This window comes from Trichosurus vulpecula, chromosome 7 (assembly GCF_011100635.1).
Source record: "Trichosurus vulpecula isolate mTriVul1 chromosome 7, mTriVul1.pri, whole genome shotgun sequence".
NCBI lineage: Eukaryota > Metazoa > Chordata > Mammalia > Diprotodontia > Phalangeridae > Trichosurus > Trichosurus vulpecula.
In genome coordinates, this window is record NC_050579.1 from 24,117 (window position 1) to 96,205 (window position 72,089).

The 72,089-nt window shown below is 43.6% G+C and overlaps 1 protein-coding gene and 1 pseudogene across 1 annotated transcript; both read right to left on the bottom strand.

Annotated features, from left to right (window-relative positions):
- Nucleotides 1-52,175: 52,175 nt before the first annotated feature.
- LOC118856184 lies at nucleotides 52,176-53,094 on the bottom strand (annotated as a pseudogene).
- An 8,809-nt stretch (nucleotides 53,095-61,903) lies between these two features.
- Nucleotides 61,904-64,027, bottom strand: LOC118855754 (G-protein coupled receptor 35-like). The gene is made up of 2 exons (XM_036765765.1): nucleotides 63,966-64,027; nucleotides 61,904-63,667 (listed from the first exon to the last, which is right to left on the bottom strand). Exons 1-2 carry the CDS (start codon nucleotides 64,025-64,027, stop codon nucleotides 62,614-62,616), a joined length of 1,116 nt encoding a protein of 371 aa, XP_036621660.1. The 3' UTR covers nucleotides 61,904-62,613.
- Between the last annotated feature and the right edge of the window lie 8,062 nt (nucleotides 64,028-72,089).

Below are 72,089 nucleotides of genomic sequence, written 5' to 3' on the forward strand. Positions count from 1 at the left end.
GCATCTCAAAATTCGAGGATCAGGAACAATTACACTTGCCAGGTTCATATGAAGAACTTGTAGGGAAAGGAGATGGAGAGCATTGGATGAAATCCGATGAATCGTTTGATTCCATAACGTTTCCACCGAGGCCCAGTGCAGGGATGGCTGGGAAAGCTGGGCTTTTCCCTGGGCAGGTGGCTCGGGGGTGGGGGGGGGCGGTCAGAGAGGGCCCGGGTGTCCTTGCGGGTGCTGGGTCGGGCTGGGTGATTGGACCCTGTTCCTACCCCTTCCTCCCCACCTGCCATTGCTCCCCTCGGCTCTCGCCTCTCGTGGGTCCTCTGCCGCTGCAGTCCCCGAGTGTTTTATATAGCCCCCTGACAGTAGCTCTCACCGTGGCATCCCAGGGATCAAAATGATATTCGGCGCCGAGCTTTCCCCGGCCTGCCCCTTCCCCACGGATCCCCTGGCCTCCGCCGGCCACAGCAGCCTCCTCAGCTTCCCACAGACTAATCCACCGCAGCTACGAACCAGCCGAGGGAGAACAACGCCAGGGGTTACCACGTGGGTTGGTCTCGGTGGCTGCCGTGTATCCACGGCAAAAGGATTCTTTGTCAGTTCTCTGCGCCTTCCCCTCCCAATCCCCCTGAATGAAATCGTCAAGAAATGATCCAGTGGGGTGGGGTGGGATTATGAGGACCTCAGAGGGTCTGTGAAGGGCAGGGATGTGGACTCCAGCGGAGCCAGAGCAATAAGCTTCAGGGAGAAATCGGCGGACATTGGATTAGGGTGAATTGGAGCCTGCACAGGATATTGCAGTGCCTGGAAACAAGAAGACCTTGGCTTCTGGAAGGAGAGGAGAAACTTGGGATCTGTCAGAGACTTGAAAAAATTGACCCAGCAACGCCGCCTCGTGGGGCTCCCAGCGGGTTGCCCTCTCCAGTGGGGCTTGTAGGGGGAAAGTCCATGACTGCCGCCGCACCCCCGCCCCGCCCTCTGTTTTCTCTTTCAGCTGCTGGGAGTTCGGAAGTCTAACGGCCTTGAGGTTGCTCGGGTCCTTTGAGCTCAAGGTCCACTCGGCATGATTTCCGAGTTCAGCCCCGGTGATGTGGCAGGTACATTGTGCGTCTAAAGGGCTATTTTTGCCTGGGGAAGAGCGCGGGGCAGCGCTCTGGCCCGCATTGGCAATGCGGAGACCAAGCCAGAGACAACCAAGGGGCTGAAGAAGGGTGGGGTGAAGTGGGTGGGGAAAGCAGGAAACGCTGGAAGCTCCCTGGGTGAGTGTGTGAAGTAAAGAGGAATGGATAAAGACAAAGGTAGTGGGGGGGGGGGGGGGGGCAGAGGAGTTTTGATAAAGAGTGAAGGTAAATTGAGGAAAGGCGGTGGTCAAAAGCAAAACAGACTTTAGAAGAGAGGAGTGGGATGGGGTAGGGCAGAGAGAGGCAAGGAGGGAGAGAGAGATGGGGTGGGGGGCGGGGGAGACAGAATAGGCAGTAGGATGGAGTGAAATACACAAAGATCCTAATTGTGAATGAGAAACACTCCACCCAAAAGAAAACGGAATGCAGAATGCAAGAACACGTTGTTTCCAAGAGACGAGCTTGAAACAGAGAGGGATATTTGGAAGTACTCGGAACTGTATCTTTATTAGAACAGTTAGAAGGAGTATATACAAACAGGGCATAAATGTGAGTTGGCTATGACGGGATGATTTAAAAAAAATTTAGGAGTAAGAGGGCTGTACTGGGGGAAGGGAGAAGTGAAAGTGGGAGGGGGTAAATTATCTCAAAAGTCATGAAAGGAAGAGGTGAGGAGGAAGCTGGGAGGGGTGAAGTGGGTAACACTTTACTCTCATTGGCAGTCTCAGAAGAAATAACATACGCATTCAGTTAGGCATAGAAATCTCTTGTCCTACAAGGAATTAGGAGGGTAGGGGGATAACAAAATGGGGTGGGGGGCGCTGATAGAAGGGAGGGTGGGTTAGAGGAGTCAGTAAATAGAAGCAAAACACTTATGAGCAAGAAAAGGATGAAAGGAGAGAGAAGGATAAACAGAAAAAAAACAAGATAAAGGAAAATACACAGTAATCTTACCTATGAATGTGAATTAGATGAGCTCATCCATAAAATGGATAGCAAGGTAGATTAAAAACCAGAATTCACCAATATGTTTACAATAAACATACTTGAAGCAGAGAGGTACTCAGAGCAATGGTAAGAGGCTGGAGCAGAGTCTACTGTGCTTCAGCTGAAGTTGACAAACACTACCTCTGCTTTTTTTATTTTTTATTTCAGACAAAGTAAAAGCAAAAATAGACCTAATTAAAAGATGAGGAAAACTACATTTTGCTAAAAGGTACCATAGACAATGAAGTAATATTAATACTAAACATATACACCAAATAATATAGCATCTAAATACTTAAAGGAAAAGTTTAATTAGTTAGGAAGAAATAGTAAGGTCAGGAGATGAATAGAATTTTAAAGAAGTTTGATACAACAGACCTTTGGAGAACATTGAATGGGAATAGAATGGAATATGCCTTTTTCTCAGGCACATGTGTCACCTTCACAAACATCGACCATTTATTAGGGCATGAAAATCTCACAACCAAACACAGAAAGATTAAAGGCATCCTTTTCAGAACATAATGCAATAAAAATCACATTCAATCATTCAAAAATGGCCATGGAAACACAGACTAAAAATTAATTACGTAAATAATCTAATCCTAAAGAACGAGAGGGTCAAAGAATGAATCATAGCAACAACAATTTTATTAAAAAGAATGACAACAATGAGACAACATGCCAAAACTTGTGGGATTCAGACAAAGTAGTAATTAGGGGAATATTCCTATCTCTAGATGCTTACATCAATAGAATAGAGAATGAGCAGATCAGTGAATTGCGCATGCAAGTAAAAAAGCTAGAAAAAGGACAAATTAAGAATCCCCAATTAAACACCAAATTGGAAATCCTGAAAAAATCAAAGGAGAAACTAATAAAATTGAAAGTAAGAAAACCATTTCACTAATAAAACTAGGAGTTGAGTTTTATGGAAAAACCAATAAAATAGATAAACCATTGGTTAATCCGATTCGAAAAAAAAAGAAAACCAAATTACCAATATCAAAAAATGAAAGGTGTGAATTCATCACCACGAAGAGAAAATGAAAGTAATTCTTAGCTATTTTGCCCAATTCTATGACAATAAATCTAAGTAAAATGGAGGAATATTTACAAAAATATAAATTACACAGATTAACAGAAGAGGAAATAGAATAAATACCCTTATATTAGAGAAAACAATTGAACAAGCCAAAATGAGCTCCCTAAGAAAAAATAACCAGGACCAGATAGACTCAAAAGTGAATTCCACCAAACATTTAAAGGACAATTGATTCCAATGCTATAGAAACTATTTTTAGTTTTTAGTACCATAGAAACAATTTTTAAATAGGCAAGAAAGGAATCTTACTAAATTATATTTATAACGCAAATATGGTTCTGATACCTATACTCAATTTTGCTGGGTATGGCATATCCAATTGTAATCCTAGCTCCATTGACTTTCTGGAATATCATCCTAAGACCTTAGGTCTTTTAATGTGGAAGCTGCTAAATCTTGTGTAATCCTGACTGTGACTCCATGATATTTAAATTGTTTGTTTTTAGCTGCTTGCAAAATTTTCTCCTTGAACTGAGAGCTCTGGAATTTGGCTATAATATTCTTGGGAGTTTTCATTTTGGAATTTCTGGAGGTGATTGGTGGATTCTTTCAATTTCCATTTTACTCTATGGTTCTAGGACATCAAGGCAATTTTCCTTGATAGTTTCTTGAAATGTGATGTCTAGACTTTTTAAAAAAAATAATTTATTTTAATCTTAAATACTAAAACTTAAATACACAATAAGAAACATTATAAATTTAAATATTAAAAAATTAAGTATAAAAAAAGAAAAAAGCATTGCCATGTGCATAGCAGAATGTAATAGAGTATTCAAAATAAACAGCAATAAATGTCCATTTCAAGAAAGACTATATAATAACTACCACACGTTGTGTCCTGAGATGTCCATCTTTTCTTTGCTTCCTTGTGAGTTTTCTTTTGTTCTCTGCCATGCACTTTTCCCTTTGTTCTTTTTTCCCCTTACACCCCCCCGAAGGCTATAATTAAGCACACACGCACGCACACACACATTCACATACGTACGCATATACACACAGATATATACATATACATACATACCTATACTTAGATATCTATGATCATACTCATATATAGACATATGCATTCACATGCATCTATGTAAGACTGTACTATACTTGTTTGTTCTCTGTTTCTCTGAGGGTGGAAAACATCTTCCTTCATAAGTCTGAGTCTTTCCCTATTCTTCTAAGGCCACCACCTCATCATTTCCTACACCACAGCGCTATTCCAACCTTATACTATCTAATTATTTTAAATAGCCTAAAACAATATTGATTAAAATTGCTGACATATAGTGTAGTTTCCATTTTTATCTTTCAATTAAATCTATTTTAGCTTTAACTTTGTCTAAGATCATGATTACTACCCCTGCTTTTTTTCCCCTAATAAATTCTATTCCTGATCTTTATTTTATGTGTTTGTGTGTATCTCTTATTTCCTATCTTAGACTCTTTTTACTCTTGACCTCATAGATTAGACAATAGGTCCCTGCCCTCCTAGCACAGAGTGAATGTAAATACCAAATAGTAACTGTTTCTCTGTGAGCCAGGAACCCTGAGGATCTTCCTCTCCCAGTTTGATTTTTTTTTTTGAGTTTTGATTAAAGGGGCCATTCCTTGATTCACTTCTTAAAGAGGCCTATTCACTGAATGGGCATTACCTCGCTCACAGTGAGCACCTGAAAAGACCTTAGCCTGAAAGGGCCAGGGTCTCCCAATGCATCCTGCCCCATCTCCAGTTGTCCTGATCAATGTCTGGCTTCTTGACCCAAAAGGCTCTGGAGGAGAAAGTGAGGGTGGTGACCTTGCACAGCCTTTCCTCACTCAAATCAAAGTCAACTGCAAGTCATATCATCATTTCCCTGATGTCATAGTCCTCTTTGAGAACGAAGGACAAACACAACAACAATCTTAGACTCTTTTTAATCATAGCTTTCAGGTAGTGAAGATTTGACATAGATATATATGTGGAACCATACAATACACACTTCCATATACCTGGGTTTTTTTCCTCTGCAGGTAGATGGCATTTTCCTACATAGATGTTTTATAGTTGATCTGAATATTTATAAAACTCAAAATGACTTAGTTATTCATGATTGTTCTTCCACCTGTGTTTCTTGGTTGTGCTTGTTTCACTCTTCATTATTTCATGCACATCTTTCCATGTTTTCCTAAAATCGACCAGCTCATCATTTCTTACATCACAGTAGTATTCCATCACAATCATATACCCAAACTTGATAAGCCATTCCTCAATCAATGGGCATCTTCTTGATTTCTAGTTCTTTGCCACCACAAAGGGAGTTGCTATGAATATTTTAGAAGCTATAAGTTCTTCTCCTTTCCCCATAATCACCTTGGAAAACAGCTAGTAATAGTATTGCTGGGTCAAAGGGTATACAAAGGTGTTTTTTTTTTAACTCTTTAGGCATAATTCCAGAGTGCTCTCCAAAATGGTTGTGTCAGTTCACAACTTCACCAATAATCTATTAGTGTCCCAATTTCTTCACGTCTCCTCCAATATTTGTCATTTTCCCCTTCTATCATTTTAGCCAATCTAATAGTGTGAGATAGTACCTCAAAGTTGTTTTACTTTGCATTTCTCTAGTCGATGATGATTTAGAGCATCTTTTTCATATGACTCTATATAGCTTTGATTTCTTCTTCCCAAAACTGCCTGTTCATAACCTTTTACCACTTATCATTTAGGCAATGACTCATATTCTTACGAATTTGCCCTGATTTTCTATATAGTTGAGATATGTGACCTTTATAATCCCTTCCCTCAATTTCTGCTTTCTTTCTAATCTTGGCTACATTGGTTTTATTTGGTCAAATCTTTTAAATTTAATGTAGTCAGAATTATCCATTCTACATCTGTATTAGGAGGGCAGAGTTTATAATCTCAAAGAGGATCATAAACATGTCTGAAAGGTTCGGAACCGCCGGATATAAGAAACTCTCAAAGTAGAAGGCAGAAGAATCAAAACATATATTTAGGCTCCACAGTAACCAACCCATGAACCAGCAACCCCATTTTGATATATTGATCAAAAGCTTCCAGGCCCAATAAGTACGCCTTGAAAGAGTAACCAGGAGGCTACAGAGAAGCATGATTGCGTAAAGCAAAATCATGCTTCCCCCTCTATGGTAAAAAGATTACCCACTGGCCTGAAGTCTTTGTTCAGCTTCCTCCCGTAGGTCAGCTCTGCTACTGGCAGCTGCGGCTGTAGCAGCCTCTGGCTCCAACGGGAGCTGCTTTTAACCATCCAGCTTCTGCGGGGGTGTAAGGTACGCCGGGGAAAGCACAGGTTCATTCAATCTGCTTAAGCAAGGTGAAGGGGTTGACCGGGAAAGCACAGGTTCTTTCCATCAGCTTAAGCAAGGGAAGCAAGGTGAAGGGGTTGACCGGGAAAGCACAGGTTCTTTCCATCAGCTTAAGCAAGGGAAGCAAGGTGAAGGGGCCGACAAGCTTACTCCAGTCCAACATACAAACAGCATTCAGTTCAGGGGAAAAAGCCAAACTAGTCAAGGGCACTTGTTGACTAAGTGCTAAGGAGCCCATTTTTGGTTGCCAATACAACATCACATAATGCTCTTTTTTATTCACAAATTCTTCTCCCATCCCATAAATATGACAGGTAATATGTTCCATACTCTTCTAATTTACTGATATCTTCCTTTATGTCTAGGTTATGTATCCATTTTAACCTTATTTTGGTAAATGGTGTAAGATATTAGTATATAACTAGTTTCTGCCAGACTGCTTCCCAGTTTTCCCAGCAATTTTTCCAAATAATTCTTATCCCCAAAGCTTAGATCTTTATTATGTTTATCAAACAAAAAGTTACTATAGTTATTTACTATCATGTATTGTATACCTACTCTATTCCATTGATCTGACATTTTATTTCTTAACTATTATCTAATAGTTTTGATGGTCACCACCTTATAATACAATTTAAGGTCTACTAGATCTTGTACTGCTATACATTCCTCCTTTAACTTTTTTCATTCATTCCTTTGATATTCTTGACCTTTTTTTCTTCCAAATTAATTGTTATTTTTTCTAGCTCAATAAAATAATTTTTGGTAGTTTAATTGGGATGGTGCTGAATAAATAGATTAGTTTGTGTAGAATCGTCATTTTTATTCTATTGCCTCAGGCCCCTCCCATGAATAATGATTACTTTTCCAATTATTTAAGTTTGGATTTATTTGTATAAAAAGTGTTCTATGATTATGTTCATATATTTTCTAGGTTTGTCTTGGCAGGCATTTTACATTGGTTAGTTGTAATGAACTATCTTTACTATCTCTTCTTGAAGAGCTTTGGTGTTAATATTTTGAAATGCTGATGATTTATGTGGGTTTATTATATATTCTGCTACTTTGCTAAAATTGTTTCAACTTTTTCTTAGTTGAATCTCTAGGGTTTTCCAAGTATCCCATCATATCACCTGCTAAAGAGAGAAATGATCTTTTCCTTGCCCATTCTGATTACTTCCATTTCTTCTCCTATTTCTATTGCTACCATTTCTAATATAGTATTGAATAATGTTGGTAATAATGGGCATCACCCCTGCTCTTACTGGGAAGGTTTCTAGCTCACCCCCATTACAGATAGTTTTCAGTATATGCTTCTTATCATTTTAAGAAAAAAAATCCATTTATACCTATACTTTCAAGTGATTTTAATAGAAATAAGTTTTGTATTTTGTCAAAAGCTTTTTCCACATCTATTGCTATAATCATAGGATTCTTGTGGCTATTGTTATTGATTTAATCAATTATGTTAAGAGTTTTCATTATATTGAACAGCCCTGAGTTCCTGGTCTAAATCCCACTTGGTCATAATGTATAATCTTTGTGATATATTGCTTTAATCTCCTGGATATTATTTTATTTAGGATATTCGCATCAATATCCATTAGTGAAATTGGTCTATAATTTGCTTTTTCTGGTTTTGCTCTTTCTGGTTTAGGTATCAACACCATATTTCTTTCATAAAAGGAATATAGTAGGACTCCTTCTCTGCCTATTATTCCAAATAATTTATTTAATGTTGTTATTATTTGATCCTTAAATGTTTGGCAAAATTCACTACTAAATCCATCTGGTCCTGATGCTTTTTTCTTGCAAAGCTTGTTAATGGCCTGTTCAATTTCTTTTTCTAAAATAGGTTTATTTAGATATTCTGTTTTCTCTTCTGTTAATCTGGGCTTTTTATGTTTTTGTAAGTATTGTTCCATTTCACTTAAACTGTTAAATTTATTGTCATATAATTGGGCAAATGTAGACAGGATGTCAAGAATGGGAGCCAGCTCATAGCTCTGTCACCTATTTCCTAGTTCCTGGTCACAGTTCCAGGGTGGAGAGGAGGAGTCATGAGCAAGACAGTGCTTGAGCTGTGTGCTGAGCAAGGAACAGGTTCCAAAAACTCTTTGGCTCTGAGCCCGAGAGCAAGGTGTAATTCTAACCTTCAGCCCTGCACATAAATGTGCAGTGGAGTGACCTGGATCAAAGCGGAGCCACAGGCAAGACAGCAGTTCAGTCCCTTTAAACCTGAAGAATCTCCCAGTAGGCTAACGGTGACAAAGTCCAATAGCAATCTACTGAAACTTGACCATACGTTGTCCAAGAGACCAAAATTTGCAGAACTCTGACCAGGAGGGCAGGGAACAAACTTCCCAACGTACCCCACCACTTTGGAAGCACTGACAACATGCAGGTCCCCAAAACAGCAGAAGGATATGAAAAAGTCTCTGCCCTCTTTGCTCCACCCTCCTTACTCAAATCATAAATTTCGGCTTTAATTAGTTTGTTGTTGTTGTTGTTCAGTAGCAGGAGCAACTGTGGTCAGCCTTTTATGTAGATATCATGGGGCCTATGAGTCTGTTCTGCCTCAAGTCCATCGGGGAATCTCTTCCTCATAGCCATGACTGTTGGATCACAAAAATGAGGAGTTAAGGAGAAGTTTCTTGATTGTCACATGCAGCAGCCTGAACGTAGGCCGAATTTCTATCCCTTTGAACAAACATCTCTGATGTCTTCCCTTTACTAAACATTGTCCCCCCATTGACATAATATTGACACAGTTTTTCCCTTGTTCTGACAGCTGCAGTTCATGAACAACTCTACTGCCTTGTTTTCCTGTTTTGCAGCTGGTGTGTCAACATGAATTCTGTTCCCTTATTTCACTATTCTGTTACAGTCAGAAACAAAACTGAGCGCTTTGCCAGTGACCTCCATCTTCCAGAGAAAGGAATAGTCCCATTGAGCATGTGCATAAGGCTTCTTTACGGTGTGAATCCTCTGATGTAAGAGATGATCTCTGGCTGAAGGGCTTTCCACTTTGAATCTATGTGCAGCTTGTGCCCAGAGTGCATTTTCTGCTGTCTAAGAAGCTCTGTACTCCATTTGAATGCTTTTCCTCATTCATGTCAATTATAATATTTCTATCTAATATGAATTCTCTGATGAGGAGAACTGACTTTTGCTTGAAGGCTTTACCACGCTGATTACATTCATAAGGTTTCTCTCCATTATGGATTCTCTAATGTTGAGCAATATCCCTCCTACATCTGAAAGTTTTTCCACATTGATTACATTCATAAGGTTTCTCTACAATGTGGTTTCTCTTATGTATAGTAAGACTGGTCTTCCATGTAAAAACTTTTTCACATTTATTACATTCATAAGATTTCTCTTCCATGTGAATGCTCTGATGTATAGCAATACTCTTCCTACATCTGAAAGTTTTTCCACATTGATTACATTCGTAAAGTTTCTCTCCAGTGTAGATTCTCTCATGTAAAACAAGATGGGACTTCTGTATGAGTGTCTTTCTGCAATGATTACACTTACAAGGTTCCTTTCCAGTATGGCTCTCTGATGTAGTGCAAGACTGTAGGTGCACCTGAAAGCTTTTCCACATTGATTACAGTTAAAAGGTTTCTCTCCACTGTGGATTTACTCATGTAAAGCAAGATGGGAGGTCTTTGAGAAAGTTTTTCTACACTGATTACATTCATAAGGCTTCTCCCCAGTGTGGATTCTCTGATGTGCAACAAAGATTTCTTTTTAAGTGAAGTCACAGGGCCCATCATTCATGAATCTTTGCTTGTGACTTTCTTCCACAGAAAAGCTTAATTCCGGAGGAGTCTCTTTCATTTCAAGTCTGATCTCTCCTGAAAGAAACAGACAATAGACATATATACACAGACACATATACACACATACATAATTATATCAACCTTTCCTCCATGGGCAGAAAGTAAACTGATTTACATTCTCTCTCCCTGGACAAAGGAAAAAGTCCTCAAACTTAACTGGACAGAATTAATCATTTGAAAATGCCATTAGCTCACATCCCAACTTCACACACAATCACATTGGATCCTCACAACAAACCTGTGACACAGGCAGGGCCAGCATTCTCATTACATTCACAAATCAGTCCATGAGCTCAGAATGGCCCAGAGTGACTCGACCCAAATCCCAGAAAGCTTCTAGACCAAAACTCAAACCCTGTGACTGGGCATGCTCTGTCCACAGTACTAGACAAATCGGCTCCACTTTCAGTCTTTCCATTTCACTTTCACTTTCCTTGTCTGCACTTGCAAACCTTTCTTCATACATATTATGCCATCTAGGGACTAGATTTCCTATTATTTCATGATCTATAATATCTGTAAGCATAATGTAATTTCCCTGGCGATCAATTTCAATCTTATTTTTTCCTGTTGCACTGAGATCACATGACAAATGCTAGCGCTGTTTTTTGTACATACTTGAGGCATAGGAGGTTTTGTTTTGGCCTATTACATCTTTTGGGACAGCCATTACTTATTTCTTTTTAAACAATTTATATTTAAATGGCCCTGCTAACTAGAATAAAAATAAAATCCTTGTAATAAACACAAGTTTGTTTTTGGTTTTTTTGTTTTTTTTTTTCTAGGGGATTGTAGGGGTGAATACTTTATTTGTAATTGTGGCCAGAGTCCCACAACTTGTGGTCCAAAGAAGGTGCTACCAGTCCAGCCTCTGGGATAGAGCCTCTCCTCAAGCCCCTCAACAGAGTACAAAGGTTGCTGGGAGTGAGCCAGTCAACAGCTTCAGTGTAGGAGCGAAAGCAATAACGCAGCCCAAGCTGTCAAGCTCCCCAAAGAGGAAAGGGATAGAGAAGAGGGTACAAGAGGATGCTGTGAAGCCTGGAAGACGAGAGGCAGGTGGTCCTTGTACCAGGTGGAAAAAGGGATATTGAAAAGGAAGGGATTGGTCTCGGGTTCTGCTGCTCTCCATCATCTCCCTGCCCCCATACAACTTAAGAGGGACTAGCATTAAGACTAGCTACAAATTTTCTTTGTGGCTCAGGGTGGGGAATGAGGATGAACTGAGTGAAGGAAGACTTGATCTGAAAGCAGGTAGTTCTCTCATCTGGAGTAAATCCTGGTTTAAACACAAGTTTTTAATAAAAATTCATGGCATTTTTCTGTATCTGAAATTACATGTTTCATACAAGAACATAAGTCCACCATCCTTTTGTAAGGGGATAGCATGCTTCACTATTAGTCCTTCCCAAACCCTTTGGGGTTTTGACACAATGGTCCGAGGGACTAGAGCTAAAAATTTGTTCACAGTACCTTAAGCAGTAAAGAATTGCTTGATTATTTTTCCTCTGGGATAACAATCATGGGAATGTTTCCACCATAACAGGTTTCTTTCTGTAGTGATTCTGAACTATCATGATCAGGCCTGTTATGCTTTTGGGGATCATGCTGTGATTACGTCAAACTGACTGCCTCTGACTAAGTGCAACATATTCCTTCAGTTTCTCAATTCGACACCAAATTGCTTCCCAACTTTCAGGAACGTTGGCCATTCATGTGCAAATGGTCACAGGCATGCACAGACCATGGCTGGCTGGCTGTTACTGTACCCATTCCTGGGTTACCTTGTAATCACATCTCATTCAAGCTGTAATCACCAGATCAAGCTGTTACTCTCGCAGCAGAGATAGCAGGCTCTTTGAAAACCATGGTTGCTAGGCATTCCCAGTAGAGGCCAGACCGTCATGGACCCCCACAACTGTTCTATAAAAACAGATACTAAATTGCCACTCATTGCAGTGTTAAGGGTGTTTTCTGATTTGAACTTATCTTCCACTCATGTTACTATTCTTCTATTTGGAAGATTTTCAGAGGAATTGGTCGATGATACGGGCTAGTCGTTCAGTAGAGTTTCAGTGAGAGTGTAGCCAGTTTGCTAGCGCCAGGGGAAAAAAGGGTTATATTGAGGAAATAATATCCTTGCAAAGGTGTTTTTATATATAAACATTATTTAAAAAAACCAATACATGCCACTGACCAAGTACATTTATCATTTATTGTGCCACTTATCATGAGCCAATAGAAAAATACATATTTTATGTGGCACTTACCAATTCATTTTATTGACTGGTTAGGGAACTAAAAACAAAAAATAAATTTCCGTCCCTTAGCAAAACAGCTTGTCCAATTGCCCTCCCATTTCCCGCATTTTCACAGTGTTCTGTTTAAAAATCAGAATACAGCTGATAGTGCAGTGGCTAGAACACTGGGCCTCAAGAAAGGAAGATCCAAGCTCCAATCCCACCTCAGAAACTCCCTAGTCCCGTGAGCAAGTCACAGGACCTCTGTTTGCCTTACCTTCTCCATCTGTAAAATGGGCATAAAAGCACCTAACTGGTAAGGTTCTTATGAGGACCACACGAGCTCCGATTTGTAAAGGGTGTGGCACATAATAGGTCCTATGGAAATGTGCTATGGTTTTTGTCATGATTGTTTTGATGTCAACTATCTCCTCTCCAATTGTGCTCTCCTTAAACTGCTACTATCCTCACTTTTTGTAGTCCCTGATTTCTCGTTGAACAACATGTTTCCACTCCAGACAGTCAGCTAAGAGTGAGGTTTAGGATCTGTTGCTTCTTCTCAAACCATCTCTGTGTTTGTAAACTTGATTCTGAGCTGGGGACAGCAGGGATTGTCTTTTGCCTTCCTTTGTAGCCTCGGGGCTTAGCAAGGGGCCTAGAAAGGGGCTTCATCAATGGTTATTGACTGTCTGGGCCCAAGGCTGATCCCAGGCCCCATCCTCAACCTCAGTCCCGAATTCTGGTCTCTCTCCTACTTATCAAATGGCCTCAACCAGGTTCCCGTTTCTTGCACCTAATCACCTCTACATTTTCACCTCTGTCAGGTTCTAGACCTGATGGAAGCTGACCACACCCCACACTGAAGATCACAGAGGCTTCTTTGCCATCTCGCTCACTGACTCCCCATGCCACTCACCACTCACCCCCCACCTTGACCTCTCAGAGCGCTCCATCCCCTCCCCCTCTGCCTCTCAGTCTCCCTCTTTTCCTTCAAGGCACACTCTCTGCAGGACCCCTTCACTGGTCCCCCTCACTGTCTTCACCTATGCGATTATCTCCCATCTCCTTGGTCTATCTCTTATATGTAGCTAGTTACTAACACATTGTCCGCCCTACTAGGATGTAAGCTCCCTGGGGACAGAAACCACATTTGGCCTTTCTTCTTATCCCAGCATTTAGCACAATTCCTGGTACACAGTAAGGGCTTAATTAATACTTGCTTCCTATTTCCTGACTTGCCTGAGGTCACACAGCCTGTATGTGTCAGAGGCAGGATCTGAACCTGGCTTTTCTCAACTCTAAGGACACCCCCCACACATACTATCCCAAGCTTTGTCTCAAAGACAAAATGACTTCCAGGCAAACAAAGTACTGAGTGGAAGGATCAGGTAAGGTCTCAGATGGAAGGTAGCAGCTTGGAGAGAAAGGAGGGATTGTAGCCTGGGGCACCTTGGGGTGGGAAGGCAACAGTAAGATGGAGAGCTTCAGGGAAAACATACAAGCCATCCTCTGGTGGAATTGGGAACCCAATATCCAGATGACTCATTGGGAGATGGTCTGAACATGAATAACTTCTCCCTGCTGCTGCTGTTGATGCTACTGCCCCTGATGCTGCTACTGGGGCAAGGGGAGGGGGGGATCACAATAATTTCAGATACTATAATAGCACTTTACAATTTAATCCTTCAATAAACAAGCATTTACTAAGGATCTACTACATTCCCAGGGGGTGTGTGGGAGAATGAGTGCCTCTGGTGGGAGGGCTGCCAGGCTCTTTTCTGGAATGCTCATTCCCCTTTGGTGTCTAGCTGACTCACCCAACTCTCACTGGTGGCTCCAAGAAGCTGTAGCACGTGCAGCAGCCACACCCTGGTAAACCATTTCAATGGAAGTGTTTCAATGGAACCCAGGGAATGTAGAAATCCCAAACCAAAGTTCCCAAGGCAAGGCCGCCTGGAATGAATTCCCAGGCCCAAATATTCTTTAAGTCAAGGAGGCAAAGATTTATTATGCTTTACATAAATAAAGAGGGCAAGAGTTCTTAGGGAACCTGCAACCATACAGGGCTACAGGGAAAGTTTAAGTACAAGATTTAGGGGTGAAATCTGTCAATTAGGTGTTTTGGGGTGGGATTAGGGAGTGGTCAAGGAGTGGTGAGTCCTTAAAGGAACATGCACTTTTTATATCTACTGCGCAGGTATTTTGCCCAGAGTTCACAGGGACGTAGCCCGCAGGGGAGCTACCCAGGGGTGTGGTTTTGCCTGCTAAACATCACTAAGTCACAAAAAGTTCACAGCTGACTGGGAATGCCCAGGTGGACTCCATCACATGTCTTGTTAGACAAGATTAATGTGAGGGAGTATACATTTGACTATGTCTAGGATACATGTTAGACTCAATGTATACAGCATCCTGAATCAACCTATAATTGGGCATAGCTGCTTACTGAGGAAGAAGCAGAGATAACTTTGGAGCACACTGCCCTTTAGCTAGAGAGAGGCTGCCTGGACCAATGCTTTGAAACTAGGGAGAGATGTGATTTTAGAACTAGAGTTCAGGCACAGGCAGAGGCTAAGGGGAAATGTGATGTTAGAATTAGGGTCCAAGCGCAAGCACCCCATCAGAAGGGCTAAGGCTAACTGCTAGGTCTCAAATCCATCATGAGTTGTGGTGGGGCGGGGCAGGTGTCTACCCCAAGCCTGTGAAGACTTTCCCCGGGAATGGGCCAGGGAGAACAATTTGTTCCAATGGCCACGAAGGCATCTGAAGCAGGCTCTGTGGAGCACTTAGAGCTTGGTCAGGCATCAAAGATGCCAAGGTCATCCACTGCATCCTGGAACATCACCAGTTCTCCTCACTTTTGTCCTGCCATTGGACTCAGGAAGAGAGAGTGAGGCTGATGGCCGCAGGATTCTGCATCACTTACATCCAATTCACCCATGTCAAAGACGTCATTGGTCCTCTTCAAAAACAAAAGACAAACAACCACAACAACTACATTCCTAGGGGCTGTGCCAGGCCCTTATTACACAGATACAAAAGCAAGACTATCCTTGGGGGCAGAGCCAAGATGGTAAAGTAAAAGTAGAGATTTGCTTGAACTCTCCCCCAAATCCCTCCAAACACCTGTAAAAAAATGACTCTAAACAAATTCTAGAGCTACAGAACTGACAAAATGACAGAGTGAAGCAAGTCTCCAGCTCAAGACAGCCTGAAAGATCTACAGGAAGAGTCTATCACACTGGGCTGCCAATAGAGTGCAGCCCAGCATGGGCCATGCTGGCACAGACCTGATGGAGCAGGCCTCAGGGCACTGAATCACTGGCATCTGTGGTGATTTCCAGATTTCTCAACCCACAAACGCCAAAGACAACTTAGCAGGTCAGTGGGAAAACTCTGTTGGACCTGGGTGAGAGAAGGGCGAGGTCTGGCCCCAGCCCCAAGGTGGCAGAGGTGGCTGCAAGTGGTGGCAGTGGTGGCAGCAGCAGCTGCTTCCAAAACTCCAGGCCCACAGACTGTGGGGAGATGAAGCAGCTGATCAGAGCAGGAGTGCAGCGATCACTTTGCTGGCGCTGAGGCAGGATTCTCTTGCTTTGTCCTACTTGGATCTGGGTCAAATTCCTGGGTGGAAGTCCTGGGGTGAGGAAGAGCTTGTGGTGGCTCTGGAGAGGAAGTCCTCCTGGCAGTTCCAAGGAAGAAAAGAGTGCTTGAGGTCACTCACAGGCAAGAGCACAGATCAGGAGAGGAGTAAACACCTCTCCTTGGATCATACCACCTCAGAAGAACTGAAAATTTACAAGTGCCTACAAGTAGCTTGGAAAACAATAGTGCAAAACCCTTGAAGCTTGGGTTAGAGCACTCTCTACTCTGGAAGCAGAATCATACCTTAACAAAAGTTAAGTCAAAAGTCAAGTAACTGGCTGGGAAAACGAGCAGACAGCATAAAAAAACTCAGACTATAGAACCTTACTTTGGTGACAAAAAAGATCAAAACATATAGCCAGAAGAAGACAACAAAGTCAAAGAGCCTCCAAGAAAAGTATGAACTGGTCCCAGGCCATAGAAGAGCTCAAAAAGGATTTGGAAAACCAAGTAAGAGAAGTAGAGGAAAAATTGGGAAGAGAAATGAGAGTGATGGAACAAAATCATGAAAAACAAGCAACAGCTTGTTTTAAAATACAGAATAAAATAACACCTTAAAAAAAAGACTAACCCAAATGGCAAAAATGGTCCAAAAGGCCAATGAGAAGAATGCCATAAAAAGTAGAACTGGCCAAATGGAAAAGGAGGTCCAAAAGCTCACTGAAGAAAATGATTCCTTAAAAATTAGAACGGAGCAAATAGAAGCTAATAACTTTTTGAGAAATCAAGAAATTATAAAACAGAACACAAAGAATGAATAATAGAAGACAATGTGAAATATCTCATTGTAACAACCACTGATCTGGAAAATAGATCCAGGAGAGATAATTTAAAAATTATTGGACTACCTGAAAGTCATGAACAAAAAAAAAGGAGCCTAGACAGCATCCTTCCAGAAATTATCCAGGAAAACTTCCCTGATATACTATAACCAGAGGGTAAAATAGAAATTAAAAGAATCCACAGATCACTTCTTGAAAAAGATCCCAAAAGGAAAACTCCTGGGAATATTGTCGCCAAATTCCAGAGTTCCCAGGTCAAGGAGAAAATATTGCAAGCAGCCAGAAAGAAACAATTCAAGTATTGTGGAAACACAATCAGGATAACACAAGATCTAGTAGCTTCTACATTAAGGGATCAAAGGCCTAGAATATGATATTCTGGAGATTAAAGGAGCTAGGATTAAAACGAAGAATCACCTACCCAGGAAAACTGAGTATAATACCTTGGGGGGAAAATGGATTTTCAATGAATTAGAGGACTTTCAAGCATTCTTGATGAAAAAAACAGAGTTGAATAGAAAATTTGACTTTCAAATACAAGAATCAAGAGAAGCATGAAAAGGTAAACAGGAAAGAGAAATCATAAGGGACTTATTAAAGTTGAACTGTTTATATTCCTAAAAGGAAATATATTTGTAACTCATGAGACCTTCCTCAGTATTTTGGTAGTTGAAGGGAATATACATACATACATATGTGTGTGTGTGTGTGTGCGCGTGTGTGTGTAGACAGAGGGCACAGGATGAGTTGAATATGAAAGGATGATATCTCAAAAAATAAAATTAAGGGGTAAGAGAGAAATATATTGGGAGAAAGAGATAGGGAGAGATAGAATGGGGTAAATTATCTCACATAAAAAAGGCAAGCAAAAGTTGTTATAATGGAAGGGTAGAGGGGGGAGGTGAAAAGTAATGAGTGAACCTTACTCTTATCTGATTTGGCTTAAGGAGAGAATAACATACTCAATTGGGTATCTTAACCTACAGGAAAGTAGAAGGGAACAGCTTAAGGGGGGATGATAGAAGGGAGGACAGATTGGGGAAGGGGGTGCAAACATTTTTGAAAAGGGACAGGGTCAAAGGAGAAAATTTAATAAATGGGGGAAAGGATAGGATGGAGGGAAATATAGTTAGTCTTTCACAACATGACTATTATGGCAATGTTTTGCATAGTGACACATGTATAACCTACATTGAATTGCTTGCTTTCTCAATGAGGGAAGTGGGGAGGGAAGAAGGGAAAGAATTTGGAACTCAAAGCTCTACAAACAAATGTTTAAAAAATTGTTTTTACATGCAACTGGAAAATAAAATATACAGGCAATAGGATATAAAAGTCTATCTTGCCTTACAAGAAAGTAAGGGGAAAGGGGATGGGGTGGGGGGAGTGGGGTGATAGAAGGGAGGGCAGACTGGGGATAGGGATAATCAGAATGCATGTCATCTTGGAGTGGGGATAGTGGAGAGATGGGAAGAAAATTTGTAACTCAAAATCTTGTGGAAATCAATGTTGAAAACTAAAAATAATTAAATTAATAACAAAAAGACTAAGCCTGACCTCAAAGAGCTTACAATCCACATGTTGGCTGAAGAGCAAATACAGGATCTATAGAAAAGGAGCACAACACAATTTGGGGGAGGGGGGAATCATTAACAACTGGGGGGATCTGGAGTGGCCTGGTGAAGACAGAGACCCTCAGGCTGAGCCTTAAAGGGAGTTAAGGGGTTCAAGAGGGAAAGATGAGGAGCAACAGCATTCCAAGTATGGGGGCCAACACAGAGGCAAAGGCCAGGAGTCCACCAAAGTGAGGCTAAAGTTAAGAACAGCCCAGGCTGCTGTAGCTGCTCCAGAATAACACATGGATGGTCTTGGACTCTAAATAATCACACTGGCCACTAGAAGGGGAGGGCCAAGAACCAAGACTGGGAGAAATGGAGCCAACCAATGGCACAGGGCAACATGAACATGGAAGTGGCTGCTTCTAAGAGAAGTATCTTCTCCCAATAGTCAGGACACAAAGGCTCGGAAGTGAGGATAAGCTGAGGTGCCATGGAATCTGATATTCTTAAGGAAGAGTTCAAAGCTCAGACATTAATTTATAATTAATTTATGGCTAATTAATTATTATTAATTAATAATCCAAGTATTTAAGACTATCTGACCAGATGAAGTTTCAGGTTGTGAATGAAATAAAGAAGAGTTTAATTCTGCCCCAAATGCAGTCGGCTTCACAAGAAAATTAAATTGTGGAAGCTTTGGGATTGTCAGAGACATCCTTCATACTCTGACATTAAAAATCCAAAGTGAGCATGGTGAGATATTAAAGCTACTAAGAGGGATGTCATCATTTTTGCATTGAAAAGCCTCCTTACCCCAGACATTCCCTCCACCTTGGACTTCTTACACTGGAAGTGCCCTCTGCCCCGGCATTTTCTCTGATTGGCTGCTTTCTTGCAAAGCCTTCATTTAAAAAAAAGTTCCAAGGCAGCCAAGTTTTCATTGCTCTCCAGGTTCCACTCTCCCCAATTCTTTCTTTGTTGTTCAATAGTTTTAGACTCTTTATGGGGTGCTCTTAGGAAAGATACTGCAGTGGTGTGCCATTTCCTTCTCCAAGTCATTTGACAGATGAAGAAACTGAGGCAAACAAGGTGAAGTGACTCTCCCAGGGTCACATAGCTAGTAAGTATCTGAGGCCAGATTTTAACTTAAGTCTTCCTGACTCCAGGCCCATTACTCTATGAACTGTGCTGCCTACTTCCTCAAGAATAGTTCCTGACAGACGAAAGTCATTCTTTTCTTTCTTTCTTCCTTTCTTTCTTTCTTTCTTTCTTTCTTTCTTTCTTTCTTTCTTTCTTTCTTTCTTTCTCTCTTTCTTTCTTTTTCTCTTTCTTTCTTTCTTTTTCTTTCTTCCTTCCTTCCTTTCTTTCTTCCTTCCTTCCTTCCTTCCTTCCTCCCTTCCTTCCTTCCTTTCTTCCTTTCTTTCTTTTTTGACAGCTACTGGCTAGACAGAACAGAGGAATTCTGTAAAAACACTCTGCCTAGATTTTAGCAAATCGCTTGACAATTCTCTCATGCTCTTCTTGTGGACAAGAAAAAGTGATTGATGACTGTGTAGTCATGGTTTTCCAGCTGGATGAATGACCAGGTGCCAAAAGTAATCAACGTCTGCTTGAAAGGATGTTGCTAGTGGAATGCCTCAGGGATTCCTCTTTGTCTCTGTACTAGTCAAGATTTCTTTTTTTAAATACGAGTGACATTGATGAAGACGTAGTTGGCATGCTTATGAGGTTTTTCCAGCCCATGAAGCTAGGAGGGTCAGCTGACAAGTTGGATGACAGAGTAGGGCTCCAAGAGGATCTCATCAGACACTAATAAGGGGTCAAATAAAATAAGATGAAATTTGATAGTAATAAATATTAAATCCAATAATCAGGTTTCCCCTCCCAATCAGTTCCGCAGGTCCAGGGTGGAAGAGATATAGCTAAATAATAGTTTTTATGACAAGATCTTGGGGTTTGATGGACTGCACATGTGTCAACAGCTTGACACAGAGGCCAAAAAAAAGACTGCTGTCTTCCACTGCATCAATACAGGTCTAGTGTCCAGAACAGGAGAGGGAACAGTCCTGTTCCCTGGTGCCCTCCTCAGAGCACACCTGGAGGGTCCTGTTCAGTTCTGGATGTCAGGATTTCAGGAGGACATCGATAAGGTGGGGATGTTCGACCTGGACAAGAGAAGATTTAGGGGGCACATGGGCTCTGTCTTCAGGTATCTGAAGATCTGTCCCTTAGGAAAGGGATCAGCCTTGCTTTGCAAAGCCCCCATGGGCAGAACCAGAAGCAATGGGTGGAAGCTACAGAGAGGCAGATTGAGTCTAGATGTCCTACCCATGAAAGCTATCCCAAAGGGAAAGAGAGAGAATTCCCCATTGCTAGAATTCATGCGGCTGATGTTGGATGTTGAGCTCCCAGCTCCAACTCAAAGTGGTCATTTTCCCCTGGAATACCCAGCTCTTTCCCAAGGGTCATTTGAACTTGGCCTTGGGGCCAAGATCTGCTCTCTGTCCTTCCAAACAGCAGTGTTGTGATCTTGAGAAAGTCTGCTGAGCCAGGCCATTTCCCAGTGTGGAAATGATGTGGTTTTAAGGGGTTCAAGGACCCCTCAAGGACTGAGGTACTGGAGAGGGTAATCTGGAATGAATGCACAGACTCAATCGTTCTTTAAGCTAAGTTGGCAAAGGCTTATTGTAACGCCAATATGGTGGGCAGAACTCCTTAAGGAACTTGAAACTTAACTGGAATGATGCTAAAGCTTATAGAGAAAAGTAGTGGATTTTCTGGCAGATACGGTAATTAATTGATAACACACAACCTTGGTCATAGGCATCATTCACTACTGGAAACTGGGGAGGGGGTTTCCTAAGGGATATATTTTTGGTCTGTCATGTCTGTAGCAAGATAGCTTCGGGAGTTGATGTCTATAGCTTGACCTTGTATACAATAACTGTGAGAATTAATACATGATGATTCTACTGGTACAAGACAGTCCTGTTCATACAAGGGAAATTCTACAGAGGTCAGCTTGTTCTTGTACCATGGAGATACAGTTTGCCTCACTGGGGCCCACTCCTGAGTTATTGCTAGGCACAGTGTCTTTGGGCTGGGGAGAAAATTGTCATGGATAGTATATTGAGGCTAGGGAGAAATGTGATCTTGGAAGTGGTTTCCAAGCATAAGCACCCAAACACCCCATCAGAATGAGCAAGAAAAGCATGACTGAACTATGTCCATGGCTCCCTGGGGCCCCCTCATGATGCTCCTCATTTCTACAGAGCTGCCCAAGAACCCCCATAGTCTTGAATTTGTATTGGAAGAAAATGATCTTAATAGCATGGAACATAGGAAGGAGCTCTGGAACACAGGAGTCCAAGGACTTGAGTTCAAATCCTATGTCTTCTATTTATTTGCTGTGTGATCTTAGGCAAGTTATTTAACCTCTCTAGGCTTCAGTCTCTCCACTTGCAAGATGAGGGATTGGGCTAAGTGATCTCAAAGGTCCCTTCCAGCTCTTAGTTCCTTTGGATCCTTGACTTCTCCCAGTCCCTCACTGCACAGAGCCATCCATTCCATTGCCAAGTCTTCTTGATCCTGTCCAGGCAACATCTCTACCTGCTCTCTTTTCTCCATCCACATCATCATCGCCCTGGTTCAGGCTGTCTTACCTAACCCTAACCCTAAATGCACCTGGATTAAATACCCTCCTAATTAGTCTCCTTGCCCTCTCCAAACCACCCTCCACACACTTGCCAAAGTGATTTTCCTCAAGTAAGGCACTCCCCTGCTCAAGGGGTTTTAGAGGCTCCCTCTTACCCCTGGCTCTACCTTTCCAGGGATTATCCCTTTCTATTTTTCCAGGTTTCTTATACTTTGCTCCCCTTCACACAGTCTGTGATCCAGTGGAACCAGTCTTTTTACTGTTCCTCGTGAATGATACACCCTATCCCACGACTGTAAAAGCCCGTCCTTTTTATTTAAAAAATATATATATTGTTTTTATATTACCAACATTTCCCAATGCATTCTTCCTTCTGCCCCTCCTCCCCGAGAGCCATTCCTTATCATTAAGAATATTTTTAAAAGGCAGAAAAATCGTTTAGTAAAACTAACGAACACAAAGTCAGCTAGGTGGCGCCATAGTGCATAGAGCTGGGTCTGGAGTCCGGAAGACTCATCTTCCTGAGTTTAAATCCAGCCTCAGACACTTACTAGCTGGGTGACCCTGGACAAGTCACTTCACTCTGTTTGCCTCAGTTTCCTCATCTGTCAATGAGCCGGAGAAGGAAATGGCAAACCACTCTGGTGTCTACCAAGAAAACCCTAGATGGGGTCACAGAGATTAGAAAATGACTGAACAACCACAGCAACCAACCAACATATAGAAAATGTTCTATGCAGTATTTGCACCTTTGGTCCCCCACCTCTTTAAGGAAACGGAAAGGAGTGTCTTCTCATACCTCATTCTTGAGGCTGAGCTTAGTCAGTATCATTTTGCTGCATTTGGTTTAATTTTTTGTTTTTTATTGTTCTTTCTATTGGTGGGACAAGCGATGGAGCACTGGACTTGGAGTCTGAAAGACCCAAGTTTGAATCTCATCTCTGACGCTTACAAACTGTGTGGCTCTGGGAAGGTCATTATAACTCTCTCAGCCTCAGTTTCCTCATCTGTAAGATGGAGATGATAATGATAGCACCTACCTCAAAGAGTCACTGTAAGGATCAAATGAGATAACATATGTAAAGTGGTTTGTAAACTATAAACTGCTGTATTTCCTCTTCCTCCTCCTCCTCCTCGTCATCATCATCATCATCATCATCATCATCATCATATTGCTTTCCCTGGTCCTTATTTCACCTTTCAATCATTCACTTGTCTTCCCAGGCTTCTCTGTATTCATTATATGCATCATTTCTTATAATTGTTGTAAGATTCCGTTATATTCATTTACCACAGTTAATTCAGTCACGTCATCAGGCCCCTGCCTTGTTTCCTAGTCTATGCTGCCATAAAAAACACCGAAATGAATTATTCCCTCCCTTTTAACTTTTAAAGTGCTTCCACACCTGTTACCTGATTTTTATCCTCATAACAACTCTTTGTTATAGAACAGGGAGGACACACACTGTTGTCCCCATTTTACAGATGGGAAAGTGGAATCTAAGTGAATCTCTGCTTGGGTTGGAAATGTTCTAGGTCAGCAGAATAATTAAATGGACGAGCTGGGACAATCCGGAACTTGGAACTCTGCCTTCTTGACACCTAATTGTGCACAAAATACATCATTTCTCTTTCTATGACCTAAGGCCAGGCTGCTTTCACTCCACAGTGAATTATGGGATGTCAGCTGGGTTCCATTTTATGGACTGGAGAACTGGGACCAAAGGAGAGGACATGTTCTGTGCAAAGACACACAGCTATCAAGGGACAGCCCACAGCAGGATCAATAGGACCATGGGATTAGAGATGCAGGGGTAAAAGGGGCCATAGAGGTCATTGGGCCAAGCCTCTTCATTTTATGGATCAGGAAACTCAGGCCCAGAGATGTGGAATGACTTACCAAGGGTCACACAGCTGGCGTCCAAAGTGGAATTGGAGCCCAGGACTTCTTGGCTTGATGATGCTGTGCTGCCTTTCTGGCTCTCTTCTTTGGTCTCTTCATCTAGGTATGGCAGAGTCCTGTGTGTTTGTTCAAAGTTCTGCTGGACTTGTTTGTCTATCACAACATCGAGGGTATATCTGTGTTGAGAAGGGAGTGATCATTTAAGGCTGAGCGTCCCTTCCCATTGACTAAGAATGAGCTTCCTCGGGCACAGGACACTCAGAATGGAACTTCTGCTCATAAGCTGGATCCCAGTTCCTGGGCCAATGAGCTACTGAACAACAATTCAACAAAACCTTTTTTATTTTTGACCCTGGGTTTCCACAGCCAAGGGCTGGATCCCAATGTTGGGCATCATGGACCTTTAGTCTGCTCCATTTTCCCAGCCTGGGTAGGTTCATCCCTCCTTGGCCAGCATGGGGGATCCTTCCCAACCAGGGCTCAGACTGAGTGGGGACACTCATTGACTTCAGTCTTATTGCAGCTCAGAACTCTTGGGCCTCAACCACAAGCACTGCCATACCCAGTTCCATAAGCATTTAAGAAGCCCCTGCTATGTGTCAGGAGCATGGAGCAGGTCTTAGGTATCAGAAAGATCTGGCTTTAAGTCCTGCTTTTAACACTTACTGACTGTGTCACCCTGGGCAAGTTACTAAGGTGATCTGCTCTTGGGGAGGGACTTTTCTCACTGGGAATTCCCCCAAATGGATGAAATCACAGATCTTCTAAAAAAAATGTGCCAGGCATTATACTAGGCACTGTGGATTCCAAAATAAAAACAGAAAACAATCCCTGACCTAAAGGATTTCATTTTCTACAGGGAGGAAATAGCCCATACACAGATGAGAAAATACAAAACCCCAACGAAAACAAAGTACTTTGGGGGTTGGATGAGTTCTCAAAACAGGGAAGACATAGGTAGGACCAGGCACTTGAGTTTAGCTTTGGAGGGTACTAGAGACTGTAAAAGCAGAGGGATGGAGAGAGAGAGGATTCCAGAAACAGGGCAATCTGTGCAGAGAGGCTAGAGATGGGATGTTGTGTTGAGGGAACAGCAAGCTGGCTTGTTGCCTATGGTCCTAGCTCTGCTTTATCAGTAAATATCCCTGGCTAAAGCTAATTGGTGTTAATTGGTTGATTGATATTAAGGAGATATTGGCAAGTTAAATGATATGGGAGCCCAGATGATATCTAGAAGTCCAACTAGCCAATGAACATTGGGAGATAAGGGCGGATTGAATGACATTGGAGCTAATGTATCACATGGCAACCCCTGAGCCACAGTCAGAGAGAAGACACCCCTGGAACTCAGAGTGGAGCATAGGAGCCCCTACCCCAATGCAAGCTGGGATTGACAGAACAAGTCAAGAAGTAGAAATGACCAATAGTGACACACAATGACCACAGTGATTAGAGGAGTCTCCCCCTAATGACTCCATGACTTGGCTAGCAAAAGTGTTTTCCTATTAGACCCCAAGTCAGGAAGGCCTGGCTTCCAATTCTGACTCCAACACTCACTTCTGTGTGTCTGTGGCCAAGTCGCTAAATGCCTCTGAGCCTCTGTGCTGTTATCTGTAAAGTGGGGATAATAATAGTTGGTTCCTAATCATAAGAGGATCCAGGGAGGCTTAAGTGAGATGATAGGTAGCAATTTTCAAACTTTAAGGCCCATGCAAACATCAATTATCAGCCCCGTTCTACAGGTGAGGAAACCAAGGCTCAGAAGGGTTAAATTCCAGGGTCACAGAGCAACTGTCAGATCAGGGACAAGAATCTAGGTTTCCATCTCCTTTGTGGTGACCCCACCCACACCGCCTCTGCCAGTGGCCACAAACTCCCCATCGTCAACAGCCAGGCTTCTTTTTCTTTCTTTCTCTCTCTCTCTTTCTTTCTTTCTTCCTTCCTTCCTTTCCTTCTTTCTTCCTTCCTTTCTTTTTTCTTTCTCTTTCTTTCTTCCTTCCTTCCTTTCTTCCTTCTTCTTCTCCTTCTACTTCTTCTCCTTCTTCTTTTTCTTCTCCTTCTTCTTCTTCTTATCCTTCTCCTTCTTCTTATCCTTATCCTTCTCCTTCTTCTTCTTCTCCTTCCTCTTCCTCTTCTTCTCCTTTTTCTTCTTCTTCTCCTTCTTCTTCTTTTTCTTCTTCTTCTTCTTCTCCTTCTTCTTCTTCTTCCTCATCCTTCTCCTTCTTCTTCTCCTTCCTCTTCCTCTTCCTCTTCTCCTTTTCTCCTTCTTCTACTTCTCCTTCTTTTTCTTCTTTACCTTCTTCTCCTTCTTCTTCTTCTTCCTCATCCTTCTCCTTCTTCTTCTCCTTCCTCTTCCTCTTCTTCTTCTTCCTCTTCTTCTCCTTTTTCTCCTTCTTCTTCTTCTTCTTCTTCTTCTTCTTCTTCTTCTTCTTCTTCTTCTTCTTCTTCTTCTTCTTCTTCTTCTTCTTCTCTACATGTGTTTAACTACCTGAATATATTTCCAGGATGAGCAGCACTTGAGTCTGTTTCCTTTTTTCCCCTTTCCATCTCTATTTTTAATAGTATTTTTCCTAATTACATGTAAAGACAAATTTTAACATTAAATTTTTAACATTTAAAATTTTTGAGTTCCAAATTTTCTCCCTCCCCTTCCCCTCTCCCCCCCTCACTAAGACAGGAAGCAATTGAATGTTGGTTCTGTATGTCATGCTTCTTTTCTCAATGGCTGAGTGATCTTGGGCAAATCACATAAGTTTTCTGTGCCTCCATTTCCTCATGCAGAAAATGGGATGATAAGATTTGTCCTCCCTACCACTATATTGATAGCTTGGTTTAGTGCAAAACACATTGTACTTAGAAGAAGGAGACCAGTCTAGGAGCATAGATTGAGAGACAGAAGGGACTTTAGAGGCCTCATTTTACAGATGAGGAAACCAAGGCACAGGGAGTTCATGTGACTTCCCCAGGGTCCCACAGCATTATTTTCTCCATTTCACACATGGAGAAACTGAGGCCAGGAAAGGTTAGTGACTTCCCCAGGGTCCCACAGCTAGTAATTATCTGAAGCAGAATTTGAAGTCGGGCCTCCAAGACTCATCCACTACAATACACTAAGTCTCAACTCCTAGTTCCAATACTTATTGTGTGACCCTGGGCAAGTCACATAACCCTCTGTGCCTCTGTTTTCTCATGTATAGATAGACCCATAGATAAAGCAATTATTAAGTACTTACTGTATGCCAGGTACTGTGCTAAGTACTAAGGATTCAAATGCTAGCAAACAAGACTGTCTCTGTCCTCAAGGAGCTTATATTCTAATGAGGAAAGACAACCCACTCAGGTTAGTTGGAAATTGTAGAGCAGACCAGCAGATAGCTGATGGCCAAACATTGGAGATGTCCATAGAATGAGCAATGAAGCATTTGGACTTGATGGCCTCCAAGGTCCCTTCCAGCTCTACATCATGATCCTATGATCATTTGAATCATCTGGGAGGGATGTCTTGGGGAGAAGGAAGTAGATTTGTTCTGGTGACCCCACAAGGCAGAGCTAAGGTGGATTCCAGCTTTTTATCAGGGAAAATTCTATGACAATGAGGCAGAAGAATCATGGAAAGAATCCTGTCAGTGGAGTCAGAAGACTTGGCTTCTGACCCTAGCTCTGCTACCTATTAGCTGTGTGACCCTGGGCAAGTCACTAACCTTTCCTGGCCTCAGTTTCTCCATGTGTAAAATGGAGAAAATAATGTTTGCCTTACTCATCACAGAGTTCTTGTAAGCAACCCGTGAAGTAGTGTACATGAAACTATTCTGTAAACTATAAAAATTCAAGCCAGCCACTCATGGCAACTTGTGTCTGTGGGCAGTGTGTCAGTCTCTGGTCCTTTTTTAAGTCTTGCAGCATCCCTTCTGCCCCACTCCCACCCCCACCCCCGCTTTTGAAAATGAGAACTTTGATAAATTCCATTTACTTCAACAAGTATTTACTAAGCATCTACTTTGCATAGAATACTGGACTAGGAGTTGGGAACATCCCTTAGTAAACTGTTATAATTAAATATAATAATAATAGTAATATTAATAATTTTTGTTGTTGTCTTTCAGTCATTTTTCAGTTGCATCTGATTTTTATGACTCCATTTGGGGTTTTCTTGGCAAAGATACTGGAGTGGTTTGCCATTTTCTTCTCCAGCTCATTTGACAGATGAGGAAACTGAGGCCAACAGGGTTAAATGACTTGCCCAGGATCACACAGCTAGTAAGGGTCTGAGACCAGATTCGAACTCAGGAAGAGAATTCTTCTTGACTCCAGGCCCAGATGCTATCCACTACTCCCACCTAGCTGCCCTGTGTAATATTAATAAATAGCAATTATATAGCTCATATATTATTAAATATTATGAATAAATGAAGTATGTGGTTTATATAATTATATAGTACATAGGGCTTGCTATGTGCCAGGCACCTCACAACAATCCTGGGAGGTAGGTGCTATTATCCCCATCATACAGATGAGGAAACTGAAGCAAATAGATCACACAGCTGTAAGAGTCTGAGGTTTTGTGTCATGGATTTGAACCCAGGCTTTCGTTATCAATATTAAGATGAATTGAAATAGCATTGTCCAGCAATGAGATGGCCTCTGCTGTAAGGTGGTGTTGTTGCTAAAACCATTCAAGTAGAGTATGGATGACCAACCACCAGGGGCGCTATAGAAGGGATTTTCGAGTCAGGTGGGAGCTTGGATTGGATGGCCTCTGCATTAACCGGAAGACTTTGTATGGATTCATCCTTGCTCTCTAAACAGTGGCTTATTCTGCCCTCTGGTGGCACATGTGTTCCTAGAACTGTGTCTGCCCTGAGCAGAAAGCTAGTTTAGGAATGAGAGGTAGGAAAGGAGACAAAGACAAAGATGGGAAGAGAGAGCCATGTTGTCTGAGAGTAGTAGGAACTGCCCTTTGGGGGGAGAGAGAGAGAGAGAGAGAGAGAGAGAGAGAGAGAGAGAGAGATGAGGAGAGAGAGAGAAAAAGAGAGAGAGAGATGAGAAAAGACAGAAAGAGAGATGAGAAAAGACAGAAAGAGACATAAGAAAAGAGAGAGATGAGAAAAGAGAGAAAATGATGAGAAAAGAGAAAGATAGGAAAAGAGAGAGGTGAGAAAAGAGAGAGAAAAGACATGAGAAAAGAGAAAAAGAGAGATGAGAAAAGAGAGAGATGAAAAAAGAGAGGAAAGATAAGAAAAGAGAGAGACAAGAAAAAGGAGAGAAAAAGAGATGAGGAGAGAGAGATGAAAAAGAGAGAAAGGAGATGAGAAAAGAGAGAAAGAGAGATGAGAAAAGAGATAAAAGGATGAGAAAAGAGAGACATGGGAAAAGAGAAAGAGACATGAGAAAAGAGAGAAAAACAGAGATGAGAAAAAGATGAGAAAAGGGAGAGAGAGATGAGGAGAGAGATGAGAAAAGAGATAAAAAGATGAGAAAAGAGAAAGAGATGAGAAAAGAGAGAAAAGAGACATGAGAAAAGAAAGAGAAAAAGAGATGAGGAAAGAGAAAGCATTTTGTAGCCTCATGAGGCCTTTCTTGATCTCCCTCCAGATGTCAGCCCTCCCCTCCAATTCTTCAAATTTATTTTGCATAGATCTTGCATATTCATATATATGCATACATACATATACATATATGTATGTATATGTATGTGTGTGTGAGTGTGTGTATAGTATCTTCCTTGACAGAGTACAAGCTCCTTGAGGGCAGGGACTTTTTATCTCTGTCTTTGTATCCCCAGAATGCAACATGATGCTGACACATAGTAGGTGCTTAATAAATGCTCAGTTGATTGCCTTCTTTCTCAATAGATAGTAGTGGCAAAGAGACAAACTTAGACCTAATAGCAAAATAGCAGAAAAATAGAAAAAACTCTGCCTCTGGACCGCTTCTCCTACTAGGATCCCTGCCTGCCTTTCTTGGTCTAAGTCTTTCCAGTTCTTCCTTCAAAACCCAGCTCAAAGCCTGCCTCCTGCCAGAAGCCTTCTCTGACTATCCCAGCTCAAACAGCACTTAGATTCATAGGATTAAGTGCTGGAAAACTTTAGAAAGGATCTCTTCCAGCTCCCCCCACCCCTTATTTGGAATCAGGTATGGGCCACTTTGCTAATGCTTATTTATTTTCTGTGTGTCTGTGACACCCCTTCCCAGCCAGATTGCAAGTTTCATGGAACTCTGGCACACACATCAAGGCTGATGACTTTGCTCAGCTCTGCCTCACTCAGATCCAACTCATGAGCAAGTCAAGATGTCACGCTCACAATGTCATTGGTCATATTCCAGAAAGAAGGACAAACAATAACAGGGATGCTGCACAAGGTCTTCTCTGAGAGGTATTTCCAGAACAGGTGATGTGTGTTAAACTTTGTCCTCCATTTCTCACACATGCGCCTCACTTATGGTCTAAATTAAAGCCTCCTCCTCCCATGGGGGCTGGGTGCACTTGTGGGAAGGCATGAACCAGGTTCTTATGAGAAGGTTGTATATTAATTCACTTTGCCATGTTGTCTGAGAGTAGCAGGAACTGCCCTTTGGAGACCTGACCCAGCCAACTGAACAAAAGCTGGGAAACATTGCCATTATGTTGAAAGGAAAATTCTTCCTTTGAGCTTCCTTTGATTAATGAGGCAAAACTCAGGCCAAAGAGAATTAAAAGGATTTTATTTTAAGTACATCTGGGTAGCCACCCATTGATGGGCCATCACTGAAGATCAGCCACAGCTTCAAGGTGGGGCCAGCTTTTATAGGTCACTCTAAGACAATCCAGACAGGTACACCTCAGCAGAAGAGGCTCAGCCCTTGCATCCCATTCCTCCCCACTTAGCAAGAACATGATAACTTGAAGGTAGGGGCAGGTGACAAAGAGCAGGTGATATAGAAAGTTGTCTGGTCCCTGGAAACATCTTCCCCTGGATGTTCCAGAATAGTGCTCCTCCTCAGGCAGCTCTGGAAAGCTCTCTTTCCAGTGGGTTCACTTCTCTGCCTTCAAATCACCTGCAGCGTCCTAGGTTATTCTATGAAAATCTTGTGTAAAACAGATCTCGGTACATTTAGCGCTCTCTCCTAAATTTGCTTTTTTCCGGTAATAAGGTTACGTGATGAAAACCCACTCAATCCTCATGATTCTGGGCACATTGACAATAGAGCCATATGAATGTCAAATTTAAGAACCCATAATTCCCTTAAAACTTAAGAACACTTCAATTATGACATGCCACTTCTTTATAATATCAATGCAATTTTATATGTAAAATCCTAAACCCTACCAATGGCTCTGGAGGAAAGAGCAGGGCTCCTGACCTTGTGGCTCACTCAAATCCAACTCACAGGCAACTTGAGATGTCACACTCCTGCTGTTGATGGTACTCTTCAAGAACGAAGGTTGAAGAACAACAGAAACAAGCCATAAGGGTATGGGTCATGTGCTGAGCATAACCACATAAACACATCTGAGAAATGCTTACTGTTGTAGATGATTGCGTGTGCTGCTGTTAATGGGATGGGCCTCAGTTTCCCTGTTTGTAAAATGATGGGACTGGACAGGAACTGTGGGTACCCAGAACAACCATGGTATCACCACCTGAGGGCAGCAGAGGACCTCATGGCAGCCTTGGCCCAAGAGGAAGCCAGTGAAGACCGGCCGACTTCTGTAGGAGGGGAGGAGCCCGGGTGATGTGGAGGAGAACCTCCACCCTGGGTTCCTGAGTCAGTGTGGTGCCCCTGGCATGGAGTCTGAGGAGCTGGGTTCCAATCACACCTGGCTTTGTCTGCTCCCCTGTCCCCTGTGCCAGTCTTGGGTCATTTGTAATCTCATTATCTGCCCAAATGCCAAGTCCTCTTTCAGACTAATCTACATGACAGAAGGCCCAGAATCTCCCCAAACAGAAGGCCAGGTCTCCCCACATTCAAAGGCCTGAAAAAATGAGGGCTTGGTTTCTTCCCAGCTGAGGACAGTGGCTGTGACTTCTCTTCCCCTTTTCCCCCACGGAATCTTGTAGGACCCAGAACTGGGCACACTGCAAGAGCCAACATTCTCTTTAAGGTGACTCAGCCCTGACCTTGTCTGGGGCCTGGAAGAGTATTCTTTCCCTCCCCAAATTATCCTTTGTCTGGTTCTTTCCTTTTTGGCTTCATCATACCCTTACAATTCACTGGATCCACAAGTCCAAAGGTGGGGGCAGTCTCTCCACAGGTGCAGATTGCAACCCCTCTGTGATGTCTCATCCTGTGCCTCTCCTGTCCTTGTCCTCCTGTAAATTCCCCCCAGTCTGTTGGACGCCTTCCTTCTTCTGGGTCTTTTCACATCCAGTGGGTCCCAGCGTATCGCCCCACCCAACTATCCATCTGCAATACTACCTTGTATTATCCTTTCTAATCTAACAAGCATTTATGAAGCACCTACTGTATGCCCAGTGAAAAGGGCAGTGTGCAGTCAGACTCAAAGGCTGGAGGAGCCAGTTTGCTTCACCTAAAAATGGAAAAGAACAAACAACAGGGGCTGAGGATTGAGACCCTTTCACGGGTCACAAGGTCTCATAGCTTTGTCTCTCACCAGATTCTGTGAGAAAGGAACCTTACCCATGGAGGGCACCTGAAGGAGATGGCGGAAGCCAGCTGAGGCCTTCTGCTCACCTCCATGGCCAAGCCCAGAGACTTCCAGGCACCATGTGATCAGCTGCACAGAACCAGCCTCTCCAAGGAACCTCCATTCCACTTTATCAGAATTCTCCCAGCAATGATCCCCTCAACTTCTCTACATGGGACACATTGTCCTAGGCACCTAGGCATCCTGGCCCTCCTTACCATGCACAAAGATATGGGGAGATGGAAATAGGAATAAGCAGAAACCGATATTCACTGGGCACCCACAGATGGGCCAATTCAGTTCAACTCAACAAATCTTCATTAAGCTCCTACTGTGTGCTAGGCACTGGAGATAGAATGACAAAAAACAAAGTAGTCCCTGCCCTCAGAGAGTTTACATTCTACTAGGGGGATATAACATGAATACACATAACACATGATCATTTGAGGAGTCAGGAGAGAACATCGACATAGTCTTGGTCATATTCCTCCTCCCCCTCCCCCATTCCCTTCCTCCTCCTCCTCCTTCTCCTCCTCCCCTTCTTCTTCTTCTTCTTCTTCTCATTCTACTCCTCCTCCTCCCTCTTCTTCTGTTTCTTCTTCTTCTGCTTCTGTTTCTGCTTCTTCCACTTCTCCCTCTTCTTCTTCCTCCTCCACCTCTACTTCTACTTCTTCTTCTTCCACTTCTTCCTCTTCCTCCTCCTTTTCTTCTCCTCCTCCTTCTCCTCTTCCTCCTCCTTCTTCTTCTGTTTCTTCTTCTTCTCCTGTTTCTTCTCCTATTTCTTCTTCTTCTTCTTCTTCTTCTTCTTCTTCTTCTTCTTCTTCTTCTTCTTCTTCTTCTTCTTCTTCTTCCTCTTCTTCTTCTTCTTCTTCTTCTTCTTCTTCTTCTTCTTCTTCTTCTCATTCTCCTCCTCCTCCTCCTTCTTCTTCTGCTTCTTCTTCTTCTTCTTCTTCTTCTTCTTCTTCTTCTTCTTCCACTTCTTCCTCTTCCTCCTCCTTCTTTTCTTCTCCTCCTCCTTCTCCTCTTCCTCCTCCTTCTATTTCTTCTTCTTCTCCTGTTTCTTCTCCTGTTTCTTCTTCTTCTTCTTCTTCTTCTTCTTCTTCTTCTTCTTCTTCTTCTTCTTCTTCTTCCTCTTCTTCTTCTTCTTCTTCTTCTTCTTCTTCTTCTTCTTCTCCTTCTTCTTCTTCTTCTTCTTCTTCTTCTCATTCTCCTCCTCCTCCTCCTTCTTCTTCTGTTTCTTCTTCTTCTCCTGTTTCTTCTCCTATTTCTTCTTCTGTTTCTTCTTCTTCTTCTTCTTCTTCTTTTCTTCTTCTTCTTCTTCTTCTTCTTCTTCTTCTTCTTCTTCCTCTTCTTCTTCTTCTTCTTCTTCTTCTTCTTCTCCTTCTTCTTCTTTTTCCTCCTCCCCTCACTTTCTCTCTCTTTGCCTCTCTGTCTGTCTCTCACTTTCTCTGTCTCTCTCACAGAGCAGGAGCTCAATGAATGTTGATTGAATTGAACTGAACTGGCTAGTTTGTGGGTACCCATTGCTGCCCATCCCTATGCCCTCTTACATGACTAGTGCCTTTCACTTAGTAGGTGCTCAATTGATGTTCACTGAGTTGCACCAAATAACCACGGAAAGACCAATGTGTCAGAAGCTCTTAAGTTCAGCCCGCTCATGGTCCAACTATATTAGTTTAATGATGTTTTATGATAGAAAAGTCAAGAAAGGCAGGCTGGGAGTGAGAGATTCAGTTCTACATGCAGCCCTCTCTTTCTGTTTGACCATGTGTCTAAAAGCAGTCATTTTATTGATGTTTGTTAAGTTCAGAATAAAAAGTGGGGAAAAGACAGTAGCAAAGTAAGGATTTGTTTCAACCCTTCTCTTAAAGAGACCAAGTCTATCCTAAACATTTTTGGATTAGGTGGGCAAAGCCCATGGACTGCTAGGAACCCAGAACAGTTCATCCTTTGGTATGGGGCCATATGTGCACGCTTTTCTGAAGAGGAACATTGTCATTGAGGGATGGATGGAAGGGCAGGGCTTAGAGCCTCATACGTGGAATGGGAAGACCCGGATTGCCGTCCTGGCTCTGGTCCTCACTACCTGGGGCACCTTACTACCCTGCCCTGGACTTCATTCTCCTCAGCTGTCATATGAAGAGTTATAATAGCTAGTATTTCTATAGTATTTATTAAAATGATCTTGTTTTTCCTCACAACCCCAAGAAGTAGGTGCTAGTTTTTAATCCTCATTTTACATATAGGGAAACTGAGGCAAATGGAAGTTAAGTGACTTGCCCAGGGTCACACAGCTAGTAAGTGTCTGAGGTAGGATTTGAAATCAGATCTTCCTGATCTCAGCTCTACAAGGTACCTCAAAAGTCATCTAGTCTAACCCCTTCTTTCACAAATAAAGAAACTTAGGCAATGCTCTCTCAGGTCCTTTGATTCTATGATTCTATGTTCTCCATGTGAGGATGGGGGTCTAATAATTCCCACTGGTTCCTGAAGAGTTCAGATAAGTCCTGGACAATAGCTCTTCTAAAGTATCCTTAATGGGGAGTGTTCCTTAAGTCATGCAGGAGGGAGGTGTCCATCCACCTCCGTCAAGGCCCAGCTCAGGGGGCCCCTTCAGAGTCAGATTCCTAGGCTGAGGGACCAGGGAGGTTGACCCCCCTAGAGCCTGTGTGCCAAGACCTGGGGCCTAAACAGTTCCCCACCCACTGGCTATTAGGCAAGTCTGAAAAATAAACCCATTTCCTGATAGGACTTTCACAAGTTGTCACCGAGTCAGCTCCAAGACCACAGCACACAAGCCATCTGAGTCAGCAGCAAAGGCAACAGGAGGGGGCCATCGAGGGAATTTCCCCAAAACATTCCTGGCTCCCATCAAGGCCTCCCAGGGAACTAGAGGTGAACATGGTGATGAGCTGGAAGGAGGCGCAGAGGCCAGCTGGGCTAGCTTTACAAGCTCTCTGAAGAGTGGCTGTCCAGAGATTCCCTGAAAACCTCCAAGAAGAGGGAGTCCTTACCTCCTGAGGCAGCTGAGGATGCTTGGGGAGGGCTCTAGTGCTTACAGAGAGTTGTTCTGATCTCCAGCCTCAACTGGCCTCTTTCTAACTTCCCCCCATGGTGCCTGACTCTGCCTTTGGACCAGGCAGAACAAAGCTGATCCCTCGTCTACACAACTGCCCTCCAAATACTTGAAGACAGCTTGAGTGTGCCCCCTGAGTCTTCCCAGACTGACCATCCTCAGTACCTTACAATGATTCTCAGATGACTTGGACTTGGGTTGTTCTCCCCCTTGTCAACATCCTTCTTAAATTGTGCCACTCAGAACTGAATGCCATTTTCCAGATAAACTCTGACCAGGGCAGAGGACGGAGTACCCATCACCTTTACTCCTGGAAGCTGTGCTTAAGGGAGGAAGGGAAGAGAGTGCCTCAGCTCAAGAGGAAGAGCCCCTGGGTTCAAATCTTACCTATTACACCACCTATGTGACCTTAGGATAGTTGAATAACCTCCCTGGGCCTCAGATAACTTTTCTGAAAAATGAAAGAGTTAGTTCAATCAGAAGGCCTCTCAGGTCCTTTCCAGCCACAGAGCCATGCCCCAGGATGATGCAGCCCAAGATTGTGGTACCTTTTTCGGCTGCCATGTTGCAGTGATGACGAAGGAGAAAGAATGTGTTTTGTGAGAAAGGGTGGAGCATTTGGAGTTAGGAAGAACCAAAGATGCCCTATGATTGTTCTGCAGTTCCCTGCCCTCTGCCAATGTAGCATAGGGCTCCTGCTCTCAGAGAGCTTGAAGTCCAGATGGAAACATTTAGCAGAGACCTTTCTAAGCCTCAAAACCACAACTAGACTGTCAGGAGTGGGAGCTGGGAAAAGTAGTGAGCATCAGGGCATAGGGAGAAGGAGATGGAGATGGAGAAGGAGGAGAAGGAAATAGAGAAGCAGAAGGAGAAAGAGAAGAAGAAAAGGAGAAAGAGGCGAAGGAGGAAAAGGAAATAGAGAAGCAGGAGGAGGGGAAAGAAAAAGAAGAGAAGGGAGTAGAACAGAAAGAGAAGGAGAAGAAGAAGGAGAAGAGGAAGGAGAAGGAGGAAAAGAAAATAGAAAAGCATAAGGAGAAGGAGGAGAAGAGGGAGAAAGAGAAATAGGGGAAGGAAGAAAATGAAATAGAGAAGCAGAAGGAGAAGAGGAAGAAGGAAAAAGGGGAGAAGGAAGTAGAAGAGAAAGAGGGGGAGATGAGGAAGGAGAAAGAGAAGGAGGAAAAGAAAATAGAAAAGGAGAAGGAGAAGAGGGAGAAGGAGAAAGAGGGGAAGGAGGAAAAGGAAATAGAGAAGCAGAAGGAAAAGAAGAAAGAAATAGAAAAGAAGGAGAAGAGGGAGAAGGAGAAAGAGGGGAAGGAGGAAAAGGAAATAGAGAAGCAGAAGGAAAAGAAGAAAGAAATAGAAAAGAAGGAGAAGAGGGAGGAGAAAGAGAAGGAGGAAAAGGAGAAAGATGGGAAGGAAGAAAAGGAAATAGTGGAGCAAAAGGAGAAGGAGGAGAAAGAGAAAGAAGAGAAGGAGGAGAAGGAAACAGAGAAGCAGAAGGAGGGGAATCAGGAGTGTTAGAGCTCATCCCACCCAACCCTGTCATTTTTCAGAACCCCAGGGAGGTTGAATGATTTGCCTGTTTCTCCCTTTCTTCCCCTATTCCCCCTCCCAGCTTCCCTCCTCCTGAACTTCCTTATTCCTGTAGACTGCATCAGCATTCTTCCAGTCACCTAGACTCAAACAACTCAGACCCATTCTGGACTCCTTCCTCTCTCCCATGCCACACATCCAATCTGTTATTTCTGCTTTCACTATCTCTCTTGTATAGGTTCCCTTTTCTCTACTCACATAGCCACACCTCTAGTCCAGTCCTTCATTACATCTTGACTCTTAAATGGCCTCCCTGCCTCCCTGCCTCTACACAGCTCCCAAGGTGATTTTGCTCAAGCATAGGTCTGACTGTGTTGTTCCCTGGCACACTGAAATCGTAGGATTCCCTATTATCTCCATGATCAAATGTAAACTCCTCTGCTTAGCATTTTAAAGAATTCTGAACTTAAACATCACCAAAAAAGAATATTTCCACTCCTGCAGAACCCCAAAAAGAGGATCCGTTTTGCAACAGTGGTTCTTCATACCATACAAATTTCCTTTTTCCAAGTAAATAATTCCACAAGTTACTTTCAAAACTCTACTTGTCTGTGCCTCCTCCTGAACTTCCTCGTCTTCTCTTCTGTTCATTCTAAAGAAATATTTCCATGCCCTTCTTTTTTCTGGTGTCACCATTGCTAACCTCCTTCCCCTCCCCCATACACAACCTGAACACTCCCCTTCCAGTTAATGGAGATGAAGTTAGAGGGGGAAAAAACACCCTTGTAACAAATAAGCAGAGTCAAACAAACAAAAAAAAATCCACACAGTGGCCACATCCAGAAATGTTTCTCTTTGCTCCTTGGTCCTCTAGAAATATGATCAGAGTTTCTCAGCCTCCCCCTTGCTTTTTTGTTACAATGTTGCTGTCCTTGAATGCATTTTTCTCCTGGTTCTGTTCATTTCACTCGCTGTCAGTTCAGGATTCTCTAAAATTGTCCCTTTCATCATTTTTTGCAGCCTAACAATAATCCATTACATTCACATACAATTTGTTCAGCTATAAGAGGCAACCTAAGGAACACTCCTATCTCCTCTCCCCTGCCCCCAATTTTAATTCCCCCTTCAGGTTAAGAAAATTTGCCCTGCTTGTAATTATTCCCTCCCCTCCTTCCTCATTGTATATTCTTCTTCTCAAACACCCCAGTTATGAGGAATAGCAAGTCCTGCTCCCTTCTTCCTATTTTTTATACTTGTGTATTCCTTTTATTTCTCTTTTCCCTTCTCAGACTCTCAGGAAAGAACCAATCCACTCCCCCCCCCCCCATTAAAGAGATTATTTAACTCAATATCCTTTGAAGACATTAAGGTTCTGGAGGGATACTTGTTTCTTTTCCATCCTTAGGTTGTAAGCACTACAACATCGTACAACCCCTTCTAAATTGCACAAATAAAATTACCTTTCTAAGATTCTCTGTCCTTGTATTTGTATTTCAAAATTCCCATTCAGCTATAATCCTTTCACCAAAAATGCTTCAAAGTCTTCTATTCCATCAGACATCTATAATCTGTAGGATTTTACTCAACTTTTCAGGGTAAATTATTCAGGATTTTAATCCGGTATATTTTGCCTTTGGAATATTGTATTCCAAGATCTCCTCTGGTTTTTCTAAGTAAAAGCTGTCAGATCTTGTGCAATTCTGACTGTAGTTCCACAATATTTGAATTTCCTAGTTTCTTCCTGGATGCTTAAAATATTTTTCTTTGATGTGAGACCTCTGGACTTCGGCTATGACATTCCTAGGACTGTTCCTTTTGGTGTTTCTTTCAGGAAGTGTTCAGTGTATTCTTTTTATCTTTACTTTGCCCTCTGGTTCCAAAAGATCTTGTTAGTTTTCATTTAGGATTTTTTGAAATGTAGTGCTCAGGCTTTTTTTTTTTAATTGTGGCTTTCAGGGAGTTTGAATATTCTCAAATTATCTCTCCTTGGCCTGCTTTTCAGGTTGTTTTTTATATCAAATATCTTACATTTCTTCTATTTTCAGTCTTTTGATTATTTTATAATATGTCTTGCTGTCTTATGGAGTCATTGATTTCTATTTGGTCTATTCTAGTTTTCTGGAAGTCTGTTACTTGGATAAGGTTTGCCACTTTTTTTCTAAGTTACTTATTATCCTTCTAATTCTCCAGAATTAGAATGCCCTGCCCTTAGGGAGTTATCAATTCAATCAAGGAAACAATTATGTACAAACAAACTATAAATAGAATGAACAAGATATAACCAACAGAGGGAAAACACTATCATTAAAGGGGAGGAAGAAAGGCTTCTTGTAGAGGGTAGTTTAGCTTAGCACAGTGCCTGATGCACATTAAGTGGTTAAGAAATGCCTCTTGACTCTGACTTGCCCAATGGCACACAGCCAATAAACAACAGAAACCCCCTTTTTCTTTAGTTTATCATTTTCAAGAAGTCATGACTTTTAGTAGATGGTAGATAGAGTACTCAGCCCAAAGTCAAGAAGACTTGAATTCAAATCCTGTCTGTAACACTTACTAGACAGGTGACCGTAAGCCAATTACTTAACCTTTCAAAATCAGTTTTCTCATCTGTAAAATGGAAAGAATACAGTGAGGTAAAGAAGCCACCCAACTGGAGAGCTCATTTCACCTCCTAGCTTACAGCCAACATCACTGCTTTCTGGTTTGATTTGTTCCCCCAGTGTCTATACTTTACATTCCAGCTTCATGTAGGAGGCTGTAATATTTGATACAAATGAAACCAGGAAGTCCCCAAGCCCAAAATTACAGATTCCATCCAAAACCAATTTCTCCTCTGCTGATGTTTAGCAGGTGTCTCCAGGGGAGGGGGTTGTGGTTCCTGCTTGAGTTGGAAAAATATTAGACACTAAAAAAAAATCTCTTTTTTTTCCTGTTACAATGACCTGTCTCATCCTTTGCTTTCTGTATGTGGATTCTTTCTCCCTTACTAGACCATGAGCTTCTTCAGGGAATAGACTAAGGTTTTTCCCTCTCTGTCTTCTAGTCAGTGCCCAGTAGGGAACTGGAAACATCCAGTCAATATTTATTAAAACTCTAAGATCCTATATTATACCTGATAAAGTAGCTGAATGTTAAAGATGATAATAAAATTCGATGCTGGTTAGACTGTGAGGAAACAGGTATACTATTAAACAAGGCCATAACTAAAGGTGGGCAAATAGAGTTTTGCCCCAGGACACCTAGCATCTGGGGGCATGCTTCCTTCTCTTGGCAGTCTTTCTTCACCTCGTGGTTCTCTGACTAGCCCTGGGCTTCTACACTTGATGATTGTCGAATTCTTTCCTGGGGCACATTGTCAGCCACATCCTGGAGTCAAGGAAGATGATGGGTCACACCCCTGCCTCCCCACAAGGGGCTAGGATACCTTGTTAACTGTGGCTGCAACTCGAGGTCACAAGATTGGTTTCCTGGGGATTGGGCTGCCTCTTCCTCAATATGATGGCAGCTGACATGAAGTCACCCATGGTACAGTGAAAGTGAAGGCTGGGTCAGTGCCAAATGGGGTAATACCCCAAGGCCTTGACTTTTTCTAGGTCACCCCTACTTTAGCCTGCCACCAGCCTGCTTCCTGCCAAGGTGGCATATCCTCCCCTGAGGGCTTAATCCCCCCTTATCGTACCTGATGCCTCAAGAGCTTCCCCTTCATCCTCCTATCGTGCTCCACAGGCACCAGAACTCCTGAGTGCACCCCACACTGCTGGTGGAGCTGCAGATAGGTGTGGCCTCTTTGGGAAAATATTATATAATTTTAAAAAATTTAAATGATGTCAAAGGCCTTTGACCCAAGGGTCCCACACTTGAGTCCATATCTTAAGAATGTTATTTACACTCTCACCTCCTCCCCTTGGAATCCCTAGCTTTTTTAAAACATCAATCAAGTGTCACCTACTTCAACAGGATCTTTCTCTCTTCAGTACCTAATAGTGAATTGGAAATAGCCAGCAAATGTGAGCTGAAACTCTAAGATCAATTCTACGGGGATGCAAACATTATAGAAGAGTAAAGGCAGGGACTGGCCTGAGCTCTCCCCAATTCCCCTCCATTTTAAAAATAATGCCTCAAAAAGAGCTCTGGAGTGGCAGAACCAACAGAAGGATGGGGTGAAATGACTTTCAAGCACAAGACAACTTAGAACATTTGCAGGAAATGTCTGTCTCCCTGGGGTGAGAGCAGATCAAAAGCCAGACATAACTTATGTCAAATTGCTTGCCTTCTTAAGGAGGGAAGGAGGGAGGGAAAGACTTTGGAACTCAAAATTTTAAAAAGCAAATGGTAAAAATTGTTTTTCATATAAGTGGAAAAAAATAATTTAAAAAAAAAAGAATTTTTAAGAGTCCTCTGTGATACCTGCCAAATTAGCAGATTATTAAAAAAAATGATTTTTACAAATCCAGTGCTGGTTGGATTATCAGGAGAAAGGCATCTTATTAAACAGTCATAAGTAAGGGTGATACAGGGGGCTTTGTCCCAAGACAGGGAGCATGCGTCCTTCCCCTGAAAGTCCTCTAGTACTTCATGATTCTTCTAGTTCTTCCAAATATTAATGATCCTCCCCTGTCCCAGTGACACTGTATTTAGTAATTTTATTTGTTTTTAGTAATATTGTATTTATTTTTGTCTATATAAATGTACTGGTTGTGTAAATATTTCCTCCCTTTAGAATATAAGTTTCTGGAGGTCAAAAACCATTTTTCATTTTGTGGTTGCATTCCCAGTTCCTAGTACATTGTGCTATTCTGATGAGGGAGGGGAGATGTACAGGGGATTGGGTCTGCATCTGTGATGTTAATGAAGACGTAAGGACGTTAGGATCTCCCTTAAGGATTAAGGAGGAAAGGCCTCTATTAACGAAGATCAGCACCTGATGGTCTGGAGAGTTACCCAGGGAAATTAAAAAGTCAAGTGCTTTGCCAGGGTCACACAGCCAGGAAGTCCAATCATGAAGCGCTTGCTATGTGCCTTTAACTTCTGGGGAAACAAAGAAAAAGCAACAGCCCCTATTCAAGGAGCCCCCAGTCTAATAGGGGAGACAACATAAAAAATCAGAACCTATGAGATAAATACAGAATAAAGAAAAGGTAGCCTTAAAGAATGGTGCTTACCCTAGGGGCTGTGATGTTGCCTGCCTCCTGGCTTCCCTTCAAGTCTCACCTAAAGCCCCTAGTCTCCACGAAGCCTTCCCTGATCCCTCTTTATTCAAGAACTTTCTCTTCAATTATAGCTTGCTTATACAGTTATTTGCATGTTGTCACACTTCAGATTGTGAGCTTTTTGAGGGCAGGGACTGTACTTGGTCTTTCTTTGTATCCCCAGTGCTTAGCCCAGAGCCTGGCATGTAGTAAGCACTTAATAAATCTTTATTAACTATGTATATGCGTTATATATACAAGTATATGTATATATATAACAACTGTATTTCAGTATAATTGTTTTCCTTCATAATTCTCTGTATTGTATTTTATCCACTCAAACACATTTTTCTGAGAAAGAGGCTCATAACCTTCATCAGACTGCCTAAGGAATCCACACAAAAGCTAAGAATTCCAGCCTGAAAACAGGGAACCCCACCCCAGCCAAGGGTAGGAGCAGAGCAACCTCCTGGAGAAGGTGATGTTTGAGGAAAGTCTTAAAGGATGTTATGTTTTTAATAGGCAGGGGTTGGGAAGGAGACTATTCTAGGCATAGAAGAGCCCATGCCTTTCACCCCTAAGCAGCTCATGCTCTGCCTGATCTAGGGCTTCACCCATTTGCTGACTGAGCCACAGTGGTACGAGGACAAAAGGGCTGTCAGGCTCATCCCCTGCCATCTCACTAGCCATTCAACCATCAGCATCCACCAGACCTGGAAAGACTCATATGCAACTGAGCCAGCCCTTTGTCTTTCTGAAGACACAGGAGGTACAATGGAAAAAGATGAGCCTGTTTAATGCTCTGAGATTAGGTAGTGGGCTGAAACAATGAGCCAGCTCCTATGGCCTCTGTTTCCATAGATATTCAATAACAGAAAGAAGAGCCTTCCCAGAAGAAGGACAGAAATCAAAGTGAAGTGCCAAATCTGACCTCTTTTCACCAGGCTAGCCTCTGATACTCTGGTGGGGGCCAGTAAGCCCAACTTTTTGTAAGCAACTAAACATTCTCCTCACCCAATGGCACCGAGCTGACAGACTTGAAAATAGGAAACCATAAAGATGGTGAGATATAAGTCTCCCCCACCCCCACAAGCAGATGAGGGCCACAGTTTCCAGGGGAATGGCTGACATTGACCAAACCATGGTTAATGGGTCATAGGTAGTGATGTGTTAAAGGAGGGCATATATGGTTGGGGATTTTCATGGCCTGGATGACTGGGTCCTGGTGACTGCAGGTGGGAAGTTCAGAAACTGTTGCATCCTGCTGATGCAGGCTGATCTGACCTGTGTCCTGTGCCCATAGGACAACCAAGAAAATACAGATGAAGGTAGTTAGAAGACATGATGAGCTGATGAGAGCAGCCCTGACTCAAAAGGAATTCTACCAACTCCCATATTTAGTCTTTTCTGACCCACTCAAGATGAAGTTCAAGTCCCTTGTCAATACTAAGTATGTTTGTAATTTGTTTGTATGTGCTCTGAAGTTCAGGGTGCTGGCTTTTTCCCCTGAACTAAGTGAATGATATTTGTATGTTGGATTGAAATAAGATTGTTAACCCCCTAACATTATCACTAAGATCTACGGGCCCCTACAATGGTTGGGTAGCCACAACTATCTGAGTCAAAAGGTAAAGGTGGCAGAAAGGTAAAAAATAAAATGTCCCTTCCTATCAAGATAAGTGAACTTATCCACAGCATTCAAAATCTCTCCATTTGTGGTAGCTGCTTGCTGGTGGAGAACCTGTTTTCTTGGTGTTAATTGTCAGGCCAAAATGACCACAAGTAGCAAAGAATTGAGCTACACTCTTGCATCTCAGCCTCAGAGGCCGCATGGAGTGCACAATCATCTGCACACAAAAAGTCATGCACCAACTCTCCCTCCACTTTAGTCTTGGCTTGTAGCCCTTTCAAATTCAATAGTTTACTGTCAGTGCAATAACTGGCCTTGATGTTGTTTTTGTCCTTTCTGAAAGCGTCTGAAAGCATCATGCTAAAAAAGCAGGGGAGTGACCCCACAGCCTTGCTTCGTTCCATCGGTCACTGGGAAAGTGTGAGAGCATCTCCCACCTGGGCAACAATCAGACTCTGAGTTACAGAGTGAGTGACTATGTGCTTTGGCAGGATCTGGGAGATCCCCATACCAGGGATGAAACCACTGGTTTAGGTCCAAAAACAAGAACACACACAATGGATTCCTGGGTATGTCACAAGACTAGTAGCTGGACAAATGAGGAAACTGAGACCCAGAGGAGGATGAGTCATACGGCTAATAAATGACAGCGCAAGGCTTGGGCCTGGTTCCTTCTGACCCAGTGCTCACTCCACAAGGAATTTCCACAACAGAAATTCTGAAAAGGTTAGAGGTCACTGTGCACTGGGGCAGTTGCTGGAGACTTCCAGCGGAACAGGAGGCTTGAGTTAGGCAGGATTTGGATAAATGGCCATGAAGAAGGAGGACATTGTGGACAAAAGGTAGAGTGCCGTGAGTCAGTTATAGAGACAATACTAATAAGGAGCAGGAAGAGGGGGATAACTGACATTCATGTTGCACTTTGTGGTTTCGATTTGATCTGAAGGTATTTATTGTGCCCATTTTACCGCCGAAGAAGCTGAGGCTCTGTTGCAACACAGCTGCTGTGGGGCTAAAAGACTGACACAAGCCCAACCAACAAGAATGCTGCCAGCACAGGTTTTTTTGATCTGCTTTACTAAGGAAAGTAACGTTAAGGGGTTAACAATCTTACTTCAACCCAACATACAAATATCATTCACTGAGTTTAGGGGGAAAAGCCAGCACCCTAACATCAGAGCAAATACAAACAAATTACAAACATACATTATAAACAGACCAAATACAATTCATAGTTACCAAGAAACCTTCAACAAAAGAGCCCAGAGGCTCTTACAACGGCTGCCCAGAGTCCCCCACCAACACTCCTCCAGGAGTGATAGCCTCTAGCAAATAGCTCTGTTCTCTCTTTTTATACAGTCTTTGGACCACCAGAACTTAGGCTCTGGTCTTAGCAACTCCCCTTAGGGCTCTGAGGGCTTCATACCCACATTGGCTTAGCACCTGGTAGATAGGGGTTTGGGCCTGGGGCTTTGCACCTAGTGAGGCTCAATCAAAGACACTTAATTAATTTAGCATTCTAAAACAGTAAAAGAAAATGTTCCACCTTAATTCCCAATACAGGCTCAGAACAATTAAGCAGGATGAATGGGGGTGTGGCACATTCCTGATTCAGTAAATAGACCAGGACAGTAGGAATGTCAGTATATGGAGGAGATCAGAGACTGGGTTGGAGAGGCAGATGGGAATCAGGTTGTGGAGGTCCTTGAATACCAGGCTTAACAATTTGGATTTTTTTCCTGTGGGTGAAGGGGAGCTCTTTCACTGATGCTCAGATTTAGTCATTTCCTATATGGGGAAATGCTGGAGGTGGCCAGGAGCTGGTCACAGCTGAAGTTTGTTCAGAACACCCAGGGGGATGAGGTTAGGCATAGAGGGTGGACAAGATATAGATAGAGTCAATGTGAACTGGGAAAATAGAGCTTTTAACTGTCTACATCATTACCATCCTCCCTCCCAACCGTCAGTTGTCTCCCCTTGGTCTTCAGTGACTGACATTTCCATCATTAGTACTTCTCTGCCCCTCCCCCCCCCTTCAGCTAGCTTTCTTTTGTGCTTTGTCTTTCCCTAATAAATTATAAGTTCCTCAAGGGCAGGGGCTGTCTGGATCTTTTTGTACTTGTATCCCCAATTCAGTGCCTAGCACATAGTAGGCACTTAATAAATGTTTACTGATTGACACCATCCTCTTCGCCAACCTCATCAATCACTGACCATTAGCATCTTGGAGTAGTGACAGTGTCCCAAACAGGGATAAGGAATAAGAAGGGGCATGAGGCTTTGAGTTTGGGAAGAGAAGTGCTGAGTCTGGTTTTAAATGTGAACTGGAGATGATACCAGGACATCAGTGTGGGAAACGTGGAGCTGGCTGGAGCCCAGGAGAGACAAGTCTACAAGACCTACACAGAATCCCATATTTAGACACGGAAGGACCTCAGACAACACCTAGTCAGAGGGTCCTCTCCTTGGAAAGGACCTTCATGGCCACTGAATCTAAGCCCATTATTTTATAGCCGAGGCAGCTGAGCCTCAAAGGGGTGATGTGACTGGTCCAGAGTCACTAAGAGCCCAAAGGTGGAATTCGAACACAGCTTTTTCCCCAGCACTCTCTACTGCACCACACAGCATCTCATACTCGTTCCATCAATCGACAAACATTGAGTCCTACTGGCTGCAGCACTGCACCTAGTGCTGGGGATACAAAGACAAAGATCAAAGGCTGCTTTGGGGGAGGGGGTGGGGGGTAGGTAAATGCATAGAGATTTCTGGGACCAGGACATTGGCAACTGGGGGCAGTAGAAAAGGGCTGAACTATGGAAATGTTGTTGTTCAGTAGCTTCATTTGTGTCTGATTCTTTGTGACCCTTTTGAGGTCTTTTTTTTTAGATTTTTTAATTAATTTATTTTAAACTCAAATACTAAAATGTAAAGACATAATAAGAAAAGGAAAAGAAACATTATAAACTTAAATACAAAATAAGAAAAGAAAAAAAGCATTGCCACGCACATAGCAGAATGTAAGAGAGGATTCAAAATATACAGCGATAAAGTTCCATTTCCAGAAAGCCTACACAATAAATACTACACATTGTGTTCTGAGCTGTCCAGCTTTTCTTGGTTTCCTTGTACGTTTTCTTTTGTTCTCTCCTGTGCACTTTTTACTTTGTTCTTTATCCCCCCTCCCTCCCTCCCTCCCAAGAAGGCCACAATTGAGCTCATACACACATATACACACCAACATATATACATATATATATATACACATCCATACATATGCTTACATACACATATGTATACTTAGATATCCATAATCATACTCATATATGGACATATACAATCATGTGCTTCTATGTATGACTGTACTATACTGTTTCTCTGAGGGTGAATAACATCTTCTTTCATAGATCCAGGTCTTTCCATATTTTTCTAAGTCCACCAATTCATCATTCCCTATAGCACAGCAATATTCTAACCTTAGACTGTCTAGTTATTTCAAATAATCTAAAACAATATTGATTAATATGACTGACATATAGTGTAGTTTTCCTATTTTTTTTCTTTTGATTAAATCTATTTTAGCTTTAAATTTGTCTGAAATCATGATGACTACCTTGGGATTTTCTTGGCAGAGATACTGGAATGGTTTGCCATTTCCTTCTTCAGCTCATTTCACAGATGAGGAAACTGAGGCCAACAAGGTAAAGTGACTTGCCCAGGGTCACAAAGCTAGTATGTATCTGAGGCCAGATTTGAACTCAAGTCTTCCTGACTTTAGACTTGGCACTCTATCCACTGTGCCACCCAGCTCTCCAGGGAAATTAGGGGGATAGGCTTGGAGACTGGCCTATACAAAACATGGAGGCAGAAGAAGGAGAGCCCAGTATGAGGAGTGGTCAGAAGACCAGTGTGACTGCAACAGAGAGTGAGTGAAGGAGAGTCACAGTCAGGCCTGGGATGGTGCTCAGAAGTACAAAAGTGTGCATACCTTTTGACCCAGAAGTGCCCCACTACTAGGCACACCCCCCACCACCACCACCAAAAAGGCCAGGGACAGAAGAAAAGGATTCCTTTGTCCCAAAATATTTATTGCAGCAAAACACTAGAAACAAAGGAAGTGGCATCAGCTGGGGAGTCAATGACCAAACTGTGGGACCTGAATGTAATGGAACAGCATAGAATTGTGATCTCCCCTTCCTCTTCTTCCCTCTTCTCCTCCTCCTCACCAGCTGCCTTAGAAACCTGGACAAAGCCTCTGCCCTCCTGAATTGTGACCACCTGCCCCAACAACCATTTCAGGAGAAGCTCCTCCATGCTTCCCTTCACTCATGACTCTCCAATCTGTCTATCTCCTCTTCCTCCTCCTCCTCCTCCTCCTTCTCCTCCTCCTCCTCCTTCTCCTCACTCCCCCCTCCCCTTCCCTGTCCTCCTCCTCCTCCTCCTTTTCTTCCTCCTCTTCCTCTCCCTCCCTTTCCCTGCAGCCACGTTGGCCCAACACAGGTACTCTTGCTCTGCTCTCCCCAGCTTTCCAGCCTGCATTTATTCGTTGTCTGGCCCAGGGTCCCACACCGTGTGTGTGAGTGTGTGTGTGTGTGTGTGTGTGTGGGAGAGAGAGAGAGAGAGAGAGAGAGAGAGAGAGAGAGAGAGAGAGAGAGAGAGAGAGAGAGGAAGCCCAGTCTTCCTGGGTTTCTGTCTTTCTATCCACAACAGCCCTGCCTGCCTCCCAGACCACATCCTCATAGACACAATACATATGCTGAACTGGACTGAACTGAACTGAACTGAACCGAATTGGACTGGACTGAACCAAACCAAGCAGAACTGAATTGAACTGAACCAAACTGAGTCACGGCGTCTCTGGAAAGGCTTTCCCAAGTTTGAGGTCAAGGGGCTGGGGAAAGGAGCCGGAAGTCCCTCTAGCCTGCCCTCCCAGGGCTATATCCCCCCAAGGGAGGCCACGCCTACTCCCAGCTCAAAGCTATCGCCAGCTTCCTCTTCTCTCCTCTCTGCCTCCCACAGAGCTGCTGTGGGGGGCAGGGGAGGGGGGCACGGTATTATTTTTAATGACTTATTTTTAACGCACATTTATTGAAATTTTGAGTTCCAAATTCTCTCCCTTCTATCCCTCTCCTCCCCATTGAGAAGGCAAACTATATATCACTTATACCTGTGAAGTCAGGCAAAATATATTTCCATGTTAGCCATCGTGTCAAAAATGAGGAGACTGAGGAGCAGGGCAGTTAAGTGACTTGTCCAGGGTCACAAGGCAGAATCACAGGGTTCTAGATTTAAAAGCTAGAATGAGCCTTAAAGGCCAACTAGCTCAATCCCCTCATTTACAAGTGGGGAAAGTGAGGCCCAGAGATGTTCTGTGATTTGCCAAAAGTCACACAGCATTAAGCAGATAAGCTGGGGTTAGAACTCAGGGTTTGTCCTACTACAGGATGGCAGAAGCCTAGATTTCAAGCCAAAGGAAACACAGCTGCCCTTGACTGTTTACAAGCATTTTGCAGCCATTGTCTCAAATCAGGACAGCCATGTGAGGGAAGAACTTGAAGAGAAATTATCCCTGTTCTACAAGTGAGAAAACTGAGACTCAGAGAATGAAGTGACTTGACCAAGGTAACCCACCAAGGCAGGGGAAGAGTCACGATTTGAACCCAGGTCCTAGGATTTCTGATCAAGTTCTTATCCTATAATGTCCTAAGGTCAGAGAAGACAAGAAACAAAGGTCCCAGCAGCAGCACCTATAGGTTTCCTGTCCTGTATCTTCAAAAACACTGGACTGGAAGTGAGAGAGGTTCAGGAACACCCCCCACCCCATGTGGGCCCACAAGTGTGTCATCTCTGCTCATCTGTAGAAGCAGGGGTGGGGGTCAAGGGCCTCCAGCCTAAACAAACCTTCAAGTTCCCTCCAGTTCTGAAATTCTGTGTCTTATGTTCAAAGCCTTTCCCTGCCCTGACATTCAATGTTCTAAGGTCTCTCTGATACTACTCCAACCCAGCCAGGCTGCATTCTGTGGTCTAAGACAGTCAATCAGTTAAGAAGTATTTTATGAAATACCTACTATGTACCAGGCACTGGGGGTGGGGAAGGAACAAAGACAGTGAATGAAGCGAATTACCCCCTACAATCTTTGTTCTATGGTCCCTCCAGTCCCAGAAGTTTTATGTTCTGAGTCTCAGTCAGTTCCTAGATTGTCTGTTTTTGTCTTAGAGACCCTTCCATTTGGAGGACTCTCTTTTCTAAGAACCTTTCCAGTTCTAACATTTTCTGCTTGGATCATAAGTTGGCCGTAGCTCAGTGACCGATGCATTCTTTATTATAATGACAATCTCAAGCCAACATTGCATCAATACAACAGGGATGGATTACTTCAGTAATCTCAGTGACTGATAATATGAACAAGGACCAGCAAGGACTGGAAGAGGAAGTTAAATCTGATTGAGGTCAGAGCAGGATGGGGGAAGGGAGTGTTGTGTAAAAGTGCTGTTCATGTTTGCTCATCTGGGCAAAAAGTATTTGTTGCCAGGAAAGAAACAAAAGGCTAGCCCCTCAGAGCATCCAGGCATACAGGAAAAGGAAAAGGAGCAGACCACTGGACAAGCAACAAGGGTACGAGGCTGTGGGCCCACCTCGGACTGGATCTAAAATTACAGTTACCAATTGGATCAGCACTGAGCTGTGGTCAACCATACTTAAAGCAGAGAACTTTTGAAGTGGGAAGGAGTTTAGAAGGAAGGATGCCCTAGAAAGAGGGAGAACATCAGAGCTGAAAGAAAACTAGAATATAGAACTTCTGAGTTAGGAGGGACCATACAAGGACTGTGGAGGTAATGTGCTTCATTCTCTGTCCTAGTGTGCCAAGCACTTAGTTGGTGGGTAAGAAACACTTGTTGATTGATTTAGAACAAAGAACACAGCCTGTCTGAGTTGGAATGTTGGAGCCAGAAGGATCTTATAACTAAGAATGTCAGCACCAGGAGAGATGAATGAATCAGTGAGTTAGTGAATGAATGAATAAGTGAGTGAGTGAATGAATGAATGAGTGAATAAATGAGTGAGTGAGTGAATGAATGAATGAGTGAATGAACTAAAAGTATTTACCAAGAATTCACTATGTGCCAACCACTGTGTTAATCACTGGGGACATAATTATAAAAAAGCCTGGAAGGGTGACATGCCCTTTCTGGAAGAGGCTATAGTGTGAATTTAATTACTAGTCCCACAGCAAGAGTTGGAAAGGGGCAAGGCCAGGGTATGAGTGCAATGGTATACCAGGAAGATGTCAGTGAAGTGGCCGGAGTTGGCTAGACATAGTGAGCTCTCACTGATCAGGACAGCATGGCCCCAGAGATATGGGAGGGGACAGTGGCAGTGCTGGAGGCAGGGTAGGATGGTAGGAAGAACTCAGTGAAACATGGGTGTGAGGAGGTCAGCTCCAGACTGTTGTAGGTGGCAGCCGTCCCTCAGTTCTGGGTCTATAATAATAGGGTACAGTTGCAGGGTCTATCCCTATGCACTTTCCCCTTTTCTGCAGACCAGTTAGATGACAGCAAAGCTAAGCACAGAGTCTTCATGCACAAACTATTCCAACCCATCACCCATCACCCACCAACCAGCCCCTAGAGCCCCTGATGTCTGCTCTATAGCGGAGTGCACAAGAGTTGCTTGAACTCTTCATTCATGCAGCTTGAGAGGAGAGTTCTAGAATCCATCCTTCTAGACAGAGAAAGGGGAATTTCTGGGAAGCTCTAGCCTTAGAGTTTGACTTTTTTTAAGCAATGCCAAAGTCAAGAGTTTGGGGTTTCCAAATTGATAGAGAGAGAAAAATAGACACATTGGGGCTTATTCTAAGATTTCTCAGAGGTAATTGTGTGGGAGCAAAACAAGTCCAGGAGAAGTGATTTTGGAGTCACCCCAAGATGGAAGCCAGTTGATGTCATCATTGGGCTTGGGGATACTGAACCTCAGGCTACATTAGGGTTGTGCAAGTCTTCTCGTCTTGAGGGGCCATACGTCTGGGTTGTCTGCATTGGAGGCAGAAGAAAGGAGTCACCTCCTGGAACTCACTGGCCAAAAAGTAGCAGCAGATGGTTTCCAGGCAGCAATTGGTGTGGGCAGTAATGGTGACTATTTTGAAGACCCTTCTGAGTCTGTCGTTAGATCCCGGGAAGAAGTTGAACAGAACTGTTATGTGCAAGGGTAAGAAGCAAGTGGCAAACACAAGCAGGCTGGCCAACACTATGGACACACTCTTGCGAATCCATCTGACCTCGGATATCTCCCTTCTCTGAACCCTCAATAGGCTGCCCACAATCTGGAATGTACAGAAGACCAGGATCCCTAGTGGAATAAAAGAGCCCAGCAGAGAGAATATTACCACTGAGATGTGGATCTCTGGCTTCCTCCAAAAGCAGAAGGTGCCATCTTGGATCTGCCATATGATACAAAAAGCCAGCATACTAATGATCACAGCCCAGAGGAGGGCACAGACAATGGCCATCCGGCCTGGGCTTCAAAGGACTTTGGCCTTCAGTGGGAACCTGATGGCCACGTAATGGTCCACACCACCAGCACCACATGCTGATGCTCATGTATGCATTGACAAGATAGGTGGCCTGGGGCACCTGACAAGAGAGATCCTCAAGGCAGCTGGCATGGGTGATGTGGATGACAATGAGGAAGAGCAGGATCAGGAAGATGTCTGCCACAGCCAGGTTGACCATGTACACCCGTGTCTCTGTCCACTTCCTCATCTGACAGCAAAAGACCCACAGGACCAGGATGTTGAGAATGAGCCCAAAGATGAAGAGGAGCCCATAAAAACTCATGTAGATATACGTCTTTCCTGGGGAGCTGAGGGCTGAGTTACAGCTTTTGGATACATTCATTCATGCAGGAACATACCTGGTGAGACAAAAGCTCCATCATTCATTGTAATGAGAAAGATAATCTCGATGGCAGTCATCTTATTCACCTGTATAATAGTTCACAAAGAATGATAGCAACACAACCACCTTTCCCAGGACAATTTCAATCTGAACACCATTGAAATCTGAACACCACTGAACTGAAAAACACCTAAAGCTCCCTCCTCCTCTCCTTCCCATGTGCCTTCTCCTTGGATCCTGTTTCTCCTCCCCTTGTCTCCCTCCTTCCTTCTCCCTTGCTCCTGGTCCCCACCCCCTGAGACTCCGAGAGTCCCTGGGAGAGAACTGAAATATCTCAATAATCTCAGGAATGGTTCTGGTTGAGAAGCTGGGGCTCTCATCTGGTGCCTTTTCCCCCTTCAAAAGGAGAGCCAGCTAAGTAACTTATCCAGGGTTACAGATACAGAGTGGCAGAGACAGGACTAGAAGCCAGGGCCTCTGACTCCAAATACTGGAGACACTGGCTATTAGCTTCTGACCCTGGAGGCATTTTGGAGTCTCTCTTAAATTTTGTCCCATCCTAGATCTTCTCAGGTCCTTCTCTTCTCTGGGAGGAAAATAGGGAGGATGGGCAGGTACTCTTCTGCTATTTAGTAAAAGAAGACCCTAATTTCAGAGTCTGAGTTACAGGAAGACCCCTCGAATCCATTGGACATAGGAGCAGGGTGAAGGGCTCTAAAGCTATATTCCACTGACTGTATGACCTGGCTAAGAGCCCACACACCACATCTTCTACCTCCTGTACTCCTTCCACTTCACCCCTAACTAAAATATGGAAAAGCAATAGTGGACTCTCTTTACTTCCCTCTCCTCTGCACACTTTCCCTCTGGGGAATTTCTGCAATGCCCACACCATGAGAAAGCAGGTTTGGGGTTTTACTGTGGGAATCCTGAGGGAGGGAGGGCCACAGGTCAGGATGTGAAAAGGATGATTCCAGAGGACAGCTGTTCTCACACAGGTAACAGGTCCCCCCAGTACAGAACCTCCAGCAGTGACGGGAGCCAGAGGAAAATGGGCCACCAACTTATTGCCAAAGCCTGAGCTCTTGGCTCCTCCAAGGGCTGATGGGAGTGGTTTCCTCTATATTGGCTATGATCGTTGGTGGTTGAAAACCTGGCAGGTGGGCAACAGAAACACCTCAGAGAAGCTTTTCCTGTTCCTACTTCCAGCCATCAGGGTACTCGCTCCTAGTGACAGGGAAGGCAGAAGGACCCCTGGTGAGTAACAGAGCCTGGGGGTGTGCCAAACTGTCAGAGTAGGGGAGGAGAAGCCCTCAGTCAAGCTGCATGAATGAAAAGTCTGTGCTAACTTCATCGTGTAAATTTGGCCTGTGGTCATCAAGGCTTGGACCAGCCCTCTCTGGTAGATCAGATGCCCTCTGCTGACTGTGCAGGGGCCAGAGGCAAGAAAATAGCCCAGTACAGCCCAAATCAATTCAATGATCATTAATTATAAAATAGATTAAAAAATTGTTTGTGTTTCTTCTGTATTGCTTATATATGGGCAGGTCACCTCTCCCAATGAAGATTAGTTTCTCAAAGTGAGGGAATGTTTCATTTTTGTCCTTGTATTCGCAGGGTCTGGCACACAGCAAGTGCTTAATAAATGCTTGTTGATTGCTGATTGAATCATAGGTCTAGAGATGGTAAGGACCTCAGAGATCATGTAACCCAACCCCTCCATCTTACAGATGACAAGAGACACCTTGAGAGATGAGCTGACTTGCCTGAGGTGGCTTGGGTAAAATCAGCAGAGCCAAGATTCAGACTCAGGTCCTGTGACCTCACAGGGTCAATGCTCTGGTGACTTCTAGTGACACCAGAACAAAATGGCTCTGCCATACTGGGCCAATCATCCACAATCACAGTGGAGGAGGAAGGAGGTACAGGTCCTGTACAGACCCCCAATTCCCTGAGCAACTTTCTCTCATGTTCTCTCTATCACTGATGCTTGAAAATATTCTGTCAAAACTTTATAGGATCATAGGAGTCTTAGAGGTCATCTAATCCAATCATCTCATTTTACAAGTAAGAGAATAGAAAGCTCAGAAAAGCCCTATGAGGTAGTAAATGGAAGTGGAAGGATTTGAACTCAGGTCCCGCTGAATCCAAGACCACTGCACTGCTATTTTGTTGCATTTTTCTCAGTGTGGGAAGAAGCCTTGTATAGGTGGTATGAGTCCCACAATCCACTTGGAAGTATAGTGTGTGAGACTTTGTTAGCTTAGAGCAGGGTTGTCCAAAGTGCAGCCCATGGGCCACATGCAGCCCACAGTACGATTTTATGTGGCCAGCCTGTGTTTACTACAGGCATGGAAATTGGCATAAATGCTTCAACTAAAACATTTGTGTCAATTTCTGTGCTTGTGGTGGACACAGTCAGGCAGCATGGGGGTGCACGGCCCATGTTTTCGACAGCCCTGGCTCAGAGCATCCTCCATGGAGCTGTAAATGCTCATTTGTCCCCTTGCCAAGGCACATACACCCAGTTGAGAGGACACCATGAGCTCCTTTGATGGGTCCCGGTGGTTGGATGATTAGTTTACTGGGTTAATAAAGCAGACTTATCGGAAGCACCTTCTCTTCTGTGGCCTCTAATAGCCTCTAATGAGGAGAAACAGCTCCTTCCATCTCTTTTGGACCTTCTCTCCCTTGTAGTTCCTGGCAGAGGAAGGTAAGGTGGGGAAGACCAGCAGAAAATAATGGCTTAGAGCAGAAGCACATAGTCATGGGAGGCATGTGCTAACTCACAGCCTAGGGCTAGAAGTTTCTAGCAGTCTTAATTTCTGGTGTCTTTTTTTGCCTCTTTTATTTCCTTTTCTGGGCACAGGTCAGTAATTAATGATCCTGAGAAATAGCTGCCTCTAGCCTTAATCGTTACTATATATATATATATATATATATATATATATATATATATATATATATATATATATATATATATATATATATATATATATGCATGTATGCATGTATGCATGTATGTCTATGTATGTATATATACATACATACGTATGTATATATACATACATAGACATACATACATATACATATGTATATGTGCGTATATGTATGTGTGTATGTGTATATATATGTGTGTGTGTGTGTGTGTATATATGTGTGTGTGTGTGTGTGTGTGTGTGTGTATATATATATATATATATACACATATATATTTGAGCTCCTGAATTTGGGATTTGGGCATCATCTGACCAAAGGGAGGAGATTTCCGTAACAGCACAATTTTCAAATACCATCACCATTGGGATCCTCCTCTGCATAAAGGACTAACGCGATCCATGTCCTGGCTGATCAGAAGATCAGAGAGGAGCGAGGGAGGATTCCCTCTCTTTCCCTCCACCTCCATTAAGCCTCTTGCCCCCAAATAGTTCTACCAACAATTCCTAAAAATCCCCCATCAAAACTGCATAGGATAATAGATTTAGAATCAAAAGAAGACTTATTTTTTTTTAATTTTTTGGCAATTACATAAAACATTTCCATATTAGTCTTTTTTTCTATTTATTTATTTATTTAATATTTTCCATTTTCAGTATTTTCACAAGAGTTTGAATTAGAAATTTTCTCCCCATTTCTACCCTCCCCCCACTCCAAGATGGCATATATTCTGATTGCCCCATTCCCCAGTCAACCCTCCCTTCTGTCACCCCACTCACCCCCATCCCCTTTTCCCTTACTTTCTTGTAGGGCAAGATAGATTTCTATGCCCCGTTGCCTGTATATCTTATTTCCTAGTTGCACGCAAAAACTTTTTTTGAATATCTGCTTTTAAAACTTTGAGTTCCAAATTCTCTCCCTTCTTCCCTCCCTACCCACCCTCCCTAAGAAGGCAAGCAATTCAACATAGTCCACATGCGTATCATTATGTAAAACCCTTCCATAATACTCATGTTGTGAAAGACCAAGTATATTTTGCTGCTTCCTAACCTATCCCCCTTTATTCAATTTTCTCCCTTGACCCTGTCCCTTTTCAAAAGTGTTTGTTTTTGATTACCTCCTCCCCCATCTGCCCTCCCTTCTATCATCCCCCCTTTTTGTCTCCTTCCTTCTTCTTTCCTGTGGGGTAAGATACCCAATTGAGTGTGTATAGTATTCCTTCCTCAGGTCAAATCCAATGAGAGCAAGATTCACTCATTTCCCCTCACCTTCCCCCTCTTCCCTTCCTATAAAACTGCTTTTTCTTGCCACTTTTATGTGAGATAATTTACCCCATTCTATCTCTCCCTTTCTCCCTCTCTCTCTCTCTCTCAATATATTCCTCTCTCATCCCTTAATTTGATTTTATTTTTTTAGATATCATCCCTTTATATTCAACTCACCCTATGCCCTCTGTGTATATATATGTATATTCCCTTCAGCTACCCTAATACTGAGATCTCATGAATCACAGACATCATCTTTCCATATAGGAGTGTAAACAAAACAGTTCAACTTTAATAAGTCCCTTATGATTTCTCTTTCTTGTTTACCTTTTCATGCTTCTCTTGAATCTTGTGTTTGAAAGTCAAATTTTCTATTCAGCTCTGGTCTGGAAAGCTTGAAAGTCCTCTATTTTATTGAAAATCCATATTTTGCCTTGGAGCATGATACTCAGTTTTGCTGGGTAGGTGATTCTTGGTTTTAATCCTAGCTCTATTGACCTCCAGAATATCATATTCCAAGCCCTTTGATCCCTTAATGTAGAAGCTACTAGATCTTGTATTATTCTGATTATGTTTCCACAATGCTCAAATTGTTTCTTTCTGGCTGCTTGCAGTATTTTCTCCTTGATCTGGGAGCTCTGGAATTTGGCAACAATGTTCCTAGGAGTCATCTTTTTGGGATCTTTTTCAGGAGGTGATCAGTGGAGTCTTTCAATTTCTATTTTACCCTCTGGCTCTAGAATATCAGGGCAGTTCTCCTTGACAATTTCTTGAAAGATGATGTCTAGGCTCTTTTTTTGATGTTGACTTTCAGGGAGTCCAATAATTCTTAAATTATCTCTCCTGGATCTATTTTCCAGGTCAGTGGTTTTTCCATTGCGATATTTCATATTGCCTTCCATTTTTTCATTCCTTTGGTTCTGTTTTATAATGTCTTGATTTCTCATAAAGTCACTAGCTTCCACTTGCTCCAGTCTAAATTTTAAGGTAGTATTTTCTTCAGTGGTCTTTTGGATCTCCTTTTCCATTTGGCTAATTCTGCCTTTCAAGGCATTCTTCTCCTCATTGGCTTTTTGGAACTCTTTTGCCATTTGAAGTTAGTCTATTTTTTAAGGTGCTATTTTCTTCAGTATTTTTTTGGGTCTCCTTTAGCAAGTGATTGACTTGTTTTTCATGGTTTTCTCACATCACTCTCATTTCTCTTCCCAATTTTTCCTCTACTTCTCTAACTTGCTTTTCCAAATCCTTTTTGAGCTCTTCCATGGCCTGAGACCAGTTCATGTTTTTCTTGGAGGATTTTGTTGTAGGTTCTTTGACTTCGTTGACTTCTTCTTGCTGTATGTTTTGGTCTTCTTTGTCACCAAAGAGAGATTCCAAAGTCTGACACTGAATCTGAGTCCATTTTCCCTGCCTGGCCATGTTCCCAGCTAACTACTTGACCCTTGAGTTTTTCGGCGGGGTATGACTGCTTGTACAGTATAGAGTACTTTGTCCCAAGCTTGAGGGGCTGCGATGTTGTTTTCAGAGCTTTTTCTACACAGCAAGCTCTGCCATACCAGCACTCTTCCTTCCCCAAGAACCCCCAACCCGGACTACGACTCGGATCTGAGCAGGCTCTGCACTCCTGCTCTGATCCACCACTTAATTCTTCCCACCAGGTGGGCCTGGGACTGGAAGCAACTGCAGCTGTAGTTCCGTCCTCAGAGCTGCACCACCTCTGCTGCCACCTGGGGTGGTGGCCAAACTGAGAACTCCTTTCACTCTGTCCCTGCTGCTTTTCCCACTAATCTTCTCTGTTGTTTTTGGTGTTTATGGGTTGAGAAATCTGGTAACTGCCACAGTTCACTGATTCAGGGCTCTAGGGCCTGTTCCACCCAGCTCCCTGTCTGGTTGGTCTGGGCGCGGCTCATACTGGGCTATGCTGCACTCTGCTCCCAGCTCCTTGAGACCACCCAGCAACCATCCAGGCTGTCCTGGCCTGCAGCCCTGCTTCCCTCTGCTATTTTGTGGGTTCTGCAGTTCTAGAATTTGTTCAGAGCCATTTTTATAGGTGTTTGGAGGGTCCTGGGGGAGAGCTTTAGGCATGTCCCTGCTTTCTAGCCACCATCTATATTGGTCTTTTTTTACGAGAAGACTCAAATAAAAGAAAAAATCAAAGAAAGAAAGTGAAAAATAGCATACTTCAGTGTGTATTCAGTCAATATCTATTCTTTCTCTGAAGGAGGATGGTATGTTTCCTCATTAGACCTTTGGGATTGTCTTGGATCACTGTATTGCTGAGAATAGCTAAGTCATTTACAATTCTTTCACCAGACAATATTGCTATTACTATGTACAATGTTCTCATGTTCACTATGCATCAGTTCATGTAAGTCTTTCCAGATTTTTATGAAGTCTGCCTGCTCATCATTTCTTACAACACAATAATATCCTATTACAATCATATACCACAGATTATTTAGCCATTTATCCAATTGATGGGCATCCCTTTTATTTCTAATTCTTAGCCCCCACAGAAAGAACTGTATAAATATTTTTGTACAAATACATCCTTCCCCCCACAACCTGCTTTTTTTTGGATGTCTTTGGGATAGATCTAGCAGTGATGTTACTGGATCAAGGGATATGCACAGTTTTATAGCCCTTTGGGCATAGTTCCAAATTCCTCTCCAGAATGATTGGATCCATTCACAACTCTACCAACAGTACATTAGTGTCCTTGTTTTTCCATATCCTCTCCAACATCCAACATTTTCCCTTTTGGTCATATCATCCATTCTGATGGGCATGAGGTGGTACCTCAGAGTTGTTTTAATTTGCATTTCTCTGATCAATAGTGATTTAGAGCTTTTTTCATGTTAGTATAGATAGCTTTGATTTCTTTGTCTGAAAACTGTCTGTTCATATCCTTTGATTGTTTATCAATTGGGGAATGACTTGTAGTTTTATAAATTTTTACTGAGTTCTCTGTATATTTGAGAAATAAGGCCTTTATCAGAGACACTTGTTGAAATTTTTCCCCAGTTTTCTGCTTTTCTTATAATTTGGTTTCATGGTTTTGTTTGTGCCAAAACTGTTTCAATTTTTATAATCAAAATTATTAATTTTACATTTTGAAATGCTATCTGTATCTTCTTTAGTCCTAAATTCTTTCCTTAACCATAAATCTGACAGATAAACTATTCAAAAGGGGACTTTGGAGGTTACCTAAGCCAATCCCTTCTCCTTTTCTTTTTGAGGAAACTGAGGCCTAGAGAGGTCAGCTGCATGTCACACAGCTAAGACAGCCTAAGCCTGAGACAGTCTAGGTCTAAGATAAAGACAAAATATTGATCCAGGAGTCCCAAAGAGGATCTTGAGCTTCTGGGCATAATATTATATGTTCCCTGTATTTATTCGCACTTGTTTTGTTAGTCCTTTACATCTTATATATTTTCTGTGGTAGAGGAAATAAATGGTTGTTCTAAGATGACGCCCATCTTGTACACTGAGTACCTTTTCTAGAAGGGAGTTTCTTACCCTCGTTTTGTGTAGACTCTAGACATGAGCGATCTGTAAGCTTGGTTTTTAGAGATTTCCCTAGAGGAATCCAGGCAGGGTAGAAGGAAAGAAAGCATCTGACCCTCTAAGAGCAGGACCTTCAGGATACACTCCAGTCCATATGAGCCCATCCCTATCTTGATGGGTTCCCCTGGGCTATTGGTGGTAACTTGGAGGCTTGGCCAGGATGTGAGGGTGTATTTCCAATATCAACCAAGTACTTGCTTAATCTGTTTTTGGGAGCCCCAATCAGGCTGCTTGTTCTGGTATGAGATGAATTCAGACTGCCATTTGGAACACCCTATGCTTTACGGGGATCCACTGAGGCAATTTTAGGGTGCCTCTGACCTATACTGACTAGGCAAGTCACTCGCCAGCTTCCTGCCCAGACATCCCTCTGAGACTGTAAATCAAAGAAAAGTCTGATTTGGTAGAGGGAGCTTCCGCACCTGAAAGTTCTCTGTACAATGAACAATCCTAGTTCCAATCCCTATCTATCCCTGTGTGCTTCTGAGGCTGTTTCTCCTCTGGACCTGAGTTGTCTTATGTCTTCATAAGTCTGTTGGAGGAATTTCCCATTCAGAAAGAATGTAGACAAGCATGAGCATGCCATCAGACATTCTGCGTCTCAATTACCCTTACTTCACTGACTTGGCAATAGGAACAACCTGGGTTTGACTCTTGCCTTTGACACCTCCTAGCTGTATGGCCCTGGGAAGGTCACTTGACTTCCATGGGCCTCTGCATCTTCATCTGTAAAATGGAGGTGATAATAGCACCTACCTCCCAGGGCCACTGTGAGGACCAAATGAGGGGATGTCTTCATGGAAATCTCAGTTTTTAATTGTCCTTATTTTTATATAAGTCCAATGTCTTGGGCAGGCCAATTAGATGAAGCTTCCGAACTAACAGTGATTCTGAAAAGAGGAAGGGAGGACTACCCCTCTCTCTTCTCTCCCCTGCCCTAAGGCTCTTGCTCTGCCAGCAAAGATACCCCACCCCTATCAACACTTCATAGAAAAATAGATTTAGAGGTGTGTGACCTTGGGCAAGTCACTTAACCCCAATTGCCCTGTCTTCCCCCCTGTAAAAAAAAAGGAATAATACATTTAGAGGTCATCTGGTCCAACCCCTTCTCCTTGTACAGAACAGGTTTGCTGAATGTCATACAGGTTAGACAGCCTAAATCCAGGGCACTGTCCATGGTAGCGCACTGCCCTGCTCCTTTAGATTCAACATTACCCTCTCCAGGCTCTACTTAAAACAGAACCTTGGGAAGAGTAAAGCATTCAGAATCAGAGAATCCTGGAGTGTCAGAGCTGGGAGGGACCTTGGAGATTCTTAAGTCCAATCCCCCTATTTTCCCAATGAGGAAGCTGTGGCCTCAAGACAGGGAGTCATTTGCCCAATGTCACCTAGCTAGGAGGTACGTGAGGCTGAGGCAAACCTAGATTTCTCCTGCTCCCAGGGCCATGCAACAAGCAACCTAGTTCAGAAAGAAATGGAACAACCTCTGACAAGTCCTAAATGTCTGTGAAGCTCCCCAGAAGGGATTAAGCACTTGGAATGGGTTGGAACTCCAACCCTCACATCCTGGACGAACCTCCAAGATGTCCCCACTGGCCCAGGAGAGCCCATTAAGGGAGAGCCTGGGTTCACTGAGCTGGGCACCATCTTGAGGGCCCTGCTCTTAGGGAGTCAGGTGGTAAATAGAGATAAGCCTTTTACACCAAATTCCAAATACTTCCTTGTGTGCCAAGCTACCTCACAGGTCCCCTTAACTGGAATGCAATGCTTGGGAACTCTCTGAGGTTATCTCCACTTTTCCTTGTTCAGAGAGGTCTGGGTGGTCAGTGTCTGGGCTGCCTTGAGTCTGACTCTGGAGGAATTTGGGCATGCCTAGGAACACCCCTACTTCTTCCTGGAACTCCTGGGCTACAAAGTAATATCCCACGGCATCCAAGCAGCAATTGGCATTGGCAAGGCGGGAGGTCAACCTGATAGAAGTGACCACATGCTGAACAACAGGGCAGGAGGTCTCCACATACTCAGTCATGAGCTTGGCCAATAAAGCCACATGCTGGGGGAGGAAGCAGACCACAAAGATGACCAGATTAGCTGAAACCACACAGAGAGCTTTGTGGATCAGCCTCCTGTCCTGGGCTGGCACCTGTGCTTTTTTCCTGACCAGGTTCTGGAGTACCCGCACAGAACAGAAAACAAGGACCACAAGAGGGATGAAGAACAGGAACAAGGAGAAAACAATGGCCCAGGAGCCCCGAGTCTGACTCTTCCCAAAGCAGAAGTTCTGGCCGTCTAGCTTCCAGACAGCAGGTAAAGAAACCAGGCAGATGACAAGCAGCCAGAGGAGAGCACAGGTGCCCACAGCCTGACGCGGGGAGCGCCACATCCTGGCCCGCAGAGGATACTGGATGGCAACATAGCGATCGACAGCGATGGCGGTAATGACGTACATGCTCATGTAACCGTTGATCAGGTAAATGCTCTGGGATACCCTACACAGCAAGTCCTCCGAGTGGTCCCTGACTGTTGTGTACAGGACCATGGGCAGGCTCAGCAGCAGGAAGCAGTCTGCCCCAGCCAGGTTGGCCATGTACACCCGGGTCTCTGTCCACTTCCTCATCCGGCACCAGAACACCCACAGGGCCAGGGCATTGAGGACAGTCCCCAGGACCAGGAGGACAGACAAGTACAGAATGGTGACAGTCTGGGAGAAGTCACTCCTTGTGGTACTGCAGTTAGGATTCATCTGGACTGCCAAGGACTGAAACCCTGATCCCTGTGTGAAAGAGAACATGTGAAAGCTGTTACTGGAGGGAGCACCAAGGGGTAGAATGAGCCAGGAGGCTAGGTGCTGCCACTGATTCTGTGTGTGTGTGTGTGTGTGTGTGTGTGTGTGTGTGCGCGCGTGCATGTGAGAGAGACACACAGAGAGACTCAGAGATAGAGACATAGAGATAGACAGAAACACAGAGACAGAGACAGAAATAGAGACACAGAGACTGAAACAGACAAGGACAGAGGTAAAAGAGAGACAGAGACAGAGAGACGGGGGACAGACAGAGTGACTTCAGACGATGTCAGGAGAGACCTCAGTTTGAATCCCACCTCCCATGCTGACTAGCTGTGTGACCATGGGCAAGTCCCTCTTTGTGCCTTGGCTTCTGCATCTGAAAAATTGGGATAACAAGACTGGAAGGAAGCAGCTGCCACCCAGAGACATTCAGCTAATGTCTATAAAGTGCTTTGTGAAATTTCCACCACTGAGCCAATGGCAGTGATGATGAGGATGGTGATGATGGTGATGATGCTGGCCTCGGTTTCCTTAGATATTTGGCATCTAAAGCTCTTCACAACTTGGCCCCTTCTCATTTTCTGGTTTTATTGCACCTTCCTCTCCAAATACTGGTCTACTTGCAGTGGCTTGAAGGAGACTCCTCATCTCTCCCCTCTGGGCCTTTGACCTAGCTATCTCTCATGCTTGGGCTGCTCTTCCCCTCTTCTCTGCTTCTCAGTTTCCCTGGCCTCCTTCCAGACTCAGCTCCAATGCCACCTCCTCCAAAAGGCCTCTATCCCCTGCTCACACCTCCTAGTGCCTTCCTTTCCCAGAACGCTCCTCATCTACCTTGTATATACCCAGTGTTTACCTAGTTGTTTACATGTTGGCACTGGCCTGGAGTCAGGAAAGACACGAGTTCAAATCCAGTCTCAGACCTTTAGTATCTGACCCTTGGAAAGTCACTTCACCTCTGCCTCAGTTTCCTCATCTATTCACAAATGAGAATAATAATAGCACCTGCCTCCCAGGGTTGTTTTCAGGATAAAAGGAATCAATATTTCTAAATGCGCTTTGAGAATGCTAAAGTACCAGATAGATGCTGGTTATGATGGCGATGAGGATGGTGAGGATGATGATGGTGAGGATGAGGGTGAGGATGAGGATGGTAAGGATGAGGGTGGTGAGGGTGAGGACGAGGGTGAGGATGAGGATGGTGAGGATGAGGATGAGGATGGTGAGGGTGAGGATGGTGATGGTGATGATAATGTCTCCATGGCTTCTAAGTACTGCTCCAGCTCTAACTATGAGCCTATGACCTGTGTGACCATGAGGGGTTATGGCGGGAGTGGAAAAAAGACAGGAGTAGATTTTGTGGAGATGAAAGACAGTCTCTGGGCTGAGGATCCAGGAGGCAGATGCCATTAAGAGAGGAGGAAAGCTGTCTGAGGGATGTCTATGGCCACTGCCCACAAGCTCAAATTAGACTCTGGGTGGTTTTTTCTGCTCTTTTATGAGCCTGGGTTCTCCTATCAGACCTTGGGCTCAAAAGGGGCTGGATCTGTGACCCAACTCCTATCTTCCCCTGGCCTCCCCTCCCCACTGGGCACAGACTTACTGAGTCTCCTATATGTAAAGATGGGGAAGCTGAGGCTCAGAGAGAGATGAAGTCATTTGCCTGAGGTCACACAATCACTCCACATCCTGGGTCTAAAGCAGGAAAGACTCTGATGGGTCTAACATCTTCATTTTACAGTAGAGAAAATTGAGGCCAGTGGAGGTTAAGTGACTTTCCTAAAGTCACACACATTGTAAGAGCAGGTGAGGGACTTGAACTCAAGTTCTCTGATTCCAGAACCAATGTTCTCAATAATAATAGCAAATACTATTATTGTGTGGTAAGGTTTGCAGATGTATGCTAACTCAAAAACCCAGAAGGGTATGTGCTATTATCATCCCAATTTTACAGATAAGGAAACTAAAGACAGAAGTAAAATGACTCACCCAGGGTCACGTGGCTGACAAGTGTCTCATCCAGATTTGAACTCAAGGTCTTCTGGACTCCAAGTTCAATACTTTGTCCACTGCACCACCCAGCTACCTCTATACTATGCATTCTTACTTTTTCTTTAATGGGCACTCACTCCAAAGTGACTGCTAAGCCTCCATGCCTTCTTGGAAGAGGTGGGGGACTATGGCTGTGGAGCATTGCCTACAGTGTCCAATTTGGTTGCTTTGTTGGTTAGTGTTGCTGAAATGCTTTTTTTCTCTTCCTTTTTTATAAGATCTGGTTTTCTACATGGGGGAGGGGATGGACATATCAGGAAATTAAAGTGATATAAATATATTTCAATAACAATCCTTTTTCACAAAATGAAGTTTCTACAACATTCAAGAAATGGGGACACAAAGATAAATCCATTATAGACCCACTTCTCAAGAGCCTTACCATATGTGGGTGGGAGAATCAGACCTTCCCTAAGGCTGAAGGGTCTGGGTCCCTCTCCCCACCCAAAGCCAACAGACTTCACAGTTTCATTGCCAGCCCCCAAGGAGCCTTAAATGCTTGTCAATGGGTCAATTGATTGACTCATAGAATGTGGGTTTTGAAAGTCAAGACTGTCTTTGTATCACTACTGTCTGGCACATAGTAGGTACTCGATTAATGCTTGCTTGCCTGATTGGTTGATTGGAGCCCCCCAGGGTGAAGAAGGTCCAAACTCACCTACAGTGATCAAGTCACCTCAGCCCGGGCCCCATGGAGACTGGGAGATAAGAGAAGGGGGTATATTCCCACAGACACAGCTCAGTCCCCCTCCTTCAAGTTTTCCATACCCTCCAATGGCAGATCAGTCTACAAGCATTTACTATTACCTACTATTTTCTAGGCACTGTATTAAGAGCTGGAGATACAAAGAAAGGCAAAGACATGAGCCCTCAAGGAATTCATATTCCAATGTGGGAGACAACATGTAAACAACCACGCACAAACAAGATATATCCTGTGTCAGTGAGACTCAGTCCCAGAGGGAAAGGGCTAACATAAAGGAGGACTGGGAATGGAGTCTTGCAGAGAGGAGGATATTTGTTAAGCCTTGAAGGAAGCCCCAGGCAGAGACAAAAAGGAAGAGCCTTGGGGGCAGCCAATGAAAATGAATAGAGCCGAGATATGGCTTGTTGTATATTGGAAATAGCAAGGGGCCAGTGTCACCATATCATCACAGGGTACATGGAGGGGAGAAAGGTTTAAGAAGATTGGAGAGGTAGGAGCAGGTCGAGTTCTGAAGGACTTGAAAAGTCCAACAGATGGTTTATATTTGATCCTGGAAGGAATAAAAAGCTATGGGAGTTTATTGGGTAGTGGTGTGACCTGATCAAATCTGCCCTTTTGGAAGGTCATTTGGAAGCTGAATGGATGGACTAACGTAAGGAAAGAATTGACGGGACTTTGCAACTGATGGGATACAGAGGATGAGAGAGTGTGAGAAGCCAAGGATGGTACAGCACTGGGAGGGTGGTCGTACCCCAGACAGGCAGCAAACTTAATTTCCTTGGATTCAACACTATTAAAGATCTACACTGAGCAAGGCATTGTGCCTTACAAACCCAGTCGAGAAAGTCCCGGGTTGGTTCATACCATCAAGCTCCACCTGTCTTCCCTAGTCCCATGGCTCCTGGGCCTCTCTTTGAGCCTTCTCTGTCCCTCCAGAGGCCACACCTTCTACCCTCTCCTGGTGCCTTCTCTGGCTAATAAGGACTGGGGGAAGCAAGCTCATTGAGGGTAGTTTTGTCCCTGACACAGAGGAGGGACTTCAGTAATGCTTGTTGGTCACTTCTTAGTCCCTGTCCTCACCTTCTGAGTAATGTGTGCTTGGCCACATCTTCTCCAGCCAGAGGTTATTCTCCTATGATTAAAGGTGGCTGCCTGTCAAAGGTGCTGTCACCAGGATAGAGAGGCCACAGGGTGGAGGGAGAGGCTGTGAAGTCTGAGGACTTGGGAGTGGGTCCAGGTCTACTGCCTGTGGGACAGAGTTCACAATCTTTCTCGGGGTCACTGCACCCCCATCCCTCTTTCAAATGTCCCTGCCCATTCCCCCTGGCTCATGACCTCAGTGTCATCCCCACCTCTTCATCTTCTCTGACCCTCGCCCCCATAACCAATCTAGCACCAAACTTCATTGTCCTCCCAACACAACATCTCTCCAACACATTCCCTTCTCTCCTCTGACACTACAACCCCCTTAGCACAGAGCCTTGTCACTTCTCACCTGATGGTGGGTCTCCCTGCTCACTCAGCCCGTCTTCCACTCAGTTACCAAAGTGATCTTCCAAAATGCAGGTCTGGCCACACCACATCAAACTCAGTAAGGTTCAGAGACTTGCTCTCCCCTCAAGGATGAAGCATAAAATCAGCACTTTGTCCTTTAATTGCCTTTCCCAGCCATATCCTTAGGACATTTCCAGTCTTCTTACACTCTGTGTACTCTGTGACACAGCTACACTGGCCTTCTCATTCTCCCTCAAACACTACACCTCACTTCCAGTCTCCATGTTTTTGCACTGGCTGCCCCCATGCTTGGAATGCTCTCCTTCACTTCTGCCTCCTGGCTTCCTGAAGTAGCAATTAGATTTGAAGATCTTTCCCACCCATTAATAGGCCATGTGACCTGCTTACATCACAGGAAGCCTCAGTTACATGGTAGGAGGAGCTTCCTGACAAGAAGCAGAAGTTATGGCACAGGAAATACTGAGAGAGAGAGAGAGATGTTATGGCTACTAATGGCTGCTAATGGCCGCCCTTGTGATTGTTAGAACTGAACAGGCTGACTTAGCTGTACTATGAGTTTGTTTTGGGGAAGACCCCAGCAAGGGGTCAGAGAGGTTTTGGGATGGCAAAGCTCCAGACTGTTACATGGTGTTTTCAGTTCCTTGCTGTTGTGATAAAGTGGGCTGGCTGGCCGTGGGAGCTGAACATTTGGTTATGAGATATGGTTTTCTGGTGTCTGAATAAATGTTATACTTCTTTTATCTTCTTTATGGAGACCCTCTCATACCTTCCAATACAGAACTACATAGGCATATTCACAATTATCTTTGATGTTTTGGTTATTGCCTTACTGTTTCACTTCCTTCAGATTCCACCTTCTGCAAGAGATATCAGGTTCTTTTTTGAGTGTAAACCCGGAGTTGAGTAGCATCAACCCTTAATAGCAGAGGTTTCCTAAAGATCCCCAGTCTGATCCAACCCACTGAGCTTGCTGCCCTTAGGGACTGAAAAACAGTGAGAAGACAAGGGTTAAAGATACAGGTCCAGAAATCAATGAGCTCAGAGAGAACCCAGCCAACTTGGGCTGGTTTGACCCTCCTAGAGCAGCCTGGTGGTCCCCTGTTCCCCAAGGCTCCCCTGGGACTTTGTGCTGACACTGGATCAGCTTCAGCCTCTCCAGTAGCACAGACTACAGGCATCTGCCACTGCAGTTGGCTTGCATGGATTTCTAATGCACACCCTGCTTATATGAGATAGCAAGTTTTCCCATCCTTCCTTCTATCTTACCTAGTATATTCCTCCCCCTCTCCCTTTCTTTCTTTCTTTTAATATCATCAAAACATAACACAACCACTCCCAGAATCCCCACTCCATCTTATTTAATTCTCTCAGTGAGCCCTAGTAACCTTAAGGCTATGTGAGGATAGTGGTATCATCTATTAGAATATAAATGCTACAGTCTTGTATAGTCTCTTCTGGTTGGTCACTCACACTTACCTTTTTATATTCCCGCCCCCCACCCGCCGTTCACCCAAATAGTTACTGTCATATTCATGGACCTGAGGTGAAGATAGGGAAGGAAAGGCTTTCTTCACACTTTGGCGGCCCCTTCCTCGCCTTCCACACAGTAAAGCCTTGGACTAATCTCAGTCATCAAACTCAAGCCCAGAGAAAGTCTGATAAAGTAAAAGTGACAACAATCACTTTTCTATTTGGGAAAAAGAAAGAAAGAAATCACTCTTTCTCCCTCCTTGACCAACTAAAGACATTGACTCAGACAGAAGGGACAAGACAGGCAGAGGGAAGAGAAAGAACCAAGTCAACAATGGAGAAACTAACCCTGCCTAGTGAGGATTAGAGGGAATTGAGTCAGAAAGTGAGAGACAAGAAGGGATCTTGGAAGTCCCCTAGTCCAGCCCCTTTATTTTACAGATGAGAAAACTAAGGTCCATCCAGATAAAGGGACTTGGCCAAGATCACCCCAGTAGCAAGAAGAGCAAAGAATTTAGAGCTGGAAGGGACCATAAAGGTGATTTAGTCTAGTCCCCACGTCTTAGAGATAAGGGAACAGAAGTCCAGACAAGTGAAGGAACTTACCCAATGTGACATAGTTTGTGAATGATAGAACCAGCACACAACTCAGTTTTCCTGGTGCCCTGCCCTGTGCTTTTTCCCAGACCGAGCTTCGAGGAGCTCCAGTCTTTCCCTGCCCTGATACAATGGCTCAGCAGTGTCATCGTACTACCTGATCAGGGGGGTGCCTGAGATTCTCACACCTCCATTCATTCAGAGAAAGGGGCCCCCTTACCTTGCGGTGCTGATGTCTCCAGCCGAGAAAAATGAAGTTCTCTTCAAGCAGGAACCACCAAGCCAGGTCTTTGGGCAGCTCCCTTGCCTGTCCTCCCCACCTACCCAAAATGACTGGCCTGAGTCCAAGGATGGCTCCTGGCAGCCCCTCTGCCTTGCAGTATCCAGCAGCTCCCTTCTGCTGCTCTCACCTTCGTGTATCCTACCACCAGGAACTGGTATGCTGCTAGGTAAGAAGGATTATTTCAAACATCCTGCCCTGACCGCAGGGTTATTTCTGTTATGAATGCTAGTCACAGTTGAAGCCCCTGCTCCTTTCCTGCATCCCCACCCCCTTCTGGTGGTCTGAAGCTGACACCTGTTCTGCTTTCCTGTATCCCCAGGCTTGGTACCTCATGTAGCTTCCTGCCAGGCTACCCAGATGCTGTGAGCAGAGCCTAGGCTAGCCACAGGAAGACAAAGGGAAGGTACACACACACACACACACACACACACACACACACTCAAACACCACTAGAGATTCTTCTTTTTTATCCTTAGGGTATAGAGCTGATATCACCAAATTTCTCTTCCCCAGGCCACCACTTATGGGAAGCCTTTACTGATCCTGATCTCAGGAGAGTAGAAGCTACTCGAGGGCAAGGACTACGTTTAACTCCTCAAGATATTCCCAAGTACCCAGTATGACGACTGACATCTAGTAATAATTAACTAATGTTTTTTGAATTGAATCAGACTGTTGGCTCGTATTATGTCCAAACCTGGTAAAGGCCTGGCTCAGATGCAGACTGACTGGGTGGCCTTGGACAAGTCAGCTTTCTCTCTTGGTTAGACTTAATATATTCTGCAGCATAGTTTAATCTGTTATCAGTCTGAAACTTTCTGGGGCATGCTATCAATCGTGCACACCTAACCATGAAGGAAGAATCTGATGGCCATAAATGTGAAAGGGCTAGAGAAGATGCTGTCACTAGGGACCTGGAGGGGGTGAAGGGGCGGGATTTGCAAGCCCAGGGACTCCCAAAGACTTATTTGGATGCTGCGTGTGTGTGTGTGTGTGTGTGTGTGTGTGTGTGTGTGTGTGTGTGTTGATGCACATGCATGTGTATACTAGCAGAGCAAGAACTCCTCGAAGGCTGGAACCCTGCCTGCTCCATCACCTTCAGAATCTAGAAGAAGGCTGGGCTCAGAATAGATGTTATTGATGAATTTGATAATCTGTTCAATCTAAAACTAAAAGCCATTGGACTGCATCTCTGCCCACTTCCTAGGACCCAGTCTGGTTGATTGGTGGCTGAAGGAGGGCACACTAGCCCGCTCTATCTCCTGGCTGGCCAGAGATCCCAAGCCACATTCCAGCTCCACACTGCATCCAGCCGCCCAGCCACCCAGCCACCCAGCAGGCTGGCTCATCATCTACCAGCTGCCTCCCTGTCCCACTTGGAACCTCAGCCCCATACCCTCCTGCCTCCCCTGGGAGCTTCCCTTCTTTTTCCCACGTCTTCAAAGTCTACCCATTTCAACACGCTCCTTCCCTTCTACCTACAAATGAGATTATGTCTCCCAAAAACCACTCTGACCACCCCCCCCACAAAAAATAACCCTTCCTAAAAGGGACCTTAGAAATATCTACTCTGACCTTTTCATTTTAGAGGTGACAAAAAGGCCCAGAGAGGGAGAAGTGATTTATCCAAGGTCACACAGCCAGAAAATAGCAAAGCTGAGATTTGAACCCAGCTCCTCTGACTTTCAAGTCAATGTCCAGGCCACCATACCATTGATGGACCACCCCCTTCTGGGAAATCAGACTCTCCATCAGGCTCCAGACACTGATATCACCAATGAGGAGAGAGTCTCATACCAATGGACGCTGGGGCTTGGG

What these genes read in the sequence shown, in the direction of transcription:
- LOC118855754 (XM_036765765.1), bottom strand. Translation starts at nt 64,027, where the DNA reads ATGCAGAAGCCAAGGCACAAAGAGGGACTTGCCCATGGTCACACAGCT. An exon ending in ACAGCTAGTCAGCATGGGAG is followed by an intron (nt 63,668 to 63,965) that starts GTGGGATTCAAA and finishes TGCTCCCTCCAG; the next exon opens with TAACAGCTTTCACATGTTCT.